General features: G+C 38.1%; 3 protein-coding genes, 2 long non-coding RNA genes and 1 other non-coding gene across 8 annotated transcripts in view; 1 reads left to right on the top strand and 5 right to left on the bottom strand.

Annotated features, from left to right (window-relative positions):
* Window positions 1–19,347: 19,347 nt before the first annotated feature.
* On the bottom strand, window positions 19,348–19,455 carry LOC130958238 (small nucleolar RNA R71). Its single transcript, XR_009077370.1, has one exon. It is a non-coding gene; the product is annotated as a small nucleolar RNA R71 (small nucleolar RNA).
* A 31,594-nt stretch (window positions 19,456–51,049) lies between these two features.
* On the bottom strand, window positions 51,050–52,825 carry LOC130956454 (BTB/POZ domain-containing protein At3g56230-like). Its single transcript, XM_057883503.1, has 3 exons — window positions 52,546–52,825; window positions 52,279–52,455; window positions 51,050–51,616 (listed from the first exon to the last, which is right to left on the bottom strand). The coding sequence occupies exons 1-3, from the start codon at window positions 52,738–52,740 to the stop codon at window positions 51,170–51,172; spliced, it is 819 nt and encodes a 272-aa protein (XP_057739486.1). The 5' UTR covers window positions 52,741–52,825; the 3' UTR covers window positions 51,050–51,169.
* A 3,342-nt stretch (window positions 52,826–56,167) lies between these two features.
* LOC130957985 (uncharacterized) lies at window positions 56,168–57,085 on the bottom strand. Its single transcript, XM_057884855.1, has 3 exons — window positions 56,992–57,085; window positions 56,700–56,793; window positions 56,168–56,596 (listed from the first exon to the last, which is right to left on the bottom strand). The coding sequence occupies exons 1-3, from the start codon at window positions 57,035–57,037 to the stop codon at window positions 56,422–56,424; spliced, it is 315 nt and encodes a 104-aa protein (XP_057740838.1). The 5' UTR covers window positions 57,038–57,085; the 3' UTR covers window positions 56,168–56,421.
* A 6,239-nt stretch (window positions 57,086–63,324) lies between these two features.
* On the bottom strand, window positions 63,325–63,690 carry LOC130954990 (uncharacterized). The gene is made up of 3 exons (XR_009076546.1): window positions 63,656–63,690; window positions 63,494–63,580; window positions 63,325–63,368 (listed from the first exon to the last, which is right to left on the bottom strand). It is a non-coding gene; the product is annotated as an uncharacterized LOC130954990 (long non-coding RNA).
* A 583-nt stretch (window positions 63,691–64,273) lies between these two features.
* Window positions 64,274–64,607, bottom strand: LOC130955068 (uncharacterized). Its single transcript, XR_009076575.1, has 3 exons — window positions 64,575–64,607; window positions 64,393–64,491; window positions 64,274–64,289 (listed from the first exon to the last, which is right to left on the bottom strand). It is a non-coding gene; the product is annotated as an uncharacterized LOC130955068 (long non-coding RNA).
* A 6,987-nt stretch (window positions 64,608–71,594) lies between these two features.
* LOC130954680 (uncharacterized) overlaps window positions 71,595–72,089 on the top strand; it is a 4,704-nt gene continuing 4,209 nt past the window's right edge. Inside the window, exon 1 of one of the 3 annotated variants that reach the window (XM_057881436.1) lies at window positions 71,595–71,835. The gene's annotated coding sequence lies outside the window, so the exon portion shown is untranslated. Of the gene's footprint in view, window positions 71,840–72,089 lie in introns of all 3 variants that reach the window. The other 2 variants (XM_057881437.1, XM_057881438.1) reach the window with 2 other exon arrangements.

Genomic DNA, 72,089 nt, shown 5'->3' with positions numbered 1-72,089 from the left:
ATAAAAGTGATTTTATATTTAGATATTCTATATAAAAAAAATTATTTATCAATTATATTTGAATAAAATAAAATAAAAAAATTTTTTTTTTCATTGATTATGTGAAAAATATATTTTTTTTAAAAAAAAATATCTTTTAAAAAAAATATAAATTGTAACTTCTCAAAAAAGATGTTTTTTATTTTTTTAATATTTTTACTTTTAATATTAAAAATTTACCAAATACGCTAAAAAATAAAAAAATATTTTTTGATTAAAAAAATATATTTTTTATTAATTTAATGACATTCAAACAAATACAACATCCAACATTTAATTACCAAAAAAAACCAATATCCAACGTTTTTGGGGGCCGAAAGGTCAAAAAAATATATATATCTCTAACTTTCTTCCACTACTTAAATATAGGACAAACTTTTAAATTAAAAAAAATATATGTATATATAGGACAAACTTGGGATTTTTTATTTAAATAAATTAAAATAAAATATTTTATTTATTAAAATAAATAATTTAAAAAATTATTACAAAAATATGTAGGATGACTTATTTCGTTTACTGTAAACGAGATAAGACAGTATGCGTGATACGTGTATACCTCGTTTACAGTGTAAACGAGATACGTGCAAACTTATCTCATTTACGCTGTAATCGAGATAAGATTGGGTGACGCCTATATATATATATATATATATATATGTCGTTTACAGCAAAGTTTCTGGGCTCTATTTTCAATCTTTCTACCATTTTTTCCTCTCTTCTATCCTTTTCTGACCATAATTTTGAGTAAGGCAAAGATGGTGCGCGCAGATACATGTGATCCGGATATCAATTGACTCAACGCGACATGGCACATTGTTGAGATAGCCGACTTCGCGGTTAGTTTTGTTATCTTGACATTTATGTTATCTCATATATGTATAGCCATAGTTAGGATACTTGTCAAGAACTAAAATACAACGTATGGTTTAGGTGGATAAATTATCGTTAGCAACACGTCACTAATAGGGTGATGATTTTAGGAATGTGGTTCTGATTTTTTTTTTTTGTAATTAAATTTTTAAGTATATAATTATTAGTTTCAATATTAAATGTTGGGGTAGATGTTTTCCAACTCTTGAGTTGATATATTAGTTACATGTTTTTTTAATTTATTAATTTAGTTATTAACTATCCAAATAAATGTTATTTTTTAAGTGAACAATTATGTAATTTTGTGTTTACCTAAATTAAATTATTAAGTAAAAGTTGGTTAATTAGATTGTTAATTACTTTAGTCAATGTTTTTATTTTAAGTAACGTATTGAAGAAATATTTATTAATTAACTAAGTAAAAATATTAACGTAGAAAGTTTTATTTACATAAATTCAGCTAGTACGTATGTGTAAATTTCTGTTAAATAAATGTATATAATAGTTAACTGAGTTTGTTATGTCAATGCACGCATATAAATTTTTCTAATTGTGATCATTTATTTTTTGTCAGAGGCTCGCATACTTCTTCCTCAGAAAGTGAGTCACACGCTTCTACCGCCGGACACCATCATCTCTTATTTGAGGAAGGTTGGCTTCGGCTACACGGTGACTCTCAAGGACTTCGTCTTTGACAACTCTCTAATCACGATATTTGTGGAGCGCTGGGGTCCGGAGACCCACACGTTCTGCTTGCCATGGGGTGAGGCCACTATCACCCTGCAGGATGTTGTGTACTACCTCGGGCCTCCACCAACCTCCGGACCTCCCTAACGAAATAAAATATTCATGGTCGGAAACTACACTAGATATAGCAATCATAAATGAATAAATACGCCACAATTAAACTTTACCTCACCAATATCCGAGGTTCTGTCGGAGGGCTACACGAAGACTCCAGGGACATCCAGTTACAGCTTGGCGGCAATACAAATGATACTTTAATCGGTTCGGTTCGACCACTCGGTATTCAGCACTTCTGCGAATGCTGTAATTCTTCACACCCTGCATTACTCTATCTCTGCTTTTGAATATGTGGCCAACCCGAAACTCCATCCCAACGTCTAGGTTGTAATCGTCATTCCCGGTGTTAGAAAATGGAGATTTCTCATGCATCGCGTCCAAATCCAATGCATGATAGTGACTTGGTAAATCTGATAGCGCCGGAATCGGGAGGAGGAGAGACAAAACATAGTGCACCACTGCGTTGGCCGATGTCTTTGGTACAAACTCCACCCCATCATCATTTCAAAAGAATCACTATCGTTGCTATCCACAATGTACTCTTTGTCGTAGTCTTCATTACCCACATCCAAGTCTTCCACTAGACTAGCAACATGAATTGATGGTGGTGCGAGAGGTGGGTCATCCTGCACAAAGGTCGAGTAGACGGATCCACTGCCACCAACATCACAAACCTCGGTAGAAAGCTCCATTACTTGTTCCGCCATAATTCTCCTATGGATGTCAAACATGAGTCGCACATGCTTGTCGCCCTGGAGCTGAAACAGGCAAAATCGAAAAACTCCGTTATCCAACAGTGCTAGCAACATATACCCCACCATTTCGATCTTTTTTCTCCCTAAACTACCAAGGTTGCTCAATATCAGACTCTTCAACTCAAACAACTAAATTACGCACTTGAGTGCACAACAGTAACGGATTATCACACTCAAATATCTCCTTATTGTCACTGTTCCTCATACAACAATTGGGATACGCACAGACAACCACATATCCGTTACTACTAGACATTTTTGCCTATTTTTTGAAAGAAAAATAGAGGAGAAGAAGATATGAAATGTATGTGGAGAATGCCACTGGTTGCATATTTTTTATAGCTATTGGACATTTGTCTTACTATATCTCATTTATACTGTAAACGTTATAATTTACCACATATCTCGTTTATAGTGTAAACGAGATAACTTTGTACGTATCTCATTTAAACTATAAATGAGATATATACGTGCAAACTTGTCTCATTTATAGTGTAAACGAGATATGTCATTCTACGTATTTTTGTAATAAATTTTAAAATTATTTATTTCAATAAATAAAATATTTTTTAATTTATTTAAAAAAATCGATAAACTTGAGTCACTCGTGCTTAAGTAGGTGTTGAGAGTTCAAATCCTGTCTTGTGCATGCAGTAACTTATTGGCCAGCAACAGACCCTTAAATGGAGTTCAAAATTACCGACAGATAGTCTGTAATTTGTCATATTGAGAGATACCATGGACAATAAAAAAATAGAATAAAGGCTCATGGAGTCATGGTCATAAAAAAATCTAGGAAAAGTGATAAAGGTGTTTGCTTCTTACTTAGCAGCCATGCTAGTTCCCACCAATAGTTAGGTTGTGGTTGAAAAGAGCCTATGTGCATGAGTGAATGGAGTGATGTACATGTGTGTTTAACCAAAAAGAGAGATAAAATTAAAAATAGGATTGACAACACTATATATATTTGTAAGACCACCTTCAGTAGGAAACTCATCCCAATCTCTATATATGGCCCACCTGTCATAAAAAGTAACTTCAGATCAGCTTTTGCATCATAAACAATAAATAAGAACTCAAAGCATCTGTCTCTTCTCTATTAGGAGGATCTAACTTTAGTCCCTATTGTGGTCCCACTAAATCAATTAATTTTTTTTAACCAAAGATAGGAAGACTCGAACTCACGACCTCTAAATGAGTATGGGGAGACTATGCCATTTGAGTTATAGCTCATTGGCCCCACTAAATTAATTAATTAAAGTAATTAAAATTAATGCAGTTATTTTTTTCCAATAATATTTTTTAAATTTATAAATTCAAAAATAATTCACTATTAAAAAATATTAATATTAAAAAAATTCATATATAACAATAATACACAATATATAATTCGAAATTACACTAATTTATAAATATAAAGTAAAACATAGTTAAGCTCTATAGTTGACAACAAGCATTGTGAAATTTCCATATATGTTTAATCAAGTCCTCTTTCAACTGTCTATGTTGTTGCCTATTTTGAAGTTGGGCATTTCTTTAGAGAAATTGATGGTATGGTGCAAAATCTTCCTTTCCCAGCTAAGGTTGTGATAAGTTGTTTTCGACATCGTCATACTCTAAGCCTTGAGCAAAATTTCCTGCATAAGTGTCTCTTTCATCCTCAACAATCATATTATGCAATATAATACAAGAGGGGTGAGAATTCATAGTAGCTAAAGAAAATAAAAACTAATAAAAATTAATGAAAATAAACTCCTAAAACTAGAAACACTAACAAAGAAACGAAAATGCAATTATTTACAATAACCAATAATAAGGCACACATTTGCAATTCCCCAGCAACGGCGCCATTTTGACTAGCGGATTTTTGCTAGTAAAGAATTTTACAAATAGTCTCGTTGAAAGTATAGTTTCTAAACCAACAAAGAATCTTTTCGTACAAAAACTTGTTTGTCACTAAAGCAAACCCAATAAAAATAAATAACCGAAGTATTCAAACCTCGGATCGTCTCTCAATGAATTGCAGAGAAGTATGATTTATTATTGGTTATGGAAAAGTATCTTTTTGGGTTTTTGAAATAGGAAACAAGGAATTAAATTAGCAATAAAGTAAATTAATTATCATGAACACTCTTGCAAGGTATAAAAACTGGAAATTCCATCTTAGTTATCCTTATCAGGTGTGATGAGAATTGTTTATTTTTCCCACTTAGTTAACCCTTACTAAATAAAAGAAAGTCAAGTGGACTAATTAATTTGATTCCTCAAGTCCTAGTCAACTCCTAAGGAAAGACTAGTTTAGAGGGATCCAAATCAACCAGCAAACTTCAAATATCAATCAACAGCTAATTTTGATAACTCAAGTGTCACCAATTACTCTACCAAAGCAAAGGGAAGAGAAAAATCCAAATTATTTATATTCTAAATAGAATAAAGCAATCATAAATCTGAAATACCTCAATGTGTATTAAATAAGAAAATCAATCCTAATATGGAGTTCATAAACCAATATTAAAAAACTAAAATAATAGAATAAATAAAAGTAGAAGAGAAATTAAAGTAAAGGAACATTGAACCTGGAATGAAGAAGAAATCCTAATCCTAAAAGAAATCCTAAATCCTAAATCATGAGAGGAGAGATTCTCTCTCTCCAGAAAACTACATTTAAAACCTAAAAATTGTGAATATGAAAGTTGTGTATCATGAATGAATCGATTCCCCCACTTTATAGCCTCTAATCTGTGTTTTCTGGACTTAAAACTGGGTCAAAATGCGGCCCAAAATCGCCCCCAGCGTTTTCTGTTATTTCTGCAGATCGCACATGTCACGCGTACACATCGGTCACGCGTACGCGTCGGTCACGCGTGCGCGTCATTCAGCGATTTTCCTTGTCGCGCATCCGCGTCGTCCACGCGTTCGCGTCATTCGTGCAGACTCCAATCCACACGTACGCATCAGGCACACGTACGCGTCGCTGCGAATTTCTCCATTTTGCGCACACGCGTGAGCCATGCGTGCGCGTCGATGCTCGCTGGTCATCTCCTTAGTTTCTTGTGTTTCTTCCATTTTTTGTAAGCTTCCTCTCCATTCTCTAAGTCATTCCTGCCCTATAAAGCCTGAAACACTTAACACACGGATCACGGCATCGAACGGTATAAAGGATAATTTAAATATACAATTTAAAGATCTCTAGGAAGCAAGTTTTCAACCATAAAACCAAACTAGGAAAGAATTGTAAAATCATGCTAATCATATGAATAAGTGGGTAAAGACTTGATAAAACCATTCAATTAAACACAATATAAACCATAAAATAGTGGTTTATCAAGAGTGTCTACTATCCGAAGGAACTCATGTCTTCTCATTCGAAATCCCCGTCAAAAAAATGTCAGCATTATACACTGGCTCATCTGCAAAGTAATCTTGGAAAAGGCGATCATGTCCTGCTTTTCAATCTTTGTTGATCCATCTATGAGAAGTTGGGATAGAGCTTCTATCGATATCTTCTTTTTCTGAATCATCGAATAAACACTCATCGATCCAATTATTCATAAGTGTATTATCTCGTCGTATTCTTTTACCATACAAAGTCTCATTAAACATATCATCAAAATTTCTAGCCATGTCTTGAAATGTATTTTTTAGTATTCTTTTAAGTTGAGAAACTAGAGTTGAAATGGAGTTGCTGAATCATTGATAGTTGATTTTTATAAGTGTGTCCGCAAGAAAGGCTACTTCTTAATGGCTAGTTTTGCAATGGCTACTTAACGGCTAGGTTTTTCTTGTCTAAGTTTAAAATGACTAGTTTTGTAGTGGCTATGTAACGGCTATTTTTTTCTTGTATAAGTTTAAAACGACTAGTTTTGCAACGGTCACTTTGTTTAACATTAATGGCACAATAATATTGACTAATTTGAAAAGTTATATCACAAATGAACAAAATAGATTACATCACATACTAGTAATACTCAATAAAAATAAAACATACTACTTAACTCTACGAATACAAGAAACCATTAAGTAAACCACTTATTGATTGTTTTCTCACATGAAATCTCATGAAGAGCTCATCGTTTTTCACTTATTGTAGACGTGTCAGCATTAAGTATTTGCATATCCATTTCTCTTTCCCTTTTCTTAGCCATCCTTTCCATTTCCCTTTCCTTTGCATTTATCTCCATTTCTTTAATATACCTCTGAGTTTGTAATTCTTATTCTTTCATCGCCGCTTGAATTTGTAACTCATTTTCTTTGATTGCCATTATCTTTGCTCTATGTTCTCTCTCCTTTTCTCTTTCTTTTTCCCTATTTATTAGTTCTTTTTCTCTAACATTCTTAATATCTTTCATGAGAGATAGTTTCTTAATAACCGATGATTTCTTTTTGCTAAGATTTTCAGACATTTCAGCTTTTTCCTTACCTTTTCTCTTGCTCTTCTTTGATCTTTGTGGGGGAACGGGAGAGTCCATATCGATTTCATCAACCAATGGTGTTTCTGGATTTGATGATGATGAGTATGCTCCAGTTGCATTAATCTTGATTCTCTTTGAGCCTCCACTTTGTATAGGTAGTTTACTTCTCCATTTTTGCTCCAAACGAAGCATATTCCAATGCCTCTCAAAAGTGATTTTTTTACCATAATTAGTGGAATAAAATTTATAGGCCAACTCCTTTATATCATCAACATTCGAACCACTCCTTATGTTTCGACTAACTTGATCGTAGCAACCAGCAAATTGTGCAACCAGCAACTTGCCCCCTTTTCATGTCGGCATTGAATTGTATACAATAGCTGTGAATTCAAATCCAAAATGTTTCGCCCTTTTGGTTGGTACCAAGTATAGGATCAGTCGAAACATTCAACCATGCACTGATTAACATCTCATCCTCTTATCTTGCCTACGATTTTCAATGTCATCATCATTGAGGTCGATAGCATCTAATCCACGAGGGTTGGCAAATTATGAATATTGCGAATTTGGAGTAGATTGTATCAGAGTATGAAGGGATGGATTAGAAGAGCCACCAATACCAGATGAGTCATGTATCGATACACTGAATTGAGTTAGAAATGGCAAGGATGTTAGAGAAACATTTTCGATAGAGGGGTTAAATATGGATGAAAATGGATAATGTGGTGTTTGTGGATTTTGATTATGTGGTTGGAATATAGAAAATTGATTATTATAAGGAGTTTGAAAATTGAAATTAGAAATATTTTGTGGATTTGGATTTTTGAAATGTATTTGGTAGTGTGAAGTTTTGATTTAGAATTTGATAATTTGAAGTTTGAGATTGTTAGGTATTTAGAGTTTGAGAAAAGTTTTGTAAGTAATTGAAAAAAGAGTTGAGTTGGTTTGGATCCATTTTTTCGAACAAAAAATAATCTTAGTAGAACTTTGATTTCATAAAATGGAAAGAAGATGAAGAAGAATAGAAGAAAGTGTGAGAATAGAAGTGTATGTAAGTAGTATATATAGAGTAATAAAATATTAATTTATTAATAATAACAGCAACATAGTAACGGCTAGTTTTTAACGGCTAATTTTGCAACGGCTAGTTCTGCAACGGCTAATTTTGTAATGTGATTAGCATTTTTAAATTTTATAAATAAAAATAAACAACCCAACCAAAAAATATGTTGTAACGTGTAAAAATTAAATTTATTTTTTTATGTAAACAAATTTAATTAATTATAACTTAATATAACAATATAAATAATATTTAATATGATTTAATACAATTATTTATATTAATTATTGTTCGGTTGCTCAGGTTCGGAATGGATCGGATCCAGTTATGGTGAGGATTGGTGAGTCGCTGGAAACTGGATCAAAATGGGGTCTGGGAATGAGGTGGATGAAGGACCTTCGAGCTGGCGAGGCGTGGAATGGGTGGAGCCACCTGCAAGGACTCCAACGCTCAAGTTAGTGTCTATACAAGAGGCGGCTATTAGGGTTAGAGTAGGTGACGTACCTGTGGGGAGGGATAGGTCCCTCCCCTTATATAGTCTGTACTCGAGTTGGTCCCACATAAGCAGACCCTCTTTCCTGGAAGCTTCCTTTCCAGCCTTCCAGGTGCTTTGGCGGGATAAAGGGAAAAAAAAGGGCGTTGGAGGGTTGGAGAACCTGTTGGGCCGATTCTTGGGTACCCGAATCCGACTTGCTAATGGGTTGGGTCGGAACAGTGCCCCTAACATGCCAATTACGAAACTAGGTGAATGGCACGTTCGTGCTACTCGCCCCCTTCCTAGTCAAACTCTCTGTAAGTCGGGAATCCGTCAGTGGAGACCGTGACCCCGTGCGTGTGTATTGCCCCATTCGTAGCTTGGTGTGTCACTTCGCACTGAGCATTCAATGCTCAGTATGATTGATTTGAAAACCTTGAGGAAAGGACCATTGTGCCCTTGTCTTTTCACTCTCCCTCTTTGACGGATACCATTCTGCTTCTGTCAAAACCCCCCCTTACTTTCTCATTTCTCATTTGTTTTCGCATTTGCCTTTGTCTACTATTTTTCTCTCTGGATTACCCTTAGTGGGATTCTTGCGCGTTCTTATTTATTTGATTATTACCTTCTTTTTGCACATTTCCTTGGTAAGTGTCTCATGCTCCCCTTGCTATTTCATTGTTTTGTTTTGTGATTATTACTTTCGTGATGCGTGCTACTTTCCTTTTTCACTTTGGTTCATATTTGCTTGAATCAACATAGCCCATGTTAGATAGTTGTTAGCAAGGTACCATTACCATTTAGGTGTCTGTTTCTGGAATCTGGGTTCTAGATATTAGCGTAAGTATCATGGATTAGTAATGTACTTAGTCGTAGATCCATTTTCATTTATCCCCTGAGTTTATATTTTTCGAGTTGACTTAAGTGGTGTCCCCACTGTAGGTATGGCTCGACCATCTGCGATGCCAAACGTCATCAATTTTTACGCTTAGGTTACCTCAGACATGAAGGACACGCCGTCTTAGGTAACTAAGGAGGACCTCTAGGCTCTTCGGAACTCTGGTTCCTTATGCGGGGGAGGTCCCGAGGAGGCGAACTACCAGGTCTACATCACGTCCGATGGAAAGGGTAGAAGAAGAGGGAGAAGAAATGGGGAAAGGGGCGGCGGCTTAGTGGTCGCTGGTGGTTTCATTATCGGAGGTTGGAGGCTGGTTCTTGGATCTTGGAGGTTAAAGGGGTTGTGGCGGTGCTGTGTTGTTGAGGTCGGGTAACAGGACTTGGGAACGGGGAAGATAGAAGGGTGAGAGGGCTGAGAGAAGAGATGAGAGAAGAGGAAGAAGAGAGGGGAAAGGGAGCGGTAGCTGCGGCGGTCGCCAGTGGCAGGGAATGATGTCCGAGACCAAGGGAAGGGGAGAAGGAAGAAGGTGAAGTTATGAACATTGGGGAAGGATAAGAAGGGTATTGAGGAGTCATAGGAAGCGTCACGCGTAGGCGTGAGTTTTGAAAACGGAAATCTACGCGTGCGCGTATATCACGTGTACGCGTGGGTCATGCGTACGTGTGACAGGCACACTTGAGAAGAGGTGTGCACACGCACTGGGGTGTGCGAGTGCTATGGACAGAGGGCTGATACGAAAGTGTGCGAATGCACAGAGCTGTGCGTATGCATAGAAAGCAATTTTTTTTAAATTCACCCAACATTCTAAAATGCATATAAACAAGAAATTAACAAAAATATGCAACTATTTACATTAACTTTAAAATTAATCCAAAATTTTATTTTCCAAATCAAAATCATAGACTATTCAAAGCACTTTTAATATGCACAAACAAAAATCTACCAAAACTATTTCAACCATCCAAAAAACTAATTAAAAATTTTAAACATGCAATTCAAGTCAAAAGACAATTTAAACAAGATTACTAACTATTTAGATATGTATTTTAAAATAAAAATTTATTAAAGCAAGCTAACAACCAAAAGACATATTTACAAGCAAAAACAAGCAACCAATCAAAAATAAACTTTTCACATATTCACATATTAACAATAGCCAACAATGTAACACCATTGCAATCCCCGGCAACGGCGCCAAAAACTTGCTGATGGCCGAAAGTGGGTTAGGAATTTTTCTCAAAATAGAATTTCTCCGTTGCAAGTATAGTTCAAACCCAACAATTGACCATCAATCAAAGTTTAAATCAAAGATGTCACAATCAACACAAAATAACCGGGAGTTTTAAATCCCGGGTCGTTCTCCCTAGGAATTGCAATAAAGTGCTCATATTATTAGCTTTGAGAAAATTGGGGTGTTTTGGTTGAAGTAAGCAAGAAATATAAATTGCAAGAAATTAAAGATGCATGCAAGGAATTAAAAGAAAAGCAAATAAAGCAACAAAAATGGAATTTAAGTGACAAAAAGGACTCTTGGCAAGGATTAGGAAATTGAGTATTCCTATCCTAGTCATGGACCACAAATATGGTAATTGCATAAAATTAATCTCAATTAGTCTATCCTAACATCGAGGATAAGTCAAAAAGGCATAAATGATCTCAATCCATAAGTCCTAGTCAACTCACTAATTACTTAGTGAAAGACTAGCGTCAACGGAAACCAAACCAACTAACAATCCTAACACAATGTAGAATAGACATCCATAATCCAAGTTTACCTAATCACCCAATTCCTAACCAAAAGGGTGAAAAACTATACAAGAACTAGAAGAGACATTTTGTCAAACACCTAGCATGCATAAAAGAGAAAAATATCATAAATTGTAATAAAATAAAATCTATAACTACCAATTGCATGAGAATAATAATAGAAACTCAACAAGTATTAAAGAAAGATAAAATATTAAAATTGCATTAATAAAACCAAAATTGACAAGAGTAGTCATAAACTAAAAATGGTAAAGTTGAGAAAATAACAAAAGAGATGAAGATGATCAAGACAAGAAAGCTTAAAAACATAAATGAAACTATACTAAAACAAGAACTAAAGACTAAAATTAAGGGAAATTAACTAAGAAAACCTATATTCTAGAGAGAAGGTGGAGCTTCTCACTCGAGAAAAACTAAGCTAAAACATGTAAAAACCTAAATCTAAGTGCTCCCTCCTTCATCCTTCTTCAATTTGGCTTGAAATAGCTTCAGAAATGAGTTGGATTGGCTTTGGAAGCCCAAAAATTGCTGCCAGTATTTTTCATTTAATGAGGTCACGTGTCAAGACTTGTGCGTATGCACAGGTGTGTACGTACGCTCACTTGCTGATTTTCTCACTTGTGCATATGCACAAATTGTGTGCGTACGCACACTTAAGCTTATGTCCACTATAGCAAATTGTAAATCATTTTGATGTGCCGGATGTTAGCTTTCTAATGCTACTAAAACTGCTTCATTTAGACCTTTATAACTTAAGTTATGATCAATTTAGTGCGAAGAGGTCAGGATTGACAGCTTTACAAATCCTTCATTTCTTGAATTCTTCCACTTTGAATGTTTTCCTTCCACTTTTTCAAGCCATTCTCGCCTTCAAAACCTTAAATCACTCAAACAAACATATCAAGGCATCGAATGGGAGAAAAGTGAATAAAATTTAGCAATTTTAGAGCTTAAAAAGTATGTTTTTACTTTTAAGAACAATTTAAGAAGAAATTATGAAACTATGCTATTTCAATTAATAAATGCAAGAAAAGTCATTGAAATCTATCCAATTAGAGCAAATAAATACCATGAAATGTGGATTCATCACTCGTCTGCCAAGAGCCCTTCTTCTGGTCGTTTCTTCAGGCTGTGGAAGATGACCTTGTTTGTAGCTTCCACTTGGTCATTGCTCTGTGGGTGTTCGACTGAAGAGAACTTCTGCTTGATTCCCAATCCTTAGAGGAACTTCCAAAACTTTTTGTCTGCGAAATGTGTCTCATTGTCCAGAATAACGACCTCCGGGATTTCAAACCTGGAGACCACTTGTCTCCACATGAACTTCTGATAGTTTGCCAATGATATACTGGCCAATGGTTCTACCTCGATCCACTTGGTATAGTAATTGATGGCTATGATTAGGTACTTAACCTGCCCAGGACCGACTAGGAAGGGATCTAAGAGGTCGACTCCCCACTGAGCGAAAGGTCAGGATGCCAGCATTGAACTTAACTCCATCGCCGGGGACTTGTGGAAATTAGAGTTCTCCTGGCACTTCCTACAGTTTCTCATGAATTTTTGTGCGTCGGACATCATGAAAGGCCAATAATATCCGGCTCTAACGAGCTTCCTGGCTAATGTCTTTCCCCCAATATGATGGCTGCAGCATCCCTCGTGGACTTCGCTAATGACGTATTTCGTCTGGTCGGGGCACAGGCACTTCAATAGGAGTTGATTAAGTCCTCGTTTGTACAGTTGGCCTTGTATCGCTACGTACTTGGTTGCCTCTCGCTTCATCGTTCTGGCATCCTGCTCGTAGTTTAGGAGTTTGCCATTTTCCAAGAAGTGGAGGATCAGATCGATCCACGAGGGAGGGTTCATCATTTGTGTCATGCAAAGGGTTACCGACGGCTCCTTTATTAGCCCCTGGATCAAGGATCGGTTTCCCGTTCCTGGCTTTGTGCTTGCCAGCTTTGATAAGAAGTCAGCTCTTGCATTCCTCTCTTTGGGTACATGTTGAATTGTGACCTCTTCAAAGTCTTCGCACAATTTTTTCACCTTCTCCAAGTACTTCCGGAGTAGAGAATCCTTGGCTTGATAAGTCCCGTTGACTTGCGAGGTAACGATTTGTGAATCACTATTTACCTCAACTTGCGATGCTCCGACCTCTTTGGGTAAGAGCAAACCCCCTATCAAGACTTCATATTCCACCTGGTTGTTAGAGATCGGAAAATCAAACTTGATTAATTGTTCAAAAGTCATCCCGGACAAGCTTTCGAGGATTATCCCTACCCCTCCAAATGCTTCGTTGGAGGCTCCGTCGATATGGAGTCTCCACCGTGTGCTCGTGTCCTTGGGTGGGTTGCCAACTACCTCCACCAGCAAGTCTACCATTGCCTGTGCCTTGATTGCATGCCTGGGTTCGTAGCGTAAGTCGTATTGGGACAACTCAATCGACCATGCCATCATGCGGCCCACCAAGTCGGGTTTTTATAAAACATGTCGAATGGCTTGGTCAGTTCTGACAGTGATTTGGTGTCCTTGGAAGTATTGCCTTAACCTTCTGGATGAGGTTATCAAAGCATAGGCCAGTTTCTCTAACTTGGTGTATCTTAGTTCTGCTCCCTAGAGCGCCTTACTGAAGAAGTACACCGGTTATTGGATCATGTCTTCCTCTCTGACGAGGACGGCCGCCAAGGCTTGGTCCGTAACCGCCAGGTATAAAAACAATGATTCCCCATCTTTCGGCTTGCCGAGGACAGGGGGTGCCGATAGTATCCTTTTGAAGTGGTTGAATGCTTCTTCATAGGCCAGGGTCCATTCAAAGGCTACTCCCTTATTCATCAGATTGAAGAAGGGGAGGGCCTTTGCCGCCGATGCACCAAGGAAACGGGACAAAGTAGCGAGCCTCCCCGCTAACCTTTGCATGTCCTTGACGTAACCCAGGCTCGTCATTCGTAAGACAGCTTCACACTTATCCGGGTTGGCCTCTACTCCCCTCTATGTTATCATGAAACTGAGAAACTTTCCGACCTCCATGGAAAAAGCGCACTTGAGGGGGTTGAGTCTCATGTTGTGCTTACGGAGAGATTTGAAGACAGCCTCGAGGTCTCCAACCAGATCGCTTGGCTCGCTAGTCTTTACTAGGATGTCATCGATGTAAACTTCGACTGATCTACCGATGAGATCACTAAAAACTTTGTTCATCAACTTTTGGTAGGTTGTCCCAGCGATTTTTAGACCAAACGGCATCACTTTGTAATAGTAAGTACCAGTTGGCATTATGAATGCCGTCTTTTCCTCGTCAGGTCGGTGCATGGGTATTTGGTTGTACCCGAAGTAGGCATCTATAAAGCTCAGGAACCGGTACCCCGCTGTCGCATCGACCATGGCACCGATGTTTGGAAGAGGAAAGGAGTCCTTCGAGCATGCTTTTTGAGATCCGAGTAGTCGATACACATCCTCCATTTTCCGTTGGCTTTCTTGATGAGAACTACGTTGGACATCCATGTCGAGTACTCGAGCTCTCTTATGAACCCGGCATCTAACCGGCTGGCCGTCTGCTTGGCTACCTCGTTAGCTCTTTTTTGTGACATTTTTCTTCTCCGATGTGCTATAGGCTTAGCATCTGGTTTTACGGCGAGCCGGTGAGACATAAATTTGGGATCCGCCCCTGGCATGTCGGTGATGGGTGAAAAAATACTGGTTAAGAATTTCTAATAAAAATAGCATTGTCAATACAGTCTTAACCGACGAAATTTCCACTATCAATTTAATATGTGTCACAATTAAAATTAAATAACTGGGAGTGGAATTCCCATGTCATTTTCCAAAGAGTTGACAAGAGGTGCAATTTATTGGTTAGGATTTTTCTAAGTAATTTTTGAAATGGAGAACGGAAAAATAAATGGTGAGAAATTAAAGCAATGAACAATAGCAAGAGACGTAATGTATTTGAAATAAAAGATCTTGGTTAGGAGAGATAATTGGAATTTCTATCTTTGTTGTCTTTTTCAAGTGTAATAGTAAATGTTTATTGCTTCCACTCAGTTATCCTCTTGCAGTTACAAAGGAAGGTTAAGTGGGTGTCACTAACTCTAGCTCACAAGTCCTAGTCATTTCAGGGGGGAGGACTAAAGTCAGTGAAGATTGAGTTAGCCAGCAATTTCCAATTACATATTATACTTGAGTATCACAACTCAAGGGTTTCTTATTAATCAACTCCTAAGCCAAGTTGGGAGCTCTACTCCATTAACATGAATGCCATTTTCACAAATATGTAAAAGGAGTAAATAAAAGACATGGTAATATAATAAATTAATAAAAATCAAAATTGACACGAACAATAATTAACACAAATTAAACACGTACTTAAATTAAATATAAAATGATTCAATATATTAATAAAATTCAAAATAACAAGATCCAAGCGTGAATTCAAGGGAGTTAAATGGAAAGATAAAAGAAGTAGAAGTAATAGGAATGAAAACTCTAAGGACGAAGACTCCACTTGAAGGTAGTAGCAGTGATGAGCGGATAATTTGTACGCTTTTTGGCATTGTTTTTAATATGTTTTTAGTATATTTAGTTGAGTTTTTAGTATATTTTTATTAGTTTTTAGTTAAATTTCACTTTTCTGGACTTTACTATGAGTTTGTGTATTTTTCTGTGATTTCAGGTATTTTCTGGCTGAAATTGAGGGACCTGAGCAAAAATCTGATTCAGAGGCTGAAAAGGACTGCAGATGCTGTTGGATTCTGACCTCCCTGCACTCGAAGTGAATTTTCTGGAGCTAGAGAAGCCCAATTGGCGCGCTCTCAACGGCGTTGGAAAGTAGACATCCTGGGCTTTCCAGCAATATATGATAGTCCATACTTTGCCCAAGATTTGATGGCCCAAACCGGCGTTCAAAGTCACCTTCAGATTTCCCAGCGTTAAACGCCGGAACTGGCACCAAAGTGGGAGTTAAACGCCCAAACTGGCATAAAAGCTGGCGTTTAACTCCAAGAAGAGTCTCTACACGAAAATGCTTCAATGCTCAGCCCAAGCACACACCAAGTGGGCCCGGAAGTGGATTTTTATGTCATTTACTCATCTTTGTAATTCTTAAGCTACTAGTTCTCTATAAATAGGACCTTTTACTATTGTATTTTCATCTTTTGATCACTTTAGATCTCTAGATCATCTTTGGACATCTAGTTCTTAGATCATTTGGGGCTGGCCTCACGGCCATGCCTAGACCTTGTTTTTATGTATTTTCAACGGTGGAGTTTCTACACACCATAGATTAAGGTGTGGAGCTCTGCTGTACCTCGAGTATTAATGCAATTACTATTGTTCTTCTATTCAATTCCGCTTGTTCTTGTTCCAAGATATCACTTGTTCTTCAACTTGATGAATGTGATGATCCGTGACACTCATCATCATTCTCACCTATGAACGTGTGACTGACAACCACCTCCGTTCTACCTTAGATTGGGTGAATATCTCTTGGATTCCTGATACACGATGCATGGTTGATCGCCTGACAACCGAGCGCTTGCCTGACAAACGAGCTAGCCATTCCGTGAGATCAGAGTCTTTGTGGTATAGGCAAGAACTGATGGCGGCATTCAAGAGAATCCGGAAGGTCTAACCTTGTCTGTGGTATTCTGAGTAGGATTCAATGATTGAATGACTGTGACGTGCGTCAAACTCCTGAGGGCGGGGCGTTAGTGACAGATGCAAAAGAATCACTGGATTCTATTCCGACCCGATTGAGAACCGACAGCTGGATAGCCGTGCCGTGACAGGGTGCGTTGAACATTTCTACTGAGAGGATGGGAGGTAGCCACTGACAACGGTGAAACCCTTGCATAAGCTTGCCATGGAAAGGAGTAAGAAGGATTGGATGAAGACAGTAGGAAAGCAGAGAGACGGAAGGGACCAAGCATCTTCATACGCTTATCTGAAATTCCCACCATTGAATTACATAAGTATCTCTATCTTTATCTTTATGTTTTATTCATCATCTATACCCATTTGAGTCTGCCTGACTAAGATTTACAAGGTGACCATAGCTTGCTTCATACCAACAATCTCTGTGGGATCGACCCTTACTCGCGTAAGGTTTATTACTTGGACGACCCAGTACACTTGCTGGTTAGTTGTGCAAAGTTGTAGTGATCACAATTTCGTCCACCAAGTTTTTGGCGCTGTTGCCGGGGATTGTTTCGAGTATGGACAACTGACGGTTCATCTTGTTGCTTAGATTAGGTATTTTTTTTTCGGAGTTCTTAAGAATGAATTCTAGTGTTTCAATGTGATGTTCTTATCATCACCAAAGCTGATTGATCCTCATCAATTTAGCTCTTGAATGCAATGTCCTGCTAAAGTTTGGCTAGCTATGTCTAATTCCTTTAGACTAAAGCTTTAGACTAACATTGCATGATTCCTGGAATTCTCATTAAGAATTTTGATATCTTTATTTCCTTTTCCACTTAAATTTTCGAAAAATCCAAAAAAAATTACAAAATCATAAAAACCAAAAATATTTCTTGTTTAAGTCTAGTGTCTCATTTTAAGTTTGGTGTCAATTGCATGTTTCTGTTCTTCTTGCATTTTTCAAATTTATGCATGTGTCTTCATTAATATTCAAGTTGTTCTTGATGATTTCCTTGTTTTGATCTTTGAATTCTATTGACTTGAGTATTTCTGTTGCTTGTCATATGCATTCTCATTTTGTTAGTGTTAGTAGTATACAAACTTCTACGTTTGGTGTCTTGCATGCATTGTTTATTTGATTTTAGTTGCATTTTTATTTTTCTTTATTATTAAAAATCCAAAAATATTTTTAATTTGTGTCTTTTCAAGTCAATCATACAGAGAATTGAAGATTCAGAACATACAACAGAGGAATTACACAGAAAAAGCTGGGCGTTCAAAACGCCCAGTGAAGAAGGACAGACTGGCGTTTAAACGCCAGCCAGGGTGCCTGGTTAGGCGTTTAACGCCCAAAAGGGTAGTGCATTGGGCGTTAAACGTCAGAATGTGCACCATTCTGGGCGTTTAACGCCAGGATGGCACAAGAGGGAAGATTCTGTTTTTAATTCAGATTTTTTTTCAAGTTTTCAAAGTTTTTCAAAATCAAATCTTTTTCGAATCAAATCTTTTCAATCAAATGTTTTCAAAATCAATTTCTTTCCTTTTTCAAAGATACTTGCTAACAATTAATGATTTGATTGAACATTTTAAGTATGTTGCCTTTTCTGTTGAGAAAGGTTTAATGTTTGAATCATATCTTTTCTTGTTAGCCAAGTCATTAATTTTTAAAATCAAATCTTTTTAAAATTGTTTTCAAATCATATCTTTTCAATCATATCTTTTTAAAACCATAACTTTCAATCATATCTTTTTAATCACATCTTTTTCAAAATAGTTTTTAATCATATCTTTTTAAATTCTAATTTCAAAATCTTTTTCAAAAATTACTTGATTTCTTTCCCACTCTTGGTTTTCGAAAATCAATTAAAGTTTTTCAAAATGTTTTTAAAATCTTTTTAATTTAGTTTTCGAAAAGTCTCTTCCCCTCTTCTCACATCCTTCTATTTATGGAGTATCACTCCTCCTCAATGCACAATTCGAACTCTGTCTCACTAAGTTCGAATTCTTCTACCTCTTTCTTCTAATTTTTCTGTTCCTCTGACACCTCATGGAATCTCTATACTGTGACATAGAGGATTCCATATTTTCTTGTTCTCTTCTCTTTCATATGAGCAGGAACAAAGACAAAGGCATTCTTGTTGAAGCTGACCCTGAACCTGAAAGGACCTTGAAGCGAAAGCTAAAGAGAAGCTAAGGCACAATTCTCTGTAGAGGACCTAACCGAATTCTTCAAAGAAGAAGAACACATGGCAGCCGAAAACAACAACAATGCAAGGAAGGTGCTGGGTGACTTTACTGCACCTACTCCCGACTTCTCTGGGAGAAGCATCTCTATCCCTGCCATTGGAGCAAACAACTTTGAGCTTAAGCCTCAATTAGTTTCTCTAATGCAACAGAATTGCAAGTTCCATGGACTTCCATTGGAAGATCCTCATCAGTTCTTAGCTGAATTCTTGCAAATCTGTGACACTGTCAAGACTAATGGGGTTGACCCTGAGGTCTACAGACTTATGCTATTCCCTTTTGCTGTAAGAGACAGAGCTAGGACATGGTTGGACTTACAACCTAAAGACAGCCTGAACTCTTGGGAAAAGCTAGTCAATGCCTTCTTGGCAAAGTTCTTTCCACCTCAAAAATTGAGTAAGCTTAGAGTGAAAGTCCAAACCTTCAGACAGAAGAAAGGAGAATCCCTCTATGAAGCTTGGGAAAGATACAAACAATTGATCAGAAAGTGTCCCCCTGATATGCTTTCTGAATGGAGCATCATAGGTATTTTCTATGATGGTTTCTCTGAACTATCCAAGATGTCTTTGGATAGCTCTGCTGGAGGATCTCTTCATCTGAAGAAGACGCCTGCAGAAGCTCAAGAACTAATTGAAATGGTTGCAAATAACCACTTCATGTACACTTCTGAAAGGAATCCTGTGAACAATGGGACAAATCAGAAGAAAGGAGTTCTTGAGATTGATACTCTGAATGCCATATTGGCTCAGAATAAAATATTGACTCAGCAAGTCAATTTGATTTCTCAAAGTCTGTCTGGAATGCAAAATGCACCTGGCAGTACTAAGGATGCTTCATCTGAAGAAGAAACTTATGATCCTGAGAACCCTTCAATGGAAGAGGTGAATTACATGGGAGAACCCTATGGAAACACCTATAATTCTTCATGGAGAAATCACCCAAATTTCTCATGGAAGGATCAAGAGAGACCTCAACAAGGTTTCAATAACAATAATGGTGGAAGAAACATGTTTAGCAATGGCAAGCCTTTTCCATCATCTTCTTAGCAACAGACAGAGAATTCTAAGCAGAACCACTCTGACTTAGCAACCATGGTCTCTGATCTAATCAAAACCACTCAAAGTTTCATGACTGAAACAAGGTCCTCCATTAGGAATTTGGAGGCACAAGTGGGACAACTGAGCAAGAAAATTACTGAACTCCCTCCTAGTACTCTTCCAAGCAATACAGAAGAAAATCCAAAAGGAGAGTGCAAGGCCATCAACATGGCCGAATTTGGAGAGGAAGGAGAGGCAGTGAACGCCACTGAGGAAGACCTCAATGGACGTCCACTGGGCTCCACTGAGTTCCCCAATGAGGAACCATGGGAATCTGAGGCTCAAAATGAGACCATAGAGATTCCATTGGATTTACTTCTGCCTTTCATGAGCTCTGATGAGTATTCTTCCTCTGAAGAGGATGAGTATGTCACTGAAGAGCAAGTTGCTAAATACCTTGGAGCAATCATGAAGCTAAATGACAAGTTATTTGGTAATGAGACTTGGGAGAACAAACCTCCTTTGCTCACCAAAGAACTGGATGACTTGTCTAGGCAGAAATTACCTCAAAAGAGACAAGACCCTGGGAAGTTTTCAATATCTTGTACCATAGGCACCATGACCTTCAAGAAGGCTCTGTGTGACTTAGGGTCAAGTGTAAACCTCATGCCTCTCTCTGTAATGGAGAAGCTAGGGATCTTTGAGGTGTAAGCTGCAAGAATCTCACTAGAGATGGCAGACAATTCAAGAAAACAAGCTTATGGACTTGTAGAGGACGTTTTGGTGAAGATTGAAGACCATTACATCCCTGCTGATTTCATAGTCCTAGAGACTGGGAAGTGCATGGATGAATCCATCATCCTTGGCAGACCCTTCCTAGCCACAGCAAAGGATGTGATTGATGTTGATAGAGGTGAACTGATCATTCAAGTGAATGAAGAATCCTTTGTGTTTAAGGCTCAAGGATATCCCTCTGTCACCATGGAGAGGAAGCATGAAGAGCTTCTCTCAAGACAGAGTCAAACAGAGCCCCCACAGTCAAACTTTAAGTTTGGTGTTGGGAGGTTCCAACATTACTCTGAGTATCTGTGAGGCTCCATGAGGGCCCTCTGTCAAGCTACTGACATTAAAAAAGCGCTTGTTGGGAGGCAACCCAATGTTATATTTTATCTATTTTCTTTTGTTATTTTATGTTTTCTGTAGGTTGATGATCATGAGAAGTCACAAAATCAATTGAAAGAGCAAAAACAGAATGAAAAAACAGGAAGAAAAACAGCACACCCTGGAGGAAGAACCTACTGGCGTTTAAACCCCAGTAAGGCTAGCAGATGGGCGTTTAACGCCCAGTCTGGCACCATTCTGGGCGTTTAACGCCAGAAAAGGGCACCAGACTGGCGTTAAACGCCAGAAAAGGGCAAGCACTTGGCGTTAAACACCAGAAATGGGCACCAGCCCGGCGTTTAACGCCAGAATTGGCACAAAGTGCATTTTTGCACGCCACTTGGTGCAGGGATGACTTTTCCTTGACACCTCAGGATCTGTGGACCCCACAGAATCCCCACCTACCCCACCACCCCCTCTCTTCTTCACCCATTCACCAATCACCTCAACACCTCTTTCCCAAAAACCCCCCACCTATCAAATCCCACTATCATCTTCACTCCTTCATTTTCACACACCCTAAACACTACTTCTTCCCCTTTTGGCCGAACCACAAAGCCATCTCCCTCTCCTCCATTTCTTCTTCTTCTACTCTCTTCTTTCTTCTTTTGCTCGAGGACGAGCAAGCCTTTTAAGTTTGGTGTGGTAAAAGCATTGCTTTTTGTTTTTCCATAACCATTTATGGCATCCAAGGCCGGAGAAACCTCTAGAAAGAGGAAAGGAAAGGCAAAAGCTTCTACCTCCGAGTCATGGGAGATGGAGAGATTCATCTCAAGGGTGCATCAAGACCACTTCTATGAAGTTGTGGCCATGAAGAAGGGTCAACTTTGATCAAAGGTTGGACCAAGTCCTCACAGACATTTGTGAAGAGGGCGCTCAATGGAAGAGAAATTCAAGAGGAAAGCCGGTTCAACTGAGAAGGCATGACTTCAAGCCCATCACTAAGAAAAGGATGGAGCAAACAAGAGATCCCACTCATCATGAAATCCCTGAGATACCTCAAGGGATGCACTTTCCTCCACAAAACTATTGGGAGCAAATCAACACCTCCCTAGGAGAATTGAGTTCCAACATGGGACAACTAAGGGTGGAGCACCAAGAACATTCCATCCTCCTCCATGAAATTAGAGAAGATCAAAGAATCATGAGAGAGGAGCAACAAAGGCAAGGAAGAGACATTGAGGAGCTCAAGCACTCCATAAGACCTTCAAAAGGAAGAACAAGCTGCCATCACTGAGGTGGACCCGTTCTTTAATCTCCTTGTTCTTTATTTTCTTGTTTTTTGAATTTTTATGCTTATGTTTGTCCATGTTTATGTCTTATGATCATTAGTGTCTTAGTGTCTATGCCTTAAAGTTATGAATGTCCTATGAATCCATCACCTTTCTTAAATGAAAACTGTTTTTAATCACAAAAGAACAAGAAGTACAGGATTTCGAATTCATCTTTAAAACTAGCTTAATTAGTTTGATGTGGTGGCAATACTTTTTGTTTTTTGAATGTATGCTTGAACAGTGCATATGTCTTTTGAATTTGTGGTTCATGAATGTTGGCTCTTGAAAGAATGATGAAAAAGGAGACATGTTACTGAGGATCTGAAAAATCATAAAAATGATTCTTGAAGCAAGAAAAAGCAGTGAATACAAAAAAAAAGAAGGAGAAAAACGAAAAAGAAAAAAAGGGGAGAAAGAAAAAGAAAGAAAAAGAAAGAAATAAAGTTGTGATCCAAGGCAAAAAGAGTGTGCTTAAGAACCCTGGACACCTCTAATTGGGGACTTTAGCAAAGCTGAGTCACAATCTGAAAAGGTTCACCCAATTATGTGTCTGTGGCATGTATGTATCCGGTGGTAATACTGGAAGACAGAGTGCTTTGGGCCACGGCCAAGACTCAATAAGTAGCTGTGTTCAAGAATCATCATACTTAACTAGGAGAATCAATAACACTATCTGGATTCTGAGTTCCTAAAGAAGCTAATCATTCTGAATTTCAAAGGATAAAGTGAGATGCCAAAACTGTTCGGAGGCAAAAAGCTACTAGTCCCGCTCATCTAATTTGGAGCTAAGTTTCATTGATAATTTGGAGTCTATAGTATATTCTCTTCTTTTTATCTTATTTGATTTTCAGTTGCTTGAGGACAAGCAACAATTTAAGTTTGGTGTTGTGATGAGCGGATAATTTGTACGCTTTTTGGCATTGTTTTTAGTATGTTTTTAGTATATTTGGTTGAGTTTTTAGTATATTTTTATTAGTTTTTAGTTAAAATTTACTTTTCTGGACTTTACTATGAGTTTGTGTGTTTTTCTGTGATTTCAGGTATTTTCTGGCTGAAATTGAGGGACTTGAGCAAAAAAATCTGATTCAGAGACTGAAAAGGACTGCAGATGCTGTTGGATTCTGACCTCCCTGCACTCGAAGTAGATTTTCTGGAGCTACAGAAGCCCAATTGGCGCGCTCTCAACGGCGTTGGAAACTAGACATCCTGGGCTTTCCAGCAATATATAATAGTCCATACTTTGCCCAAGCTTTGATGGCCCAAACCGGCGTTCAAAGTCACCTTCAGATTTCCCAGCGTTAAACGCCGGAACTGGCACCAAAGTGGGAGTTAAACGCCCAAACTGGCATAAAAGCTGGCGTTTAACTCCAAGAAGAGTCTCTACACGAAAATGCTTCAATGCTCAGCCCAAGCACACACCAAGTGGGCCCGGAAGTGGATTTTTATGTCATTTACTCATCTTTGTAATTCTTAAGCTATTAGTTCTCTATAAATAGGACCTTTTACTATTGTATTTTCATCTTTTGATCACTTTAGATCTCTAGATCATCTTTGGACATCTAGTTCTTAGATCATTTGGGGCTGGCCTCACGGCCATGCCTAGACCTTGTTCTTATGTATTTTCAACGGTGGAGTTTCTACACACCATAGATTAAGGTGTGGAGCTCTGCTGTACCTCGAGTATTAATGCAATTACTATTGTTCTTCTATTCAATTCCGCTTGTTCTTGTTCCAAGATATCACTTGTTCTTTAACTTGATGAATGTGATGATCCGTGACACTCATCATCATTCTCACCTATGAACGTGTGACTGACAACCACCTCCGTTCTACCTTAGATTGGGTGAATATCTCTTGGATTCCTGATACACGATGCATGGTTGATCGCCTGACAACCGAGCGCTCGCCTGACAAACGAGCCAGCCATTCCGTGAGATCAGAGTCTTTGTGGTATAGGCAAGAACTGATGGCGGCATTCAAGAGAATCCGGAAGGTCTAACCTTGTCTGTGGTATTCTGAGTAGGATTCAATGATTGAATGACTGTGACGTGCTTCAAACTCCTGAGGGCGGGGCATTAGTGACAGACGCAAAAGAATCACTGGATTCTATTCCGGCCCGATCGAGAACCGACAGCTGGATAGCCGTGCCGTGACAGGGTGCGTTGAACATTTCCACTGAGAGGATGGGAGGTAGCCACTGACAACGGTGAAACCCTTGCATAAGCTTGCCATGGAAAGGAGTAAGAAGGATTGGATGAAGACAGTAGGAAAGCAGAGAGACGGAAGGGACCAAGCATCTTCATACGCTTATCTGAAATTCCCACCATTGAATTACATAAGTATCTCTATCTTTATCTTTATGTTTTATTCATCATCTATACCCATTTGAGTCTGCCTGACTAAGATTTACAAGGTGACCATAGCTTGCTCATACCAACAATCTCTGTGGGATCGACCCTTACTCGCGTAAGGTTTATTACTTGGACGACCCAATACACTTGCTGGTTAGTTGTGCGAAGTTGTAGTGATCACAATTTCGTCCACCAATATCCCTCTGTCACCATGGAGAGGAAGCATGAAGAGCTTCTCTCAAATCAGAGCCAAACAGAGCCCCCACAGTCAAACTCTAAGTTTGGTGTTGGGAGGCCACAACCAAACTCTAAGTTTGGTGTTGAACCCCCACATTCAAACTCTAAGTTTGGTGTTGGGAGGTTCCAACATTGCTCTGAGCATCTGTGAGGCTCCATGAGAGCTCTCTGTCAAGCTACTGACATTAAAGAAGCGCTTGTTGGGAGGCAACCCAATGTTATATTTTATCTATTTTCCTTTGTTATTTGATGTTTTCTGTAGGTTGATGATCATGAGAAGTCACAAAATCAATTGAAAAAGCAAAAACAGAATGAAAAACAGCACACCCTGGAGGAAGATGTTGCTGGCGTTTAAACGCCAGTAAGGCTAGCAATTGGGCGTTTAACGCCCAGTCTGGCACCATTCTGGGCGTTTAACGCCAGAAAGGGGCACCAGACTGGCGTTAAACGCCAGGAAAGGGCAAGAACCTGGCGTTAAACGCCAGAAAGGGGCACCAGCCCGGCGTTTAACGCCAGAATTGGCTAAAAACGCAATTTTGCATGCCATTTGGTGCAGGGATGACTTTTCCTTGACACCTCAGGATCTGTGGACCCCACAGGATCCCCACCACCCTCTTTCTTCTTCACCCATTCACCAATCACCTCAACACCTCTTCCCCAAAAACCCTTCACCTATCAAATCCCATCTTTCTCTTCACCACTCACATCCATCCTTCATAAAACCCCACCTACCTCACCATTCAAATTCAAACCACTTTCCCTCCCAAACCCACCCATACATGACCGAACCTTGAGCCCCCCCTCTCCTATATAAACCCTTCTTCACTCCTTCATTTTCACACAACCTAAACACCACTTCTCCCCCTCTTTGGCCGAACACAAAGCCATTCCCTTCTTCCTCATTTCTTCTTCTTCTACTCTCTTCTTTCCTCTTTTGCTCGAGGACGAGCAAACCTTTTAAGTTTGGTGTGGTAAAAGCATTGCTTTTTGTTTTTCCATAACCATTTATGGCATCCAAGGCCAGAGAAACCTCTAGAAAGAGGAAAGGGAAGGCAAAAGCTTCCACCTCCGAGTCATGGGAGATGGAGAGATTCATCTCAAGGGTGCATCAAGACCACTTCTATGAAGTTGTGGCCTTGAAGAAGGTGATCCCCGAGGTCCCTTTTTCACTCAAAAAGAGTGAATATCCGGAGATCCGACATGAGATCCGAAGAAGAGGTTGGGAAGTTCTTACCAACCCCATTCAACAAGTCAGAATCTTGATGGTTCAAGAGTTCTATGCCAATGCATGGATCACCAAGAACCATGATCAAAGTGTGAACCCGGATCCAAAGAATTGGCTTACTATGGTTCGGGGGAAATACTTGGATTTTAGTCCGGAAAATGTGAGGTTGGCATTCAACTTGCCTATGATGCAAGGAGATGAACATCCTTACACTAGAAGGGTCAACTTTGATCAAAGGTTGGACCAAGTCCTCACTGACATTTGTGAAGAGGGCGCCCAATGGAAGAGAGATTCAAGAGGGAAGCCGGTTCAATTAAGAAGGCATGACCTCAAGCCCGTGGCTAGAGGATGGTTGGAGTTTATCCAACGCTCAATCATTCCCACTAGCAACCGGTCTGAAGTTACTCTAGACCGGGCCATCATGATCCATAGCATCATGATTGGAGATGAAGTAGAAGTTCATGAGGTTATAGCCCAAGAACTCTATAAGGTGGCGGACAAGTCCTCTACCTTAGCAAGGTTAGCCTTTCCTCATCTCATTTGTCACCTCTATTATTCAGTTGGAGTTGACATAGAGGGAGACATCCTCATTGATGAGGACAAGCCCATCACTAAGAAAAGGATGGAGAAAACAAGAGACCCCTCTCATCATGAGATCCCTGAGATGCCTCAAGGGATGCACTTTCCTCCACAAGACTATTGGGAGCAAATTAACACCTCCCTAGGAGAATTAAGTTCCAACATGGGACAACTAAGGGTGGAGCACCAAGAACATTCCATCCTCCTCCATGAAATTAGAGAAGATCAAAGAATCATGAGGGAGGAGCAACAAAGACAAGGAAGAGATATTAAGGAGCTCAAGCACTCCATAAGACCTTCAAGAGGAAGAACAAGCCGCCATCACTAAGGTGGACCCGTTCTTTAATCTCCTTGTTCTTTATTTTCCTGTTTTTCGAAATTTTCATGCTTATGTTTGTCTATGTTTGTGTCTTATGATCATTAGTGTCTTAGTGTCTATGCCTTAAAGTTATGAATGTCCTATGAATCCATCACCTTTCTTAAATAAACAATGTTCTTAATTGAAAAAGAGAAGAATTGCATGAATTTTGAATTTTATAACAGTTTAATTATTTTGATGTGGTGGCAACACTTTTGTTTTCTGAATGTATGCTTAAACAGTGCATATGTCTTTTGAATTTGTGGTTCATGAATGTTGGCTCTTGAAAGAATGATGAAAAAGGAGACATGTTACTGAGGATCTGAAAAATCATAAAAATGATTCTTGAAGCAAGAAAAAGCAGTGAATACAAATAAAATAAAATAAAATAAAAAAGAGAAGAAAAAGCGAAAAAAAAAAGAGAGAAAGAGAAAAAGAAAGAAAAAGAAAGAAATAAAGTTGTGATCCAAGGCAAAAAGAGTGTGCTTAAGAACCCTGGACACCTCTAATTGGGGACTCTAGCAAAGCTGAGTCACAATCTGAAAAGGTTCACCCAATTATGTGTCTGTGGCATGTATGTATCCGGTGGTAATACTGGAAGACAGAGTGCTTTGGGCCACGGCCAAGACTCAATAAGTAGCTGTGTTCAAGAATCATCATACTTAACTAGGAGAATCAATAACACTATCTGGATTCTGAGTTCCTAAAGAAGCCAATCATTCTGAATTTCAAAGGATAAAGTGAGATGCCAAAACTGTTCAGAGGCAAAAAGCTAAAGCCCCGCTCATCTAATTAATACTGATCTTCATAGATGTTTTTGGAGTTCATTGCATATTCTCTTCTTTTTATCTTATTTGATTTTCAGTTGCTTGGGGACAAGCAACAATTTAAGTTTGGTGTTGTGATGAGCGGATAATTTGTACGCTTTTTGGCATTGTTTTTAGTATGTTTTTAGTATATTTAGTTGAGTTTTTAGTATATTTTTATTAGTTTTTAGTTAAATTTCACTTTTCTGGACTTTACTATGAGTTTGTGTGTTTTTCTGTGATTTCAGGTATTTTCTGGCTGAAATTGAGGGACCTGAGCAAAAATCTGATTCAGAGGCTGAAAAGGACTGCAGATGCTGTTAGATTCTGACCTCCCTGCACTCGAAGTGGATTTTCTGGAGCTACAGAAGCCCAATTGGCGCGCTCTCAACGGCGTTGGAAAGTAGACATTTTGGGCTTTCCAGCAATATATGATAGTCCATACTTTGTCCAAGATTTGATGGCCCAAACCGGCATTCAAAGTCACCTTCAGAATTCCCAGCGTTAAACGCCGGAACTGGCACCAAAGTGGGAGTTAAACGCCCAAACTGGCACAAAAGCTGGCGTTTAACTCCAAGAAGAGTCTCTACACGAAAATGCTTCAATGCTCAGCCCAAGCACACACCAAGTGGGCCCGGAAGTGGGTTTTTATGTCATTTACTCATCTTTGTACACCCTAGGCTACTAGTTCTCTATATATAGGACCTTTTACTATTGTATTATTATCTTGAGATCTTTGAATCTTTTGATCACTAGGAGGCTGGCCTCACGGCCATGCCTAGACCTTGTTCTTATGTATTTTCAACGGTGGAGTTTTTACACACCATAGATTAAGGTGTGGAGCTCTGCTGTACCTCGAGTATTAATGCAATTACTATTGTTCTTCTATTCAATTCAGCTTGTTCTTGTTCCAAGATATCACTTGTTCTTCAACATGATGAATGTGATGACCCGTGACACTCATCATCATTCTCACCTATGAACATGTGACTGACAACCACCTCCGTTCTACCTTAGATTGGGTGAATATCTCTTGGATTCCTGATACACGATGCATGGTTGATCGCCTGACAACCGAGCGCTCACCTGACAAACGAGCCAGCCATTCCGTGAGATCAGAGTCTTTGTGGTATAGGCAAGAACTGATGGCGGCATTCAAGAGAATCCGGAAGGTCTAACCTTGTCTGTGGTATTCTGAGTAGGATTCAATGATTGAATGACTGTGACGTGCTTCAAACTCCTGAGGGCGGGGCGTTAGTGACAGACGCAAAAGAATCACTGGATTCTATTCCGGCCCGATCGAGAACCGACAGCTGGATAGCCGTGCCGTGACAGGGTGCGTTGAACATTTCCACTGAGAGGATGGGAGGTAGCCACTGACAACGGTGAAACCCTTGCATAATCTTGCCATGGAAAGGAGTAAGAAGGATTGGATGAAGACAGTAGGAAAGCAGAGAGACGGAAGGGACAAAGCATCTTCATACGCTTATCTGAAGCTCTCACCAATAATATACATAAGTATCTCTATCTTTATCTTTATGTTTTATTCATCATCTATACCCATTTGAGTCTGCCTGACTAAGATTTACAAGGTGACCATAGCTTGCTTCATACCAACAATCTCCGTGGGATCGACCCTTACTCGCGTAAGGTTTATTACTTGGACGACCCAGTGCACTTGCTAGTTAGTTGTGCGAAGTTGTAGTGATCACGATTTCGCGCACCAAGCAGCTCTCTCAATATCCAATCAAAAACAAAAGCTAAGAAATCAAAGAACCTTAGAGTCAAGTATTGTTTTTCTCTCCACAATTCCAAAAACTAAAAGCTAAACTAAAAGTAAAAAGTAAAGTGAAGTGTGTCCTTATTCTCAGCTACACCCCTGCCTCTAGTCTGCCTTTTTGGGCTTGAAACTGGATCCAAATCAGCCCAGAAATCGTCCCCAGAGAGTTCTGATATGTGCAACACGTGACGCTCTGTCACGCGTACGCATCGCTGGACTTTTGCGCTTGTCATGCGTACGCGTCGACCATGCGTACGCGTCGCTGTAAATGCGCCAATTTGCGCGCGTGCGTCAGCCATGCGTGCGCGTCGCTCCTCGCTTCTAATCTCTTTAGTTTCTTGTGTTTCTTCCACTTTGACATGCCTCATCTTCATCCTTTAAACCATTCATGTCCTGTAAACCTGAAAACACTTGACAAACACATCACGGCATCGAATGGTAATGAAGGAGAATTAAAAATTAACAATTTAAAGGCTTAGGAAGTAAGTTTTCAATCATGGAACAAAATTAGAAAAGATTTGTAAAACCATGCAGTTTATATGAATAAGTGTAAGAATAATTGATAAAATCAACTCAATTTAGTACAAGATAAACCATAAAATAGTGGTTTATCAGTTGGTTGGAGTCCAACCGAAGAGGTCTCCGTTTGATTTAATAGCCTCCATGAGAGGTTCTTTTAGGTTGTGGGGGAGGTTTCTATTCATGAAAGTAAATTTTTCATCTGCGTCCCTAACTCGAAACTTCTCTAGGTGCCCCTGGGGCTCCGGCCTTGGTTTGTCATTTATCCTTGCGTCCAGATTGGTTAGGAATACCTCGGAAGCCTCTTTCGACTTCTTCCTTAGGGAGAGACTGGCGTTGTCGCATGCGACGGCCGTTTCTATATCTCCCCTTATGGAGCCGACGGATCCGTCGTCTGTGACGAATTTCATAGTAAAAAACTTAGTGTATATTACAGTCAAAAACTCATTAATTGTCTTCCTTCCCATGATGACGTTGTAGGCTGTGGAGTCTCTTAAGACAACGAACTCCGCCATTACTAACCTCTTTCCTTCAGCCGACCCTACGCAGACCGGAAGGTAACTACCCCATCGAGCTTTATGTAATTGTCTACAAGGCCTATGACCCCATGTTGGTAGGCCTTGAAATCAGCTTCCCTGAGCCCCAAGGCATCAAATACATTCCTGAAGATAATATTAAAGTCATCGCCCGTGTCAATGAGGATTCGTTTGACTAGGCCCGTACCGATCCTTGCTTTGATCACCATGGGCGGGTTCTCCGAGAGGTTGCGTAACCATTGATCCTCTGGGCCGAAGGATATCCTGAGGGCTCCCTAGAGTGGGTTCCAAGGTTTACCAATGATACAGCCAAGATTTTGGCGTCTTTCCTTGTTGCCAATTTCAACTTGGGGGGCGAGTCCCGCCCGACCACTATGTTGACAACTACCGTGGGGGCGTTGTCCGCGTTCTCTGCGGTCGCTTGCTTTTGGGAGAATTTTGTTAACTTTCCCTTGTGAATAGCTTTCTCTAAGGCGTCTTTTAGGTCAAAGCAATACTGAGTCTTGTGACCAAAGCCTTTGTGGTAATCATAGTACAAGCTCTTGTTCCCGCCTGTCCTATCTTTCAGTTGCCGGGGATTTGACAGGATCCCCTTATCCACAATTTGTTGGTACACCTCTGTTATAAGAGTTGTAATGGGGTATAATTCGTGAACTTTCCCACCTGAGGAAACGATTTGGGCTGCTTTGTCTGTACCCCTTCCTTGGGTGTCTCTCATGGCTTTTCCAAGTAGGCAGGCTGGCGGAGAGGAGGATTAGCCGGCTGCCCTTTGTTAGCTGCCATTACTTGACTAACCTCCTCGTCATTGATATATTCTCTCGCTACATTCTGGATCTCTTGCATCGTCCAAACGGGTTTAGTGGTGAGGTGTTTCCTGAAATCTTCATTTAATAGCCCATTCGTTAAACACAAGCTGGCTACTGAACCTGTTAGGCTGTCAATTTCCAGACACTCATCGTTAAACCTATCTTGGACCCAGCCTTTTGCGTGACCCCTAGCAGGTTGATCTGGTGCTTTGCCTTGGCGATGCGCGTGGTGAACCGCGCTAAGAAGCTACACGATATGTCCGCGAAGGCCGTAATGGACTCTTGCGGGAGGATGTTGAAACACTGGATCGATGTGCCTGCTAGTGTTACTGGGAACGCTCAGTGATGTGGGATTTTATGTCGGTAAAGATTTTTACAAAAATTATCGCGTTGCAAGCATAGTTCTAAATCGACAATTAAACCTCAATCAATATTTAATTTGTTTGTCACTTAATCAAACCCAATAAAATTAACCGAAATATTTAAACTTCGGGTCGTCTCTTAGGGAATTACAGAGAAGTGTAGTTATTATTGGTTATGGGAAAGTATATTTTTGGGTTTTGGAATAAGGAACAAGAAAGTAAAATAACAAGGAAATAAAATAACAACTAAGAAAAGTCCTAACAAGGATTGAGAATTGGAATTCATATCCTCATTATCATCATCAATTGTGATGGTAATTGCCTTTTGCTTTCACTTAGTTAACCTCTAACAATGAAGGAAAGTCAAGTGAGAAAAAATCAACTTAAGTTCACTAGTCCTAATCAAAGACTAGATTTAGTGAAGCCTAATCCAACTAGCAATTTTCAATCACCAATCAACAAAAGAATTTTGATAACTCAAGATTCTCTAATTGATCAATCCAAGTTAAGAACATAAAATCTAATTTAAAATCCAATCAAGCATTTTATCAAACACTTGGAAGGTATAACATAAAAACATAGAAAAGCAATAAGAGAATGTAACATCTAAGACCAACAATTGCAAGGAATCAATAATAATAATAATAATAATTGAAGAAAAAAGCAATAAGTATGAAATACCTCAAATTGCATTAATAAGGGAATTGAATCTAACATGAAGAATTCATAATTTAAATGGGGAAAATAAAGACATTAACAAGAGAAAATAAACTAAGATGCTAGAATAATAGAATGTAGAAGAGAAACTAAATTAAAACAAGATGGAAATCTGAATTGGAAAAGAAATAAGACTAAAAACCTAAAACCTAGAAAGAGGAGAGAGCCTCTCTCTCTAGAAAACTATATCTAACCCTAATTTTGTGTGTATGAAAGTGTGAATCAATCATTCTCCCACTCTGCAGCCTCTAATCTGTTTTTTCGGGCTTGGAACTGGGCCAAAACCAGCCCAGAAATCGCCCCCAGCGTTTTCTGATATCTGCAGCACGTGACGCTTTGTCACGCGTATGCGTCGCTGAACTCTGCGCAAGGTCACGCATTTGTGTTGCTTGAAGTATGGCGCGATCATGCGCATGCGTCGTCCATGCGTTCGCGTTGGCATCAGCTTCTCAAATCTTCATTTTCTTGTGTTCCTTCTACTTTGACATGCCTCCTCTTCCATTCTCTAAGCCATTCCTGCCCTGTAAACCTGAAAACACTTGACAAACACATCACGGCATTGAATGGTAATAAAGGAGAATTAAAAATTAACAATTTAAAGGCTTAGGAAGCAAGTTTTCAACCATGGAACAAAATTAGAAAGGATTTGTAAAACCATGCAGTTTGTATGAATAAGTGTGCAAATAATTGATAAAATCCACTCAATTTAGCACAAGATAAACCATAAAATAGTAGTTTATCACTCGGCATCTTATTACATCACCCACCCCCTCAAGGTTCATTCTGGCCTCGAAAGGCGTGAGATGTTCTTGAGGATTCTTGGTCCCATCATACTTCATGTCCGTCGGTTTGTCAAAGTATTTTGGCAACCGAACCTTAAGGATGGAGGGGTGAAAAGGGGTTACTCCCATGATGATAGGTCCTGTTTTTTCCGTCCTCTGTATCCCCAGGTTTTCCCGTGGCCCTCCATTCTCTCGGGAGTGCGGAAACTTGTTCGAGCGTTGGTTTCTGTTTGCCCGTGATTCCTCTCAAGGTTTCACCCGCGACCTTCCGACCTTCTGATGGGAGAACGGGTGTGGGACAAGCTCAAGCGCCTGTCTCTACTTCGAGAGGGGTGGTATCTGTCTCATGCCGCTAGTTCGCGTTTAAAGTTCTGCACCCTGTGCTTGAGTTCCTGCATGATCTTTGAGTTGTCGTCTCCTTTCGGGAGATCGGAAATGTTGGTTTCCTCTTTGCGTCACGGTTTTCGACAGCTCGCGAGAGGCGCCTGCGGAGCTCACCCTGCTTCCCAGGCGGGTTCCTCCTTCTTCGCGGAGCTCATCCAATGGCGGGAACAACGCCATGCTCAATCCAGGTTCCTACAGACGGGGCCAATGTTTAGTTGCTCGGGTCCGGAATGGATCGGATCCAGTTATGGTGAGGATCGGTGAGTCGCTAGAGACTGGATCGGGATGGGCTCTGGGAATGAGGTGTATGAAGGTCCTTCGAGCTGGCGAGATGTGGAATGGGGGGAGCTACCTGCAAGAACTCCAACGCTCAAGTTAGTGTCCGTACAAGAGGCGGCTATTAGGGTTAGAGTAGGTGACTGATGAGCGGATAATTTATACGCTTTTTGGCATTATTTTTAATATGTTTTTAGTATGATTTAGTTAGTTTTTAGTATATTTTTATTAGTTTTTAGTTAAAATTCACTTTTCTGGACTTTACTATGAGTTTGTGTGTTTTTCTGTAATTTCAGGTATTTTCTGGCTGAAATTGAGGGATCTGAGCAAAAATCTGATTCAGAGGCTGAAAAGGACTGCAGATGCTGTTGGATTCTGACCTCCCTGCACTCGAAGTGGATTTTCTGGAGCTACAGAAGCCCAATTGGCGCGCTCTCAACGGCGTTGGAAAGTAGACATCCTGGGCTTTCCAGCAATGTATAATAGTCTATACTTTGCCCGAGATTTGATGGCCCAAACCGGCGTTGCAAATCAACTTCAGAATTCCCAGCGTTTAACGCTGGAACTGGCATAGAAATTGGAGTCAAACGCCCAAACTGGCATAAAAGCTGGCATTTAACTCCAGAAAGAGCCTCTACACGAAAATGCTTCAATGCTCAGCCCAAGCACACACCAAGTGGGCCCGGAAGTGGATTTTTCTGTCATTTACTCATTTCTGTAAACCCTAGGTTACTAGTTCACTATTAATAGGATCTTTTGACATTGTATCTGTACCTCATGACACTTTACACGTTTCTTTGTGTACCTTCCACGGCATGAGTCTCTAAACCCCATGGTTGGGGGTGAGGAGCTCTGCTGTGTCTTGATGGATTAATGCAATTACTACTGTTTCTTATTCAATCATGCTTGCTTCCGTTCTAAGATATCACTTGTTCTTAACCCGGATGAATGTGATGACCCGTGACACTCATCATATTCTCAACTATGAACGCGTGCCTGACAACCACCTCTGTTCTACTTTAGATTGAGTAGATATCTCTTGGATTCCTTAATCAGAATCTTCGTGGTATAAGCTAGAACTGATGGCGGCATTCAAGAGAATCTGGAAGGTCTAAACCTTGTCTGTGGTATTCTGAGTAGGATTCAATGATTGAATGACTGTGACGAGCTTCAAACTCCTGAGGGCGGGGCGTTAGTGACAGACGCAAAAGAATCATTGGATTCTATTCTGGCCTGATTGAGAACCGACAGATGGATAGCCGTGCCGTGACAGGGTGCGTTGAACATTTCCACTGAGAGGATGGGAGGTAGCCACTGACAACGGTGAAACCCTTGCATACAGCTTGCCATGGAAGGAGCCTTGCGTGTTTGAAGAAGAAGACAGTAGGAAAGCAGAGGTTCAGAAGACAGAGCATCTCCAAAACCTCAACCTGTTTCCCATTACTGCAAAACAAGTACTTATTTCATGTTCTTTTACTTTTCACAATCAACCCTGATAATTATTGATATCCTGACTAAGATTTACAAGATAACCATAGCTTGCTTCAAGCCGACAATCTCCGTGGGATCGACCCTTACTCACGTAAGGTATTACTTGGACGACGCAGTGCACTTGCTGGTTAGTTGTGCGGGGTTGCAAAAGTGTGATTGCAATTTCGTGCACCAAGTTTTTGGCGCCGTTGTCGGGGATTGTTCGAGTTTGGACAACTGACGGCTTATCTTGTTGCTTAGATTAGGACTGTTTTATTTTTGTTGGTTTAGAGTCTTTTAGTTGAGTCTAGTTTCATATTTTAAGTTTGGTGTCAATTGCATGTTTTTGCTTTTCTTTTAATTTTTGAATTTGCATGTCCCTAGTCCCTTTTTTATCCTTAAAAATTCTAAGTTTGGTATCCTCTTTGTGTTTTTCCCTTAAAAATTTTCGAAAATTAGTGTTTGATTTTCTAAAAATTTTAACTTTGGTGTCATTTTGTTGTCTTTCTCTCTCCTCATTTCAAAAATCAAATCTTTTTCAAAATCTTTTTAATTGACTAATTGATTCAGTTTTCAATTTGCTTTGATCTTATTTTCTTTTAGTTTTCGAAATTTGATTTTATTTTCCATTTATTTTATTTTATTATTTTCGGTCCAAAAAAAATTATATATATATATATATATATATATATTGTTCATACCCTGGGTCAAGCTGTCCGACCCGGGATGTTTAGCGACAAGCCGACCGACCTCTTCAGGCCAAATGCCCGACCTCTTCAGGCCAAATGCCCGACCTCTTCAGGCCAAATGCCCGACCTCTTCAGGCCAAATGCCCGACCTCTTCTCAAAGAGCTCGGCTAAATGCCCGACCTCTTCTCAAAGAGCTCGGCTAAATGCCCGACCTCTTCTCAAAGAGCTCGGCCAACTCGCCAATGGAGCCCAAAGCAGGCCCAAAACGAAGGAACGCAGCCCAATCTAAAGGCAGCCAAAGCCCAGAAAGATAAAGGCGGTTTCGTTGAAGATAAGCTGACCTCACCCAAAGATAAGATAAAGATAAGATAAGATAACTAACTTATCTTATCTAAGAAGGTCACTTCTCACCATTATAAATACACTGGAGCACCCAGGTATAACTCATACTCTGATTCTACATAAAACCTGTTTAATACCCATGCTAACTTAAGCATCGGAGTCTCTTGCAGGTACCCCCCACCCTCTGGTGACGAAGGATCAGCAGTACAGCCAGTCCAACAAGTCGGACACGATAGCTCCGGCCGTCTCCCACCAGCCGGACACGTTAGCACCAACCAGTACAGAAGATCTCGTCCGAGATCGACCTCCAGTTTCAGGTAACCCTCGGAACATTGGCGCCGTTGCCGGGGACCTGGAAGTCATCCCATCACCATGGCGGACAACCATGACAACGACCACGATTCAGATCTAGAAGATAGAATGCCGCACAAGAATGCGGACACTACACCAAAAGATACTCCGCAACCTAACAAAAACAACGATTCACCAACTGTGGGATCCATGAAGGCACTTCAAGATCGCTTAAAGCAACTCGAAAAAGAGGCGGAGCATCAACAAGAAGCTGAGAGGATCTACAAAGAGAGGTAAGGCGACATCGAGAGCTAGAGAACAAGCTCCTAAAGCTTGAGGCTGATCTCAAAGCCAAGCACGCCCCAAGTCTATTAGGAATCAAGCAAGGAGATCGGAAAAGTCTCCACAGCTACATGGAAAGATTCAACAAAGCATGCCTTGACATACAAAGTCTTCCAACAGAAGCGGCCATCATAGAACTCATCAATGGCCTAAGAGAAGGACCTTTCAGCCACTCAATATCCAAGAAGCACCCAACATCCCTGAACGAGATACAGGAACGGGCAGAGAAATACATCAACATGGAGGAAAACTCTCGACTAGGAGAGACCTCAAAAACCGAATTCTCCTAACCCACCACGGGAAAAGGATAAAGAGTCCAAGAAAAGAGAAGATCAACCCGAAAAGATCCCACCACCTCGCCCAATCAAAAGCAAAAAGGAGAAAGAGGTCGGACGCATTGAAAGTCCACCTCACACCAAAGAGGTCGGACGAGTTGAAGGTCTACCTCACATTAAAGAGGTCGGGCGAGTTAAGGTCCACCTCACACCAAAGAGGTCGGACAAGTTGAAGGTCCACCTCACACTAAAGAGGTCGGGCGAGTTAAGGTCCACCTCACACCAAAGAGGTCGGACAAGTTGAAGGTCCACCTCACACCGAAGATGTCGGGCGAGTTTAAGGTCCACCTCACACCAAAGAGGTCGGACAAGTTGAAGGTCCACCTCACACCAAAGAGGTCGGACGAGTTGAAGGTCTACCTCACACCAAAGAGGTCGGACAAAGTTGAAGGCCCACCTCACACCAAAGAGGTCGGACAAGTTGAAGGTCCACCTCACACCGAAGATGTCGGGCGAGTTTAAGGTCCACCTCACACCAAAGAGGTCGGACAAGTTGAAGGTCCACCTCACACCGAAGATATCGGACGGATTGAACGTCCGCCTCACACCAAAGAGGTCGGACGAGTTGAAAAAGACAACGGAGTACGAACAAGCCTTCCGAGATTTCAAAATTCTTGGGGCAACCACCCACTCTTTCCAGACCACGAGAAAGTGAAGAACTCATTACACCTCGCAGTGGGAAGTCAGGCAATAGCCTCAGCACTAGTCAGAGAAGATGAAAGTGGGCAACAACCCGTCTACTTCATCAGCAAAGCTCTACAAGGGACCGAACTAAACCATCAACAGATAGAAAAAGTTTGCCTACACCCTCATACTCACCTCTCGATGACTCCACCCATACTCTCAAGCTCACACTATCAGAGTTCGGACCAACCAGCCCATAAAAGGCATCCTACAGAAAACAAACTTAGCTGGAAGAATCCTACAGAGGATAGCTCAGATAATTTGGGGGACCCTGGACAAAACCAGAGAACATCTCGGGCAATTCGGGGGACCCTGGACAAAAATAGAAAACAGCTCGGACAAATTCGGGGATATGAGGTCTGACACATACCTCGGGAGCAGAACGCCCGAGCTGATGCACTTTCAAAACCAGCCAGCACCAACAGCTCGGACAATTCGGGGATATGAGGTCCAAACACATACCTCGGGAGCAGAACGCCCGAGCTGATGCATTTTTTAGCCAACACCAAACCAGGGGGCAATAACAGAAGCCTCATCCAGGCTACATTACAAGACCACAACAAAGTCAATCTTGAAGGCGGTATAAGGGATGTACTCAGGGTCATCCAGCCAAATCAGGAATGCCGTCCGGGATCTTAATATATATCTCAAAGACATAGGTCAACTATGGGGTTACTACCAAACAACTCGGGCAAATAAGGAAACAACTCGGACAATAACAGCAAAACATCAAGTGACAGACGTGGCAGTAAAAGGGAAACCCCAGGATTCACACAAAAGTCCAGGGGCACCCTTTGAGGCAACAACAGAGTAAAAACCCAAATACAAAGTCAAAGCTTTACATCAAAAAGTATGCCAACTTCCACATCGCCCCACCAGAAGAGCTCATTAGTGCAACATCACCTTGGCCATTCGCAAAGAGGGGACTCGACCTCCTCGGACTATTTCCCCAAGGATCGGGACAAGTCAAGTTCCTCATTGTAGAGGTGGATTACTTCACAAAATGGATTGAGGCAGAGCCCCTAGTTAATGCCACTGCTCAAAGAAGAAATTCTTGTACAGAAACATTATTAAAAGCACCAATTCACATCCATAGAACACCCACAGGATAGTGGACAAGCAGAAGCTGCCAAACAAAGTCATACTAGCTGGGTTAAAACGACACAAAGGGAGCTTGGGCTGAAGAGCTCCCACAAATCCAAAATGATATCGGAACAACTCGACTTAGAAAAGGAAAGCTAGCATCCAACAGGAAAGGACCATACCAAGAAGAACTGGGGAAAGGTTGCTACAGACTGTCCGAACTCGAAGGGCAAGAGCTACCAAGGTCATGGCATGCCTGCAAACTAAAAAGGGCGCCAGGCCGAGATCCAAAAAGATTGCCCAACCTAGAAAGGTAAGTACTAACATGTACACACTCTTATCTTTATATTATTGTTCAAAAGATTGCAGATTCCCTAAAAAAGTTTCCTACCAAGACGCCCGACTACGGCAGGTCGGCAAGGTGAAACACCAAAATCATCGCCCGATCACGACAAAGTCGGCAAGATGAAAACCAAACTCATCGTCCGATTACAAAGCGACAAGTCGGCAAGGTGAAAACCAACTTCACCGCCCGACCACGATGAAAACCAAATTCATCATTCGATTTCGACAAAATGAAAACAAAATTCACTGCTATACCAAGAATGAGGATTATGAAATAACTTAGAAGAGATCGACATGACGAAGTCGGTCTCCTACAATAATAAAGTTATAGAAGTAATCCCTGAAAGAGACCTGACAAAGGTCCAAGAAAGAGGGTTACGAAATAACTTAGAAGAGATCGACATAAAGAAGTCGGTCTCCTACAACAGACAAGTTATAAAAGTAATCCCTGAAAGAGATCTGACAAAGGTCCAAGAAAGAGGATTACAAAAATAACTTGGAGAAGGGACTGACGTAAAGAAGTCGTCCCATAAATAAAAGTTATAAAAAGTAATCCCTGAAAGAGACCTGGCAAAGGTCCAAGAAAGAGGGTTACGAAATAACTTAGAAGAGATCGACATAAAGAAGTCGGTCTCCTACAACGGACAAGTTATAAAAGTAATCCCTGAAAGAGATCTGACAAAGGTCCAAGAAAGAGGATTACAAAAATAACTTGGAGAAGGGACTGACGTAAAGAAGTCGTCCCATAAACAAAAAGTTATAAAAAGTAATCCCTGAAAGAGACCTGACAAAGGTCCAATAAAGAGGATTACTAGAAATAACTTAGAAGCGACCGACATGAAGAAGTCGGCCCAAAGCTACAGCTTGGAACAACAAGAAAAAGTCGGACCAAACAAAAGCTACAGCTTGGACCGACAGGAAGAAGTCGGACCAACGAAAACCACAGCTTGGACCGACAAGAAGTCGGACCAACGAAAGCTACAGCTCGTCGACATGAGAAATTGGACCAACGAAAAGCGTGCGCTAAAAGGGACATAGCTTTGCCCAAAAAGCCACGGCTCCATGACAAGGCTATCAAAATTGTTCAGACCAACTAAAAAGGTTCTACCAAAGAACACTAAAAAGTCGTCGGACAAGTTAGCCCCAAGGACCACCTCAACCAAGCAGGAAGTGGACAAAACCGGCAGTGATCAAAAGAGGTCGGACAACAAAATACCGACACTCTACAAAGATCCACAAAGGGGACAAAGACATCTCGCAATGGCCAGAGGAATGCCAGGAATGCTTTGCTAAAAGGTACGAAGTCTTGAAAAAAGACACTACTTAAAAGGCAAAAGCACAAATCAAAACGGCACTAAAAAGTCATCCAAACAGACTATAAAGGTTTCCCATCAGGAACTATACCTAAAAAGTTGTTGGATTATGACTAAAAAGCCCGAACAGTGAAGACAAACAAGTCGGAAGAAGGCTGAAAAGACCTCTCAAACAAACTAAAAAAGGCAATGCCAAACTCGCACAAGATAAAACTACTCAAGATCGACTAAAGTCAGGATGCTTGAGTACGACTTCCCCCAAAGGGAGCATGATCTCACGGAAAGATCGAACTCAAGCAGGGGCAAAGTCGTACAGGTCGACGTCAGCTAAGAAGAGGCGCAAATACAATCTCAAAAAAGAACAAGCCAAAAGGTTAAGAAAAAACCTTAAGGCTCAAAAGTGCTTAGCTAAAAGGGATACAACTCCACTCAAAGAAGGCACAATCTCAAACAGGGCTACGTATGTCATCCGAGACTAAAAAGGTTCTATACAAAGAACACTAAAAAGTCATCAGACAAGTTACTAAGAGTCCGGATATCAAGCCGCAAGGATAACTTCACCAAAGCAGAGGGTTGTCAACACAAAAGCAAGGCGTGATCCAAAAAGCAAGGGTAGAAAACCCACACTACTACTTAAAAGATGACGGAATGTGAAGTACCAAACCTCTAGAAAATCTGCAAAAGCTTGCAAATCAATGAAGAAACAAGCAAGACAGATGCTTGAGCACTACTTCCAAAGAGATCGAAGCTCAGAAAAGCACGATCTCATGGAAAGATCGAACTCAAGCAGGGGCACTGTTCATACCCTGGGTCAAGCTGTCCGACCCGGGATGTTTAGCGACAAGCCGACCGACCTCTTCAGGCCAAATGCCCGACCTCTTCAGGCCAAATGCCCGACCTCTTCAGGCCAAATGCCCGACCTCTTCAGGCCAAATGCCCGACCTCTTCAGGCCAAATGCCCGACCTCTTCTCAAAGAGCTCGGCTAAATGCCCGACCTCTTCTCAAAGAGCTCGGCTAAATGCCCGACCTCTTCTCAAAGAGCTCGGCCAACTCGCCAATGGAGCCCAAAGCAGGCCCAAAACGAAGGAACGCAGCCCAATCTAAAGGCAGCCAAAGCCCAGAAAGATAAAGGCGGTTCCGTTGAAGATAAGCTGACCTCACCCAAAGATAAGATAAAGATAAGATAAGATAACTAACTTATCTTATCTAAGAAGGTCACTTCTCACCATTATAAATACACTGGAGCACCCAGGTATAACTCATACTCTGATTCTACATAAAACCTGTTTAATACCCATGCTAACTTAAGCATCGGAGTCTCTTGCAGGTACCCCCCACCCTCTGGTGACGAAGGATCAGCAGTACAGCCAGTCCAACAAGTCGGACACGATAGCTCCGGCCGTCTCCCACCAGCCGGACACGTTAGCACCAACCAGTACAGAAGATCTCGTCCGAGATCGACCTCCAGTTTCAGGTAACCCTCGGAACATATATATATATATATATATATATATATATATATATATATATATATATATATATGTATCTACTTGCAATCCATATCATTTCCCTTTATCCATCATGGACCTAAGTGGAATTGAACAGTCCAGAAGGACTCTGGGGTCATACGCTAACCCCATTACAGCTGCATATGGGAGTAGCATCTGTACACCTCCCATCAAAGCAAGCAGCTTTGAACTAAATCCTCAACTCATTATCATAGTGCAGCAAAACTGCCAGTATTCCGGTCTTCCACAAGAAGAACCTACTGAGTTTCTGGCACAGTTCTTGCAAATTGCTGACACAGTACGTGATAAAGAGGTTGATCAGGATGTCTACAGGCTATTACTATTTCCATTTGCTGTAAAAGAGCAAGCTAAGAGGTGGTTGAATAACCAACCTACAGCAAGCATAAAGACATGGAAACAGTTATCAGACAAATTCCTGAATCACTTTTACCCTCCAAAAAGGATGACACAGCTAAGGCTGGACATCCAAGGCTTTAAACAAGAGGATAATGAATCCCTTTACAATGCCTGGGAGAGGTATAGAGGTATGCTGAGAAAATGCCCCTCTGAAATATTTTCAGAGTGGGTGCAGTTGGACATCTTTTACTATGGGCTTACAGAAAAAGCTCAGATGTCTCTAGACCACTCAGCTGGTGGATCTATACATATGAGGAAGACTATTGAAGAGGCTCAAGAGCTTATAGATATTGTTGCTAGAAATCAACATTTGTACTCTAGCCATGAGTCTTCTACAAAAGAAGAAGTTGTGCCATTAGCCACTGATCCTAATCCTCAAGAACAGATGGTTGAGCTGACTCAACAATTACACCTGATGACAAAACAGTTAGCAGAATTTAAAGAGATGCTCCAAGAGACTAAAACTGCTAACAAGAACATAGAATCACAGTTGAATCAGGCAAAACAGCAGCTATCTAAACAGATAACAGAAGAATGCCAAGCGGTTCAACTGAGGAGTGGGAAGACATTGAATAACACTGCTCAAATTAGCAAAAAGCCAATAAAGGAACAATTGACAGAGGATAGCCAAACCACTATCCAAAATCCCTCTGAGGACAGTAAGAGCCCAGAGAGGAATACTCTTGGCGTTCAAACGCCAGAAAAGGGGGGAAAGCTGGCGTTAAACGCCCAGTCCCTGCCCAGTTCTGGCGTTCAAACGCTAGAAAAGGGGGAAAAGTTGGCGTTAAACACCCATTTTCCACCCAATTCTGGCGTTCAAACGCCAATAGGGAATCAGACACCTGAGAGTGCTGATAGTAACCCCTCTAAAAAGGCTTCTCCAACCACTTCTGTAAGGAATAAACCTGCAGCAACTAAGGTTGAAGAATATAAAGCCAAGATGCCTTATCCTCAGAAACTCCGCCAAGCGGAGCAGGATAAGCAATTTGCCCGCTTTGCAGACTACCTTAGGACTCTTGAAATAAAGATTCCGTTTGCAGAGGCACTTGAGCAAATACCTTCTTATGCTAAGTTCATGAAAGAGATCTTAAGTCATAAGAAGGATTGGAGAGAAACTGAAAAAGTATTTCTCACTGAAGAATGCAGTGCAGTCATTCTGAAAAGCTTACCAGAAAAGCTTCAAGATCCAGGAAGCTTTATGATACCATGCACATTAGAAGGTGCTTGCACCAAGACAGCCCTGTGTGACCTTGGAGCAAGCATCAATCTAATACCTGCATCCACTATCAGAAAGCTTGGGTTGACTGAAGAAGTCAAACCAACCCGGATATGCCTCCAACTTGCTGATGGCTCCATTAAATATCCATCAGGCATAATTGAGGACATGATTGTCAAGGTTGGACCATTTGCCTTTCCAACTGACTTTGTAGTGCTGGAAATGGAGGAGCACAAGAGTGCAACTCTCATTCTAGGAAGACCTTTCCTAGCAACTGGACGAACTCTCATTGATGTACAAAAAGGGGAAATAACCCTGAGAGTCAATGAGGATGAGTTTAAGTTGAATGTTGTCAAAGCTATGCAGCATCCAGACACATCAAATGACTGCATGAGCACTGATATTATTGACTCTTTGGTGGAGGAGGTCAATATGACTGAAAGTCTTGAATCAGAGCTAGATGACATCTTTAAAGATGTTCAGCCTGATCTGGAGGAACTAAAGGAAATAAAAGAAATTCTGAAAATTCCTCAGGAAGAAGATAAGCCTCCTAAACCAGAGCTCAAACCACTACCACCATCCCTGAAATATGCATTTCTGGGAGAAGGTGACACTTTTCCAGTGATCATAAGCTCTGCTCTAAATCCACAGGAAGAGGAAGCACTAATTCAAGTGCTAAGGACACACAAGACAGCTCTTGGGTGGTCCATAAGTGATCTTAAGGGCATTAGCCCAGCAAGATGCATGCACAAGATCCTATTGGAGGATGATGCTAAGCCAGTGGTTCAACCACAAAGGCGGCTAAATCCAGCCATGAAGGAGGTGGTGCAGAAAGAGGTCACTAAGTTACTAGAGGCTAGGATTATTTATCCTATTTCTGATAGCCCCTGGGTGAGCCCTGTCCACGTTGTCCCTAAGAAGGGAGGCATGACAGTGGTTCATAATGAAAAGAATGAACTAGTTCCTACAAGAACAGTTACAGGGTGGCGCATGTGTATTGACTACAGAAGGCTCAATACAGTCACCAGAAAGGATCATTTTCCTTTACCATTCATAGACCAGATGCTAGAGAGACTAGCAGGTCATGAATACTACTGCTTTTTGGACGGCTACTCAGGTTACAACCAAATTGCAGTAGATCCTCAGGACCAAGAGAAAACAGCATTTACATGTCCTTCTGGAGTATTTGCCTACAGAAGGATGCCTTTTGGTCTGTGTAATGCACCTGCAACCTTTCAGAGGTGCATGCTCTCTATCTTCTCAGATATGGTAGAGAAATTTCTGGAAGTCTTCATGGATGACTTTTCAGTATTTGGAGACTCATTCAGCTCCTGCCTTAACCATCTAGCACTTGTTCTGAAAAGATGCCAAGAGACCAACCTAGTTTTAAACTGGGAAAAATGTCACTTTATGGTGACTGAAGGAATTGTCCTTGGGCATAAAATTTCAAACAAAGGAATAGAGGTGGATCAAGCTAAAGTTGAAGTAATTGAAAAATTACCACCACCTACCAATGTTAAGGCAATCAGAAGCTTTCTGGGGCATGCAGGATTCTACAGAAGGTTTATAAAGGATTTTTCAAAAATTGCCAAACCTCTGAGTAATCTGCTAGCTGCTGACACTCCATTTATTTTTGATAATGAGTGTCTGCAGGCGTTTGAAACTCTGAAAGCTAAGCTGGTCACAGCACCAGTCATCTCTGCACCAGACTGGACATTACCATTTGAACTAATGTGTGATGCCAGTGACTATGCCATTGGTGCAGTACTGGGACAAAGGCATGGTAAGCTTCTGCACGTCATTTATTATGGCAGCCGTATTCTAAATGATGCACAGAAGAACTACACAACCACAGAAAAGGAGTTACTTGCAGTGGTTTATGCCCTTGACAAGTTCAGATCTTATTTAGTAGGATCAAAAGTGATTGTGTACACTGACCATGCTGCTCTTAAATATCTACTCACAAAGCAGGATTCAAAACCCAGGCTCATAAGATGGGTGTTGCTTCTGCAGGAGTTTGATATAGAAATAAGAGACAGAAAAGGGACAGAGAATCAAGTAGCTGATCACCTGTCCCGGATAGAACCAGTAGCAGGAGCATCTCTCCCTCCTACTGAGATCTCTGAAGCCTTTCCAGATGAGCAATTATTTGCTATTCAGGAAGCTCCGTGACTTGCAGACAGTGCAAACTATAAGACTCAAGGTTCTCCTTCTGTAACCATGGAGTGGAAGCATGAAGAGCTTCTCTCAAAACACAGTCAAACAGAGCCCCCACAGTCAAACTCTAAGTTTGGTGTTGGGAGGCCACCACCAACTTCTAAGTTTGGTGTTGAACCCCCACATTCAAACTCTAAGTTTGGTGTTGGGAGGTTCCAACATTGCTCTGAACATCTGTGAGGCTCCATGAGAGCCCACTGTCAAGCTACTGACATTAAAGAAGCGCTTGTTGGGAGGCAACCCAATGTTATATTTATTATTTTCCTTTGTTATTTTATGTTTTCTATAGGTTAATGATCATGGGAAGTCACAAATTCAATTGAAAAAGCAGAAACAGAATGAAAAACAGAAAGAAAAATAGCACACCCTGGAGGAAAACCTTGCTGGCGTTTAAACGCCAGTAAGGGCAGCAAATGGGCGTTTAACGCCCAGTCTGGCACCATTCTGGGTGTTTAACGCCAGAAAGGGGCACCAGACTGGCGTTAAACGCCAGGAATGGGCACCAAGCTGGCGTTAAACGCCAGAAATGGGCACCAGCCCGGCGTTTAACGCCAGGATTGGTAGTAGGGGCATTTTTGCTCGCCACTTGGTGCAGGGATGAATTATCCTTGACACCTCAGGATCTGTAGACCCCACAGGATCCCCACCTACCCCACCACTCTCTCTCTCTTCTTTCTTCTTTTGCTCGAGGACGAGCAAACCTTCTAAGTTTGGTGTGGTAAAAGCGTTGCTTTTTGTTTCTCCATAACCATTTATGGCACCTAAGGCCGGAGAAACCTCTAGAAAGAGGAAAGGGAAGGCAAAAGCTTCCACCTCCGAGCCATGGGAGATGGAGAGATTCATCTCAAGGGATGCACTTTTCTCCACAAAACTATTGGGAGCAAATCAACACCTCCCTAGGAGAATTGAGTTCCAACATGGGACAACTAAGGGTGGAGCACCAAGAACATTTCATCCTCCTCCATGAAATTAAAGAAGATCATAGAATCATGAGAGAGGAGCAACAAAGGCAAAGAAGAGACATTGAGGAGCTCAAGCACTCCATAAGATCTTCAAGAGGAAGAACAAGCCGCCATCACTAAGGTGGACCCGTTCTTTAATTTCCTTGTTCTTTATTTTCTTGTTTTTCGAATTTCATGCTTATGTTTATCCATGTTTGTGTCTTGTGATCATTAGTGTCTTAGTGTCTATGCCTTAAAGCTATGAATGTCCTATGAATCCATCACCTCTCTTAAATGAAAAATGCTTTAATCACAAAAAAACAAGAAGTACAGGATTTTGAATTTATCTCTGAAACTAGTTGAATTAGTTTGATGTGGTGACAATACTTTTTGTTTTCTGAATGAATGCTTGAACAGTGCATATGTCTTTTGAATTTGTTGTTTTAAGAATGTTAAAATTGTTGGCTCTTGAAAGAATGATGGAAAAGGAGAACTGTTATTGAGGATCTGAAAAATCATCAATTGATTCTTGAAGCAAAAAAAAAAGAAAAAAGAAAAAAACGAGAAAAAAAAAGAGAGAAATAGAAAAGAGAAAAAGAAAGAGCAAGCAGAAGAAGCCAATAGCCCTTTAAACCAAAAGGCAAGGATAATAAAAAGGATCCAAGGCTTTGAGAATCAATGGATAGGAGGGCCTACAGGAATAACATCCTGGCCTAAGCGGCTAAACCAAGCTGTCCCTAACCATGTGCTTGTGGCGTGGAGGTGTCAAGTGAAAACTTGAGACTGAGCGGTTAAAGTCGTGATCCAAGGTAAAAAGAGTGTGCTTAAGAACCCTGGACACCTCTAATTGGGGACTCTAGCAAAGCTGAGTCACAATCTGAAATGGTTCACCCAATCATGTGTCTGTGGCATGTATGTATCCGGTGGTAATACTGGAAGACAGAGTGCTTTGGGCCACGGCCAAGACTCATAAAGTAGCTGTGTTCAAGAATCATCATACCTAACTAGGAGAATCAATAACACTATCTGAATTCTGAGTCCTATAGATGCAATCATTCTGAACCTCAAAGGATAAAGCGAGGTGCCAAAACTGTTCGGAAGCAAAAAGCTACTAGTCCCGCTCATCTAATTGGAACTATGTTTCTTTGATATTTTGGAGTCTATAGTATATTCTCTTCTTTTTAGTCTATTTTGATTTTCAGTTGCTTGGGGACAAGCAACAATTTAAGTTTGGTGTTGTGATGAGCGGATAATTTATACGCTTTTTGGCATTATTTTTAATATGTTTTTAGTATGATTTAGTTAGTTTTTAGTATATTTTTATTAGTTTTTAGTTAAAATTCACTTTTCTGACTTTACTATGAGTTTGTGTGTTTTTCTGTAATTTCAGGTATTTTCTGGCTGAAATTGAGGGATCTGAGCAAAAATCTGATTCAGAGGCTGAAAAGGACTGCAGATGCTGTTGGATTCTGACCTCCCTGCACTCGAAGTAGATTTTCTGGAGCTACAGAAGCCCAATTGGCGCGCTCTCAACGGCGTTGGAAAGTAGACAACCTGGGCTTTCCAGCAATGTATAATAGTCTATACTTTGCCCGAGATTTGATGGCCCAAACCGGCGTTGCAAATCAGCTTCAGAATTCCCAGCGTTTAACGCTGGAACTGGCATAGAAATTGGAGTTAAACGCCCAAACTGGCATAAAAGCTGGCGTTTAACTCCAGAAAGAGTCTCTACACGAAAATGCTTCAACGCTCAGCCCAAGCACACACCAAGTGGGCCCGGAAGTGGATTTTTCTGTCATTTACTCATTTCTGTAAACCCTAGGTTACTAGTTCACTATTAATAGGATCTTTTGACATTGTATCTGTACCTCATGACACTTTACACGTTTCTTTGTGTACCTTCCACGGCATGAGTCTCTAAACCCCATGGTTGGGGGTGAGGAGCTTTGCTGTGTCTTGATGGATTAATGCAATTACTACTGTTTCTTATTCAATCATGCTTGCTTCCGTTCTAAGATATCACTTGTTCTTAACCCGGATGAATGTGATGACCCGTGACACTCATCATATTCTCAACTATGAACGCGTGCCTGACAACCACCTCCGTTCTACTTTAGATTGAGTAGATATCTCTTGGATTCCTTAATCAGAATCTTCGTGGTATAAGCTAGAACTGATGGCGGCATTCAAGAGAATCCGGAAGGTCTAAACCTTGTCTGTGGTATTCTGAGTAGGATTCAATGATTGAATGACTGTGACGAGCTTCAAACTCCTGAGGGCGGGGCGTTAGTGACAGACGCAAAAGAATCATTGGATTCTATTCCGGCCTGATTGAGAACCGACAGATGGATAGCCGTGCCGTGACAGGGTGCGTTGAACATTTCCACTGAGAGGATGGGAGGTAGCCACTGACAACGGTGAAACCCTTGCATACAGCTTGCCATGGAAGGAGCCTTGCGTGTTTGAAGAAGAAGACAGTAGGAAAGCAGAGGTTCAGAAGACAGAGCATCTCCAAAACCTCAACCTGTTCCCCATTACTGCAAAACAAGTACTTATTTCATGTTCTTTTACTTTTCACAATCAACCCTGATAATTATTGATATCCTGACTAAGATTTACAAGATAACCATAGCTTGCTTCAAGCCGACAATCTCCGTGGGATCGACCCTTACTCACGTAAGGTATTACTTGGACGACGCAGTGCACTTGCTGGTTAGTTGTGCGGGGTTGCAAAAGTGTGATTGCAATTTCGTGCACCAGTGACGTACTTGTGGGGAGGGATAGGGCCCTCCCCTTATATAGTCTGTACTCGAATGGATCCCACATGAGCAGACCCTCTTTCCTGGAAGCTTTCTTTCCAGCTGTCCAGGTGGTTTGGCAAGATAAAGGAAAAAAAAAAGGGGTTGGCAAATTAGAGAACCCGTCAAGCCAGTTCCTGAATACCCAAATCCGACTCGCTAATGGGCTGAACCAGAACAATTATTATTTAAATAATTAATATAAATTATTAGTTAAATAAAGATTTATTTAATGTAATTAATTATTATAATTATTTATTTATTTATTTAATATAATTATTTAAATAATTACATTAAATAATTAAATCATATTTAATTTATTAATAATTATAATAAATAATTTTATATGTAAAGTGTAATTTATATATATCAAGTTAATACATGTCTAAATATTATTGGTTTTTATTCAAAGAGAACAAATCCCTCTGAACCGGATTTCTACAATTTTAAAATATGTGAAAGAAGTCTCTTCTCTTTCGCTCCAATGCTAAAGTCTCCCGTTTACACAGTAAATTAAATGGAGCTCCGATTTTAATTACTGTTGGAGTTGCTCTAAATACTCAATTTGCTCGAATTCAACTTAAGCAGGTTGACAAGTCCAGTCGACCTGTAGCAAGTAAGGTTAATTGCGAAATAGACAGTGTTGCAAGTAAAATAGACTACTTTTATTTTATTCTCACAAGGTTCGTCGTACTCCTTGACGAAATTCATGAAAAAATTGAAATTTGTAGTATCTCTCGACAAACTTTAAGACAATTGTGTCTCCGAATTGGATTTGACATTTGAAGTTCGCCGATGGAGTATGACGAACTTGCTCTCAATGCAAAAAAAATAAAGAAATTGGAAATTAAATATGTCTTAATTTTTTTTTTTTGGAGTTAAAATTTTTTTATTTTATTTTAGAAAAAATGCCAGCTTTTAACTCTATTATTTGTGAAAGTATATATACAATTGAATGGCTACTTTATTACTAGAAATTAAAGAGAAAAGGCAAATTAATAGACACTTTAGTTAACGTAAATGAAGACCAAACATAATTATTTGGAGCCATTTGCATAAGCCCTTGAAACCAATTGGACGGTTAAATGTGGATTCCTATGAACAAAAGCTTCAAACCTAGGCGATGACACAACATGCTCAATGTTCTTAACTAAGAAAACCAACGTTGTCTCCTTCAAATTGTGACTGGAACACACGTCGGCGATCTCAAGCGTCTGGAGTGCATTGGAAGTGTCGAGTGAACTCAGCAAATACCTCTCGCAGTGCCTTAACAAATGTGGGATGGCGTACTTATCGGCGGCGCGCGATAAGGCGTAGACATCCTTTGCGATTGTTTCTTCAGGTAGTGTGCCGCTGTAGAGGAACTCTAGTAGAGATGATAGCTCTTCATGGTTCAGGTCTGGTATGGTTATGGTTTGGTTATTGGGTGCTGCTTTGCATTCATCACACTCAAGCATGTTCTTAAAGATTTCTGATCTTGTTGCCTATATCATCATAACAATTCCACATAACAAAGTCAGATTAATTTTATTGTTATTACTAATATTTAAGAGCAACCTTCGTTATTAGTTAGTTGGATAATAATTTTTCGGTCAATATGTATATATTTTTACTAGAATTAACTATTTATCGATTAATATCACCCAAGTGTCTTTTTGAAATTTTATTTTTAATTCATATTAACATTTAAATCAATATTTGAAAGTTGGCTATAAAAAATTTGATTTCTTATATTTTTTTCATATATTTTTTGTTAATCTATATGCAGATTTTGTGTAATGTAGATTCAAATTATGCTGAAATTCATATATATTCAGAAATTGATAAAATATAACAAAAATTTGGCGTATTAATTAACATCTCACTAAAAAATGCTAGGTCTCTAGAATTTCTTTTAATGTCAAACTATAAAGTAAATCTTCAATTAAATCTTTTATAAGGTAAAATTGTTCTTCTATATTAAAAAATGACAATTACATTTTTTTTTATTGTTTTGAAAGGAGTGTGTGATCAATCTTTTATAAAACTTACAAATTTCTAATAAAGAAAATGATGTTAATACTTAAGAAGTAACTTGAGCAAGAAGCAATAAAGCATGAATGGTGGCATTAAACAGGCAAAAGAAAACAGAGAGAAGCGAACTGACCAATACAGACTTATGTGCAGGTATTGGAAGACCATGGCCACCTGGGCTAACAAGTATATCGGTGTGAATTTGTTCTTTGAAGGCAGAAACAATGCCTCTAAGAAAACCCAAATCCTCCTTTTGTTGATTCAAAATCTCTATCTGCTCTGACCACCATCTAATACAATCATCCAATGTCTGTGCAACAAAAACAAATTGAATGAGTAATTAATTACAAGTAATGAAATTATATATAAAATAACATGAAGTAAATTAATTAGAGCTTGCCTTACTGGAATTTCGCCTTGAAGCCAGAGAACCGTTATTATTGTTATTGGGGTTAGTGTTTTGTTTTGTTTTCTCAGTTTCGAGATTGTTGATCATGTTGATTATGGTCCTTGCTCCTTCATAACAAGCCCCACATATTGAGTTCCTCGGTGGCCTTAATATCAATGGCATGCTTGTGCATACACAACAATCCATATCTATCTTCCTTCTCTTCAATTCAATTCAATAATAAAGATAATATAGCTAAAAAAATGAAGAAGAAAGAGGAGAAGCAGGGGCATATGTTTGGTTCTTCAGAACATTTGGAGGGAGGGGGGGTGCCTATATATATAAATGGTTTCCATCTTATGTTCAACTAATTTAACATAGAAATATTATTATCCTTTCATGCATATATCATCATGCACAATAATGTACAATAATATTAATCTTTTTTTCTATATAATAATAATAATAATAATTGGATACAGAGTTACTAGTCAACTGTGCTTTAAAGCCAAATGAAAATATATTTACAAGAACTCTGATAATCAAGCCAATTCGAGGTCTAAGAAATACAAAAATTACAGTTAGAGTCCGTAATTAGATTAGGAAAAAGTAAAGCCAAATAATGAAAATATTAAACAATGTGAATAATAGATATATCGAATATTCATTTCACTAGATGTATGGATGATTATTTTAATATTAAGATTTAGATAATTAATTTAAAAGTGTAGTGTGTTTGTATTTAATTGGTAGTTATTCATACTGTTTAAGATGGTCATTGTTTACCTAGCACTCCCTTTAGATTAGATATATATTTTTAGACTCAATTTGAATGCTGCAGTGTAACAACGACAATAATAATAAGGGTTAAGTATAATTTTAGTCTTATAAATTGAAAATTTTTTGTCTCCATTTTTTTTCGGACAAAATCGTTTTTAAAATTTAAAATTAAGTTTTAAAATCATTTTTTTACTTAAATATTAAAATTTTGAACCAAATTACCTATAACAAAAAATATTATAAAAGAAAAAAATATAAGAAATAGAGTATTTTTACTCCTGCAAAGGAGAAAGAGAAGAAGAAGAAAAAGTTGTCCACGATCCACCTCTGTCTCTGTCACTTCTGTACAATTTTGATTCATAAGGTAAAGACGATTTTAAAATCAAATTAAACTTGAGGGATGATTTTATATGTAAAAAAAAAGTTGAAAAAAAAAATTTTCAACCTATATATTAGAGACTAAAATCATACTTAACTCTAATAATAATAATAATAATAATAATAATAATAATAATAATAATAAGCATGTGGTAAGAGACAGTGCCTTGAGAATGAGATAGGCTGCTATAGTTTGGTGGGATATCTTTTTAGAGTATAGTGCTTCGTATAAAGAACTTAACAAACAAAAGGAACAAGGGGAAGTTAGGATTGAGAAGACGACTTTCCAACCATACAACAGCAAAAATGAGCATGCAAAAGAGAATCCTTGTAACCACTTTTTGGTATTTTATACTATATCATTAATTATTAATATATGCGGGTTAAATTATTAATTAATTAATGTCCAAAAACGAAATAATTTTTTTTTAATGGCCAGCCTGGAAATGTAATATATAGTACAAGGCGCAATTGGACTTCTGGTAGCATATGATTAAATGGCTAATCATGATGACTACTAATACTTGATATAATTATTATTTGGTACAACAACAGCACCAAAGAGGAATAGAACATAACGTCGAACAAAAAATAAGTCACGTAACTAACTCAAACTGATTTATTTCTTTATTGGCTTCATTGAAACAAATTTCTTAATTTTCAAAGTTGCACATCATATCAATTAGTTTGACTATCAAAGTCAATATATATGAAGTTACCGATTGAGGTTAGATGTTTATAAATGTATGTTTAATTAAAAAAAATATAAAAAAGCATGTTAAAGAAAGAAATCATACTTTTGAAGGATTTTCTTAAAAAGAAAACTTCAGCTGATAAATTGTGCACCAAATTTGTTGGCTAAATGAGGTTACACATTGTGTGAACAACCTTCTCAAAAAATGCGGACAATATCATTAACAAACAAGCCAATAATTTTGGCACGTTATAGGCTACTTTCTAGTTCAAGATTTATAGAGCTACGTTTGTTTACAGAGACACAGGATATTGAGATAGAGATACAGAAATATAAAATTGTGTTTGTCAGAAAAGACATAAACAGAAACAATGTGTCTAAAGTCACTGAATTAATGTACTTTGTGTCCATCCTAACAAGAAGGATACGAAAACACTAACAAGTGATACAATTTATTTTTTATTATTTTTGTTAATTTTTTATAATTATATTTTTTATTATTATATTTTTTGTTTCAAATTTTTTAAACAAAAAAAATAAGAATAAATTATTGAATTTTTATAATTTGTTTTAGTTTATCATGTATTATTTTTAGTGTATTGTCTTATTCTGTTTTCAGAATCAAACACAATCTAGCATCCAAAATTTGGTGTTAAATATATTATTATAGTAAAAATAGAAAATATAATATAAAAGAGGGTTTTTTAATTTTCACATGATCAACCTAATAGAATACACTAATAGAATATACCGAATATACTAAATAAAAAAAATCATTATAATTCCAATATCTTTTATTCAACGTTGCATTTTTTTTATTTTCTGAGAAAATATAGTAGGAGGTCGGATGAAGGGATGTAGAACTTTTTATTGAATAAAAATCTTTTTTGGGTTATGTTTTTTTTTTTAATTTATATATTCTTTTTATTAGATGTATGAATCTTTTTAGGAGAATTTTTGATAAAAAATGATGAAAAATATTTAGTGTGATGTAATTTGTATGACTTAATCTTTATTTTAAAGAAATAATAACTATTTGATTAAAAGTATAATTATCATCCCTCTACAATATTATTTTGATAAAAGTATAGCCGATAAACTGTCACAATCAAATAGTTATATGAATGCTAGATTATACAAGTTAACATCACATGTAAATATTTTTTATTATTATTATTTTTTTTGTGAAAAATTCTCATGGAATGGCTCATGGATCTAACGAAAAGGAAGGATAGGATGTGAATTGTCATTTTCCAATCTTTAAGATATGAATAGTCTAAATTGAAAAAAAAAAGATTTTTTTTTATTTTAGACTTTTGGTGATATGGTATTATATTTTTTTATTATGAACTTCAGTTGATAAATTTTTCTGGATCCAAATATTGAATAGGGATGGTGAGAATTTTGGTCAAATGGTTATAAACTTTTAGTTTTGGTGACCTAAGGGGCCCTAAGGCCATGTTTATGATCTTAATCATCTCATGGATAACCTGAGAGAAAACTGTTGGCCCAATTGGATAATGTAGGCTATCAGGCCCACATAGCAGTTGTTTTTATGTTCATTGGTACAAATGACATCATCTCAACGTCCAAAAAAACAAAATTAGCATCAATCTCGGAAGTGACAAGTGAAGTGAGGCCATTTTCAACATTTTTACTTGAGTAAATAATAATTAGCTGTGACATTCTTTTGGTTCTATTTGCCTCTCATTTATTAGTCCACCTTTTTTTTTTTAATAAAGGGTAGTATGTGTATATAAATTGATTATTTGAGAATGAGGTTAAGCATTTTAATTTGCAGTTTGCTCCTACATATATACTTCACTTCTTCCTCCTCCTTATTTATGTATTTATTTTGTATGATTACACTTGGAATTATGCAATTGAGGAATGAAACTTTATAAAACTAATGCAGAGATTTAATTCTCAGAGAACTTATATACACAAGGACACTTGACAAGCTTGTTAGTAATTAATTTCTTGGCGAAAATGCAGCAATATAACATAGATTCGAATTGAAGAAGCATATATAAATTTTAGAAAGGAGAATGTAGGTCCCATTCAACGAACTCTTTAACATTGGGTGAAGAAGATGGTCTAATTTGAATATCCTCATCAACAGAACGATTCTGATCGTTATTAATATTAGCATAGTAGTGATATGCAGCTGCACCTGATAGAACTGCTACAGTAAAAGCTTGTGCATTCAACCTTCCAAAACATGCAATAAAAACACCATCAATATTCAATAATAATAATAATGTTACTAAGAAGAGTTTAGTTTATAGGAAATTATTGAAGGCGAAGAAGCTACCTAGCATGGATAAGCCTTAGGCTTGGTTTCATACGAGACTTTGTGCGTGCATATGCCATCAGTGATGCTCCAACACCTGTAGCCCACAGTGCCCCTATAGAAACCATAAATAATTTTTATTTAACACAAATTTAATTTTGATATTTTTCAGTTATCTTAACATAATAGATAATTATTTTTATTTACATACAAAATTATTTTATTTTAACAATAGGTCAAAATTAAATTCATTATGTAACATTAAAATTAAAACACGGATAATTTAATTTCGCTAATGTTTTTGGTAACTTACCAATGGTAGTGAGCTTATGCTCTGAAACCCACTGAGCTGGCTTCATGAGAGTTTGAGGAAGGAATGAATTGCTAGTGGTGATGATGAGTGTAAAGAAGAGGGAGCTTATATTTATAGTAGTGTTGTATTGAAGTTGAAATGTGTGGATAAATAGGGATGGCCCCTGGGTTTTGGCGTTGTGTGCTGTTTTGTTGGAAATGGGAACACGGGAAGAGGCTAAACTAGAGGCTTGCTTACGCTGGTTTTGCTTTTGGGTTGTGGGGACGATATGGTCAATTCATCTTTATCATACCACACACACTCCTTAGGCAGCCAACAGATTTTGCCTCCCACTCCAGCCTCAAGTATACTTATTTAAAAGATATCCCTACTTTTAGTTTTAAGCAAAATCTAATAAATAACGAGTAAAAATAAGATTATTATAAATTATAGATTTAATTACTCCGTAATTCTTTGTAATTTTATCAAAATTTTAATTAAGTCTTATATATTTTTTTAATTAAATTTTTATATTATATTTAAATTTATAACTAAATTTTTATCGTGATAAAAAGATTAAAATTAATAGAATATTTTGTTTCAGTTAAATATTAGGCATATTTATTTTGTTTAATGAAATATTTATTTAATTTTAATATTTTTATCATGATAGAGACTTAATTATAAAATTTAATATGGTATAAGATCCTAATTGAAAAAAAAAATATAAAAACTTAATTAAACATTTAGTAAAATTATAGATACTAATAAAACAATTAAACTTAAAGTATAGAATTTAACTATTATGTGTCTTTAAATAACATATTAAAGTTATTACTAGTAGAAAGTTTAAGATATTTTTTTAATCTTAAATGAATACACAACAAATGTATTGAAAATTAAAGTTTATATTTTTTTTTTAGAAAAAAAATTTTAATTGATAACTTTAACTTATATTCTTAGTACACATATTAACTAAATTTTAAATTATATATTAATTACAAATTATTTGAGTTAATATTCAAATTGATTTTTGAAGTTGCATTTACGCCTTAAATTAGTCTTTAAAATTTAATTAATTTAATTTAATTTCAAAAGTTTACATTTATAATTTAAATTAATTCCTTTACTATTTATCGTTAATGTCACGTGTTAAAATATTATTTATCCACGTGTAATAATGTGATGGTATGTCAATAACACATAATAAATCTACATAAACAGTAGTACCACTTAATAGGCCAAATTAGATAAAATATTAGATAAAATAAAAAATATTTATATAATAAAATAAAATTAAAATAAAATTTTAAAAGAGACTAAACTAAAATTTATATATAATTTATATATAAAAAATTAAAATTAAAAGAATCATTATCTTCCTTTGCTACTATATGACTCCGCCCTGCCACTTAATAGAATATAATTTATCCGATTACAGTTTTAAAAATTAATTCAAATTGATCGATTGAATCGTTAACTGATAGGCTAAATAGTACGATATGTAAAAAAAATCATCCAAATATAAAATCGAAGTTGAACTGAATTGAGAACATGGTTGGTTTTTGTCAAAACGTAAAACAAATGGTGTGTTTTAGTATTTAATTTCTTTTACGGAAAAGCTCTGCATACAAGCCATTAGGGCTTGTATGCTTTACAAGTTTATTAAATCATAAATTTAAGATACTCGCTCCTCCAGTTACGTTGATTACACGCGCTATATAATATGCCGCGTATATCTAACTTCCAAATTTAAAATATTTGTTTCCTTTTTCGTTTTCGTTATTTTGAGATTTGGTTGTTCTTCTTCTCGCGCGTTTTCGCTCATTCTTCTCCATCGATCTTTTCCTCTTCTTTTCTCACTGGTATGTTCTTCGTTTACGTTCTCTTTTTCTCTCTCTGCAACTCGAGCTTCGTTTTCTCTGCTGATTTGTTGTTTTCTGAAATCAAAGTTCGAACTCGTTTTGAAGATAATGGATCCTTCAAGCTCAGATTCTGCGCTGAATCCAGGCGATGTGGATTATGAATTTGAATCTAACGAAGTTCCTGAGGTTTGATTTACAGTAATTTGTATAGCATTGTGTAGTTTAATTATCTGGAATTTATAGCAGACGCTCGGGTGTAGATGAATCTCTTCTTTGGGTGTATTTTAGCTATAAGTGTGGGTGTATATACACTTTACTGGTTTTTTGTTATTTTTAATTGAGTTGTTGTTGTTCAGTTGTATTATATGTATTATATCAGACATGATTGTGTGTGTTTTTAGTTTTTGAGATCGTGTATTCTGCAGTCTGTGTATTCACAATTTATGGCTTTAAAGGTCATTCTGTAGTTGAGTTGTTTCGGTTCGGGTGTATCATATAAGACATGATTGGGTGTATTTGTATCATATCTATGGGTGTATTCACAGTTCTGACACGGTTTATTGTGCAGCCTCTCTCTGTTGTTGATGACGAGCTTGTTCCGAAGGTCGGAATGACCTTTAGGACCCTTGAAGATGCCGGAAAATTTTACAGGAACTACGCCAAGGCTGCAGGTTTCTCTACAAGAGTTCGGTGCACAAATAGGAAGGGAAACGAGATTAAGAATCAACTGATTACATGTAGCAGAGAGGGAAAATGGAAATCTAAAATATCTCCAACCGAGAAGACCAATCCGACAGCCGGTTTAAACTGTCCTGCAAGAATTTATATACACACATTGAAGGATGTCGGTGCTTGGATCATTTCAAAGGTTGTGCTGGATCATTCACACCCCTGCTGTCCAAGCAAAGCAGAGATGCTCAAACAGCACAGGGAACTAAGCATGTCCATTCGTCGTACGATAGAGAATAACGACGAGGCCGGTATCAGACCAAGCAAAACCTACCAATCATTTGTTGCGGCTGCCGGGGGTCACCGCGAGTTAAATTTCATCGAAAAGGACGTGAGGAATTACATTACCAGGGAAGTGCGGAATGTTTCCGAACAAGAAGATGCAAAGGAATTCGGAAAATATTTGTTAAGGATGAAAGAGAAGAATCCGAATTTCTTTTTTGAGCTCCAACTCGAGGAGGATCAATCGATTAAGCTGGCCTTTTGGGCCGACGCAAGAAGCAGAGCGGCCTGTGAGTATTTCGGAGACGTCATTTCATTCGACACCACTTACAATACAAACAGGTAACAAACTGTCCCTTTTTATGATGCTAAATTAATTTATTTTTACTAATCCGCAGCAGAGGTGTATATTGGCCGTGTCATTGGGTGTATTCTAAGCATTTTGTTGGGGTGTACCTAATGATTTTGCATTCTGGACCATGGCAATTCGTTTCAGGTATAATTTGGTCTGTGGTTCTTTTGTCGGGGTGAATCACCACGGCCAGTCAACACTTCTCGGATGCTCTTTGATGAAGAACGAAGAAATTGAATCATTCAAATGGTTATTTCAATGCTGGCTTCGTTGCATGGGAGGAAACGCTCCGAAAGGGTTTCTCACCGATCAGTGCGCATCAATGAAAAGGGCTCTAGAGGCCTGTATGCCAACAACAGTTCACCGCTGGTGTATTTGGCACATCATGAAGAAGATTCCAAGCAAATTAAACGGGTACAAGGGACACGCCGATATCGAACAAGAAATGAGCCATGTTGTTTGGAACTCTCACAGCAAAGACTCATTCGATAGGAATTGGAACGATTTTCTGGTGAATTTTGGTCTTGCGGACAACAAGTGGCTCTCAGGTAATGTGTTTTTAAATTCTGCAGCAGAGGTGTAAATTGTACTGTCTCTCGGGTGTATTTTACTGTGTGTGTTTGGGTGTATTATGCAGATCTGTACGAAGACCGTCACATATGGGTTCCTATCTATCTGGACTACCACTTCTGGGCAGGGATGAGAAGCACACAAAGGAGCGAGAGCATGCATTCATTTTTTAACAAGTACATCACTCGTAACAGCTCGCTCATTCAGTTCGTCAAACAGTACGATAATTGCCTCGGAAGCAGGGAGCAAGCAGAGAGAGAATCAGATGCTGCAGATTTTCATACGGTCATACCATGTGCAACCAAATCCCCCATCGAAACTCAGTTTCAAGATGCGTACACCCAAGCAAAGTTTAGGGAAGTCCAAGCCCAATTGAGAGGAAAGGCTAATTGCATCACCAGATTAAAGAATTCCGCTCTAGGCTATTCAGTATACGAAGTCGGAGAACAAGTTTCCAGCTCAATATTGGACAAGTTCGCGGTTACCTACGACTCAGTTGCAGCCGAGGTAAAATGCCAATGCTTATTATTTGAGTCGAGAGGGATACTGTGCCGTCACGCACTAAGCGTGTTAAGCTTCGAACAAGTAAGCCAAGTGTCCGCTAGGTACATACTGGAACGATGGAGCAAGAAGGTAAAGAGGCGACACACACACATCAAGAGCAGCCACGACGAGCCACTAATGGAGCCAAGAAGCAAGAGGTTCGACCAACTGGTTTTTCGTTCGCAAAATATATGCGAATTTGCCTCCGAATCGGAGGAGCTGACTGCAATTCTGCACCGTGCGTACGATAACGTCATGGCCGAGATAGAAGCATTAAAAGCCAAAAGGAAGGGGACATCTTCTTTATCCCACGAAGACGCCAACTTGGAATCCGTTAACGAGCTTCAAAGCCCGCCAAGGATTCGAACAAGAGGACGTCCAAAAAACAGGCTAGGTTCAAAGCTGGAGAAACAGATTGCAAATGCCACAAAGAAGAAGAAGACGAAAGTTTTAAGCGAGGTAAATGTAATGTTCTTTAAATCTGTGGCGATTGAGTTTATTTTTCTAGTTAATTGTTTAGCTAATGCGTGAGTGTTATATTCAGATAAACCTGTTTGATGCTGCATCAGCGGCGCATTCAAGTAGCAGCCAATACCAGGGACAAGTTATAAATTATCAGTTCAGGGTACCAGCAGCAGGGGATAACTCTTTGGGTGTATAGTTATAGGGAGTATGGGTGTAAAATCCCTGTTACCTTTGGGTGTATTTTTGTTAATAGACAATTTACATATAGACACATATATAGATACATATAGAACAAAAGCTGTAAAAATTCACAGGTTATGGGCGTATATTTCAGTTGATGTTTTTTTTTTCATATTTTAGTAGTTGTAATTCATTCATTTTGAATACTGCACAGACAATTGGGTGTATATTTTTACTCAAGCTCGGGTGTATTATTAGACTAGCGTTGGGTGTAACAATTTATAATATGCGTATGCCTTGATTTTTTGCTTTATGTTTTACCACCTGTAATACAGTTTTTAAATACATCACAGACAGTTTATCAGCACAGATAGTTTAACTATGGGAAAAAATATACATTGAATAAATTGAATGGCAAACATTTACATCATTTGTTCAATTTACAAACTACCCAGTTTCTATATCCTCAGAATTAATCTGACAGAACGGACTCAATAATACAGAGGATGGCTTCGACAGCCTTATAGCACTACTCTCTCTAATTGCCTGATCTCTCTGTCTATTCAACTCACTAAATAGTATCCGGGAAGCATATTCCACTCTGTAGTGGTCCACCTCCTCCTACAATTAAAAAGTATGTTATGTTTAAACAGAAATATTAAATCAGTAAAGTAATACAGAGTTATATACTTCTAAAGACAGTTACCTGTGTCCAGTTATCCCATTCATACTTCCCCTTTTTAATGTTTTCCGGCTCTATTAACTCAAGCCACTTCATTACGTAAATAGCGCAGTCATAGCTGAAAACGAAGAAAATAAATTACAAATCTCATTTAGGAAAGTTTAAGGTTCAGAGTCACAAATCTATACCTTGTTTTTTGGCCTGAAATTTTAACATATGGGGCTTTAATTTCCTTCTCCTTCTCGCCTTTCTCGAGAGGTTTCCCGCCGGCATGTGCTATCAATCTCGAAAATACATATCCCTTAAATACCAGAACAAGTCAGTAATACACCCGAGTCAATTGACAAGACACACCCAACTTAATATGGAATATACACCCAACTCAACTTTCAAAATAGACCTAGTTATTAAAGTAAAGAAGACAGAGGGAACTTACAGTGAATTTATTAATTTCCTTTCTCTCAGGGCTTGGAGCTTTTTTGTGTAGCGGGTCAAGTATTTGACATTTCCGCGTTCTTGTATTTATTAGCCACAACCACCAATGTCCCGAGTGGCAAACAGGAGCAAAAATCTGAAGGATTGCCACATTTCAACAGTCTGTTATTTCATTTGGCATATAAGTAAATAAGCGTACTAACAAATTTACGAAACAAAAACTTACATATGGATGCGAACTTAATTTTTTCCTATCTATGAAGGGAATGAAATTGGGGTAGGCTTCCACCCTGAATTCTCTGTTCGTTTTTGGAGATATGAATTCCCCCTTTGGGTGATCAGAAAGTGCCATGCTCTGCAAGAATTGCAATACAAGAAATGAAAACATGAACATAAACAACTTACACCCAATGTAAGCTAAAAAAATACACCCAAACCAATGCATAAAATACACCCAAAGTTTGTAGAAGTAACACTTACCACAATATCTGGGGGGAGACAGTATATTTGTGCATGAAACCTCTTTTCCTTTTTCTGGTTTAGGATGAGGCAGATGGCAGATACAACCTAGAAATCAATTTTAAATTAATAACCATTGCAGTTGACTTTGGTGTAAAAACATTAATGTTAGTCTAAAATTACCTGACATTCTATATCACTGTTTGCCTGGAGGGATGCAAGTTGCGTTCTCGTCAAAATGTACTCTCCTTGGCCAGTCACAGTGCATATCTCCTCAAACTCGTTAGTATCGCCCTTTGCATCTTCCTTCAGTCTCGTCGCCCAGATGTAGCACTTTTCTCTCATATCATCCGGAATTTGATTTGTCCCCCCCGGTGTTTCAAACTTAGCAGAACTTTCTCCCCCAGTCTCCCTCCGAATTTGCGGACTTTCGTCTTTTCCCTTTGACGCACTGCCTGCTATCTTTTGGACCAAACTGTCCAATTGTTCTAGCATAGTTGCAGTTCCTGGAGATTTTTCCCTTTCTGTCTCCTGCGTCGATGCCCCATCCTGGCTTGAATCTGTCAATCCGAGGCTGAATGATGGCATCCCCGGATCTGTTTTAGGAGCATAGCTTGCTGTCCGTGCCATCATCAACAGGGCAGCAGCGTCCTCGGCGTCTGGATGACTGCATCATTATGTACAAGAATAAGAGTAAGAATAAGAATATACGGACGACAAGCAAAGATTGATTCTAGTCTAATTAACTTACATTTTTGTTGGAGCTGGGGGAAGCTTGGGTGTTGTTTCTTGAAGTTGTTTGGGGGTTTCAGGAGTGCTGCACAGTTACACAAAATCGATAAGGAAGAGTATACACCCAAACTCTTAGCAAATATACACCCAAACCCTAAACAAATATACACCCAATACTATTTTCTTACGTTTCTCTAGCCCCTTCAATCTGTAGCATAGGGGTTGGTTCGGAATCTGCGTCAGTGGTTGTTTGCTGGGATGGCGGCACAAAAAATTGGATCGGGACTCTAAACAAGTATAAAAATGAAAGGTTAACAACGTATTTGAAAATAATAAGGTTATAAGGTTGAAATATTCTTGGATAACTTACATTGCAAGCGCTTCCGACGGCGTTTGTTCCCTAACAACCATCATATTTGGATCATCCGGAGTCAACCTAAAATACACGCAAAGAAGTTCAAAAAATACACCCGAACAATTCAAAAAGAAGACGGGCTTTGTTTTTTGAGAACTTACATAATTGCAGTTTTTGCTTTTTTTTGCTGCCTTTTTTTTCTTGAATAAAATAATAAAGGGCTTTTTTTTCTAAAAAAAATATATACAGAATTAGAAGTAGAAGTTATTAGAAGAACAAAAGTAACGGTTATTTGAAAGAGAAATTACATGCTCTGAGACGGCTGTTTTACACTACTCTGTTCTGTGGGTCCTTGAGAGGAAGGATCATCACTTCCCAAGTTCACAGCCGGTAATCTGAACAGATTTCATGTTATTCAAACGAAATATAAGTCAAACTTAGTAAACAAGATACACCAAACTTGATCCACAAAATACACCCATATTGTTTCACAGAATACATCCAAATCACGATAACAAGATTTTATTAAATAATAAAGCTTCTTACGTTTCAGAGGACACATAGCGATCTTCTGTCGATCCCAGGTCAGGCTGGTTGTCCCTGCGAAACAAGATACAATTATTAGCAAACAAAAGACACCAAAATCTCAAATACACAGCACAGCAAGACATACCCCTCTGCAGCAGATTTATGAACATTTCCCCCTAGCAATTCATCAAGTTCGTCACTTGATATTTCATATGTCTCACTACATTCATAAAATAAGACGTTAATAAAAATAATTACGATGATAGACCATAGGATAGCTTACGAGGTACTGTACCCGTCAAAGTATTGATCTTCTTCAGGAGGTGAATCCTCCACAACTACTTTTTTCTTTTTTTGTGGTGTTCTGGGTGGAAAAAAAAAACAGTACCAATCAAAAATAAAAAATTAATTTTATCACAGAATTTTATCCAAAGAAGTGCTTACTCTTTTGGAGTTGTTTTTGTTTCTTTCTTTTTCTTCTCCTTCTCCGCAGGAGATGATTCTTCGCTCCTATAAGTCAATAACAGACGCTTCAGTTAATACACGAAATCTTTATAACGAAGCCAAAAGAAAGGAGTAATAATTTCAGGACATTACTCGTCACTTGGTTCAGATTCAGATTCTGAATCAGAATCCGACTCCTCTTCCCTCTGCTTTCTTTTTCTTGAGTCCATTCTGCAGGCAAACAATCATCATTTAGAACATACTAAAAATACACCCAATTGAATTCACGAGACACACCCAACTGAGTATACAATATACACCCAACGCAGCAAAAGAAACACACCCTGCTTAATAAGCTACATACACCCAACGTGGACAAACAAAATACACACAAACCCTATAAAGAAATTACACCCAAGTATGGTACTTACTTTTTCCCCTTTTTGACGGGGTGTTTAATTCCCGAATCCTCCGAGTCTTCTTGAGCCTCAGACTCAGAGGTAGAAGTGTCACTCTCGGTAGTTTCTGTCTCCGAAGACGATGTTGAGCTCGCCTTCCTTTTTTTTGTTTTTTTTATTTCCTGTTCTTTTTGTTTTTTTTTTGTTTTTTTGTCATTTTTTCTTTTGTCTCTGCCAAATTCAGAATCCCCTGAAACATGAGATATTTTAGTTAGCACCATTAGGGTAAATAAAGTACACTAACTTATTATGATTACTCACCAAAGTTTCCTCTCTCTCTTCATTCATTCTTTTCACCAACTGCTCCTTAGTCCAGTTGGCAATCCATGGCTTTGGTGGTCTTTCACCCCTGTTGTTGTGTTTGTTTTTTGAAAGGTGAAAGTAGATTATCATCAGGGCGAAGAGGCAGCCATTGATTGCCTTCTTCTTCTTCTCTTGGTAGTCTGTTATGCCCCTGATCATGAAGGTCAAGACATGCCCCCCCCCCCAGTTTCTGTCCTCTATGCCCTCCATCTCAAAAATCGGGACCAGGTGCACCGGCGATATTTTGTTTATCGTCGTTGGCAAAAGGAACGCCATCTGTATGTAGAGGATGAATATCCTCTTGAACATCAGGCGTTCCTCTTCGTTGCCAACGCCGATTTCCATCATTTCATCGGTAAGACTTTTGAGGGTCTTACCCTGGAATCTTTTATAAATTATTTTGTCAGATTCAGAAAGTTTCTTGTAGTCAACTTTCTCAGGAAATAGATTTCCTACAAAAAGGAAAACAACAAAGCAACCAAGTCAGTTCAGATACACCCAAGCATCAGGTTAATATACACCCAAGCAACAACTTAATATACATATATAATTTTGAGCTAATTACCTGTTGCATTGATGCCAAGCGCATCACCTATTTTTTTTGGGGTTATATGGAAAGAACCATATCCTGTCCTCAGTTTGTTCTCCCCAAGTTTGAAGTTTTTTGCCAACTCTCTCAAGAGTTGGTGATCCACCCTCAGTGGTGGGATGTGCATCAACCCACCGAATCCAAGATCCCTGACAATGGCCTTCTTCTCCTCAGTCATGTTTCTGAACTTATCATTCAGGAGATGTGTGGCACATTTGAGGTCTTTGGTTTGGTTTCTTGCTGCCATTTTCTCTGAAACTAAAAATACACCCAAAGACATCAGTAATATACACCCATATATATGACTCAGATACACCCATTGATAACAACTAAGATACACCCATTGATAACAGTAAGATACACCCATATATATGAGTCAAGACAGCCAGATATTCGCAAGATACACCCATTCATAACAGTGAGATACACCCATAGATATTATTCAGATACACCCAACAATGTCAAACAATATACACCCATTCATTACAGTGAGATACACCCATAGATATTATTCAGATATATCCATATAGATATCAGACAGATATCACTCAGCCATGCTTGAATATAAAGCCACATTACAAGGTTAAGCAGTTTACACCCCCGAATCTACGGAATAAACCCCCAAAAATCAAGAAAAATAGCAGGAGAACTTAGAATAACAACGTAAACGACGTAGAACTTAGAAGAACGACGTATAACAAAGAAGCAACAGTAACAGTAAACCCTAGCAGAACGACGTAGAAGAAAAGTAAAATATACAGTATTTTAATGCACTTACGTTGAATATTCTTGGTTTGTTTTTTCTTCAGATTCTTCTTCACAGAGAGGTTGATGGTGTTTCGATGCAGTTTTCGAACTACGATTTCTATATTTTGAAAGTTGATTTTCGCTCGAAAATGAGAGGGTTTCGTTGTTTTGAAAGTGCATTGAGAAATGGAAGAAGTGGAAGAAGTGGAAGAGTCTCCCATACGTAACCGTTCGAATGCTGAGCGCGTGAGTTGGACGCGGCATCTTATCTCTCTTTCATGCGCGTGTTTCGTGTTTGGGCTGGGCCTACTTGGTTGCTTGTATGCTTGTATGTGTAGCAGGCCCGTTTCTTTTAAGAGTAAATTATTAAAATAGTATTCAAAAATTTAAACTGCTAACAAAATAAATAACTCCAAAAGATATTAATGATAAATAAATTCTCAAAATATTTAAAATACCGACAAAAAGAATTAAATATTAAATATATATTTTAAAAAAAAATTTAAAATTTAAATTTTAATGTAATTATTTGTAAATATTATTTAAAAAAAAGATTTTTTTTATTTTAAAATTTGATATTTTTTGTCAAAGTGATTTTTTAAAAATTTTTTATTTTGAATGACAATTTTTTTTGAAAAAAAAATGTAAAGATCAAATTTTATTTTAATTTTTTTATATTTTTTAAATATTTATTTAAATATTATCATAAAAATTCAAATTAATTAAATAAATTATTTACTAAATATAAAATTTTTTATTACTAATAAAAATATAATACTTATTAATTATTTTTGTTTGGTCAGAGATTGAACAATCTCTAATCAATCCCCCGCTATGAACCAAGTTCATAACACACCCACATTACACCACACATTTATTGGGTTTGGTAAAACTTTTTGAAGAGGTGCTTGTGCTTTTGTTTTTTAAAAGCACAAGTACCTTATTTTACGTTTGGTAAATTAAAAATTCAAAGTATTCGTGCTTGTAATTTTTAAAAGTTAGAGGTACTTTTGAAGGCATCTAAAATTTTTTTTTTAAAGTTAACTTATGCTTATTAAAATTAAAAAATATCTAATATAATAAATATTTAAAATTACCATTATTAATTATTAACACCAAATTTTATTTATTTTTTCACACATATTTCATGTCATTATATTACCATTGAAATACTCATATATTTCTAATTTTTTAACATAACCTTCACAAATTCTAACACAATCTTCATATATTTTTTATTTTTCAACCTAATATTCACAATTTCAACACAAATACATCTATATCAGGTATTAGGTATGAACTTCTATCTATTTATATTATCTTTTGTGCGTTATTTTTGTATTTTTTAGTAGATGTTTATTTTTCTCTGTTCTTTAAAATGTGAAGAAGGAGATCTAATTTATGGAAACTAATCATAAAATTTTCGTACACCAACTTCATAAACATTAGTCAAAATTATAATAACAATATATATATATATGTAAATATAGATATATAATTTTATTTGAGATATGTGTCTCATTTTCTGTTATTTGTAAAAGTGAGTCAATATATATAGATGGGTAGTAGACGTATCAGTACTAACATTGGATTACATACAATTTTATTATTGACTATTGATAATTCTATTTATATTAATATAGAAAGTAAATCAAATAAATATTTAAATAATTGGTCTCTAAAATTTGAAAAAAAAAATTCTTTGTTATAAATATGTTTATTATAATTTTTTTAATTTTTAAAAGCTATTTTATCAAACACAACTGTAGTGTTTATGCTTATTAAAAATGATTTTTAACGTGATTTTACCAAACCTAAGTGGGCAAAGAATTCGATGGTCCTAGAACGTTTGACCATTAAATGGTCCCATAACAAAACATATTTTTAAATTTTTTAATAACTGCCAAATAGTTCTTATTTAATTTTAATTATAAATTAATCATTTTTATATTATTTAATTATAAAACTTATTTTTATTTTATAAATTATTTTTTTTATCATTCATCTATCATATTTATTGAGAATCAAAAACTAAAACAATAATAAATTAGATCTTCCATTAATCATAATAAATATTTTGCAATCTTAATCGATTATAATTTTATCATTGATCCAATTACATACGTATTGGGTTGAAAAAATAGTGTTTGTTAGAAATTCAATCGATTGGATGCACAGAACAACCACCGATTCAAATTCAGGCTTCCCAAAGTTTAATAGATTGGAATTGATACACAATCAATTGAATTTTGCAAAGGCATGTGAAATTTTTCTTATTCAATCGATTGGTCATATTACCAATCGATTGAAATCATCAAAGCAATTTAGGTTTAGTTAATTCAATCGATGAGTTTACCCCTAAGTAAATTATTATTTTCGAAAGCTCCATTTTTCAACTTTAATTCTTTAAATACGAGTTTTTTTATGCAAAGCAAGTTCGACGCACTATAATTTTTATAGAGTTTTTTTTGGTGACTATAATTTTTATAGAGTTTGTATAACCCCGACGAACATCGCTTCAAATTCTAAAATAAATGGCTAACTCAAGTTCTTAAATTTCACAATAGACAATGACAACCATTGTCATCATCTCCATAGTACATAGAAGTACACAAGAATATTGAGATAATAAGTTTATATTTTAATTTATAATAAAAAATCCATATTAAATATGACTTATTTCTATGTATATGTATATTTTTGGAGACAATGATAATGGTTGTCATTAATGTTGGAAAAGTCATGCTTGTTGTCGGTATATTTTTATGCACTCCTATATACTGTTGTAGACGATGATAATGACTTAAAAATTTGAGTTTCGTTGGTTTTAAAAAAAAATCGAGTGAAATTCACGAGGTTAGGCGAAATCTATAAATTATAGAGTTCGAGATCAGGCGAACTTTATAAAAAATATAGAGTGTGGCTAATTCACCCTAAATAAAAAAAATCATATTTAAAAAATTAAAGTTAAAAAAATGAGGTTTTGGAAAATGATATTTTTTTAAATGATAAGTAAAAATAATTTTAGTGTTATAGGAAGTATACTGAAATTTTTTTATTGGTAAATTTTGAAGATGTCAGGTATATTTACAGACATTGAGATGGATGAGTAATACTATGAGAACGATGACATTAACCAACAAGAAGAGTTAGTATGTGACCAAGATACAATGGATAAACAATATGAATCCAAACAAGATTTTGGAGATGAATTTAACGAGGGAATAACATAACCAATCGATTAAATTAACTAAACTCAGATTGCTTTGATGATTTTAATCGATTAGGTAATATGATCAATTAATTGAATAAGAAAAACTTCACATGCCTTGTAAAATTCAATCGATTGTATATCAATTCCAATCGATTGAAGTTTGAAAAGCTTGAATTTCAATCAATTAGTTTGTGCATCCAATCGATTGAATTTCAACCCAATACGTATGTAACTGGATTAATGATAAAATTATGATCGATTAAGATTGCAAAATATTTATTACAATTAATGGAATATATAATTTGTTATTGTTTTAGTTTTTATTCTCAATAAAATGATAGATGAATGATAAAATAATAATTTATAAAATAAAAAATAAATTTTATAATTAAATAATATATAAAAGACTAATTTATAATTAAAATTAAATAAGGACTATTTAACAGTTATTAAAAAATTTTAAAAAATATATTTTGTTATGGGATCATTTAATGGTCCAAACGTTCTGGGACCATCGAATTCGGTGCCACATAAGTATGACAGTTTTTAAAAAATTATTTTTTATATTTTTTAAAAGACAGTTTTCATAAGCTACTTTAAAAAAGTAAAAATTTTATTAAACCAAACCTAAATGTTACTTTTCTTTTTCTTTTTTTGGTCGATAAGGTTACTTTTCAATACTAGTATTTTCGAATCAGGGCTTTTATCATTGTTGGATACCGAATTGGTTGTTACTTTTGGTTGAAAAAAAAATAGAGAAACCCTGTTCCCTCTTTTTGTTTTTGGCGCTGGCCCAGACAAGGAAACCCAGAACCCACCCGACCAAGCCACTTCTCCACTTCTCCAGCGTCACCACCCCACCATTCCCCTCTTCGCCAGCGCCACCGTCTCCCTTCTTCTCCCTGTCGTCACCATTCTTTCGGGTCCCTGAGCTTGAAGGCGCGATTCAACTCCAGTCTGCGAGCTTTACCGTCGTTGGTGCCTCAGATTCTGGTAGGTTGTAGTCTCCTCTTTGATTTTGCTGTATTTTTCACATTTATGGTTGCTGCTGTGTTGTGGTGGGTTTATTAAAGTTTCTTCTTGTGTTGTAATTTTGATATTTTTTGGTATTATAATGCATAAGTAAAGAAGCTGTTGTAAAACTTAGTTTTGGGGTTTTGGATTACTAGAATCGTGTTGATCTTTGCACTCTAATGGCAAAGCTGAACCTAGACATGATGAAGTGAAGAAGATGATTCGTGTATGTG

Source organism: Arachis stenosperma, chromosome 10 (genome assembly GCF_014773155.1).
Source record: "Arachis stenosperma cultivar V10309 chromosome 10, arast.V10309.gnm1.PFL2, whole genome shotgun sequence".
Classification (NCBI taxonomy): domain Eukaryota; kingdom Viridiplantae; phylum Streptophyta; class Magnoliopsida; order Fabales; family Fabaceae; genus Arachis; species Arachis stenosperma.
Note: the sequence above shows the minus strand (reverse complement) of the source record. Positions and strands in the feature narration are given on the sequence as shown.

What these genes read in the sequence shown, in the direction of transcription:
- LOC130957985 (XM_057884855.1), bottom strand. Translation starts at nt 57,037, where the DNA reads ATGAAGCCAGCTCAGTGGGTTTCAGAGCATAAGCTCACTACCATTG. An exon ending in GCATAAGCTCACTACCATTG is followed by an intron (nt 56,794 to 56,991) that starts GTAAGTTACCAA and finishes TGGTTTCTATAG; the next exon opens with GGGCACTGTGGGCTACAGGT. An exon ending in CTAAGGCTTATCCATGCTAG is followed by an intron (nt 56,597 to 56,699) that starts GTAGCTTCTTCG and finishes ATGTTTTGGAAG; the next exon opens with GTTGAATGCACAAGCTTTTA.
- LOC130956454 (XM_057883503.1), bottom strand. Translation starts at nt 52,740, where the DNA reads ATGGATTGTTGTGTATGCACAAGCATGCCATTGATATTAAGGCCACCG. An exon ending in CAAGGCGAAATTCCAGTAAG is followed by an intron (nt 52,456 to 52,545) that starts GCAAGCTCTAAT and finishes TTTGTTGCACAG; the next exon opens with ACATTGGATGATTGTATTAG. An exon ending in CTGCACATAAGTCTGTATTG is followed by an intron (nt 51,617 to 52,278) that starts GTCAGTTCGCTT and finishes ATGATGATATAG; the next exon opens with GCAACAAGATCAGAAATCTT.